The sequence below is a fragment of the Dipteris shenzhenensis genome, chromosome 25 (assembly GCF_047967505.1).
Source record: "Dipteris shenzhenensis isolate YYH24624 ecotype China chromosome 25, Dip_SZ_1.0, whole genome shotgun sequence".
Lineage (NCBI taxonomy): Eukaryota > Viridiplantae > Streptophyta > Polypodiopsida > Gleicheniales > Dipteridaceae > Dipteris > Dipteris shenzhenensis.
In genome coordinates this window covers 31,048,688-31,109,635 of record NC_141620.1, presented here as the reverse complement: position 1 = coordinate 31,109,635, position 60,948 = coordinate 31,048,688, and the positions used below count along the sequence as shown (strand labels likewise).

At 42.5% G+C, this 60,948-nt stretch overlaps 2 protein-coding genes across 3 annotated transcripts; both read right to left on the bottom strand.

The window, feature by feature from the left end:
- Positions 1-15,328: 15,328 nt before the first annotated feature.
- On the bottom strand, positions 15,329-25,863 carry LOC147885747 (uncharacterized). The gene is made up of 4 exons (XM_087396208.1): positions 25,808-25,863; positions 16,602-16,864; positions 15,793-16,345; positions 15,329-15,470 (listed from the first exon to the last, which is right to left on the bottom strand). Exons 1-4 carry the CDS (start codon positions 25,861-25,863, stop codon positions 15,329-15,331), a joined length of 1,014 nt encoding a protein of 337 aa, XP_087252334.1.
- A 1,605-nt stretch (positions 25,864-27,468) lies between these two features.
- LOC147885746 (cell wall integrity/stress response component) lies at positions 27,469-47,349 on the bottom strand. Of its 2 annotated transcripts, XM_087396557.1 has the most exons (6): positions 47,054-47,349; positions 29,092-29,213; positions 28,777-28,834; positions 28,596-28,673; positions 28,165-28,406; positions 27,471-27,994 (listed from the first exon to the last, which is right to left on the bottom strand). In XM_087396557.1, exons 1-5 carry the CDS (start codon positions 47,241-47,243, stop codon positions 28,213-28,215), a joined length of 642 nt encoding a protein of 213 aa, XP_087252683.1. In that variant the 5' UTR covers positions 47,244-47,349; the 3' UTR covers positions 27,471-27,994; positions 28,165-28,212. The 2 variants fall into 2 exon arrangements, with proteins under 2 accessions (XP_087252682.1, XP_087252683.1); XM_087396556.1 differs by having other exon boundaries at positions 27,469-28,406.
- Positions 47,350-60,948: the final 13,599 nt, after the last annotated feature.

Below are 60,948 nucleotides of genomic sequence, written 5' to 3'. Positions count from 1 at the left end.
ATCAAGACTCCCTGTGATGCTCAAATCATCACTATATGACCACAATTACCATTTTTGCACCCTCTTGCTTCGCAGATAGTGAGTGATCAGCTTTAGATTGCTTGAAGTACATATTCAGCAAGGTTTGACTTATTCTCTAGTACCAAGCTCTTGGAGCTTGCTTCAGCCCATACAAGGCTTTCTGACACATGCATAGGATATTTGGGATGTATGTACCCTTTGGGCTAATGCATTTAATCTTCCTCATGAAGTGTACCATTCAAAAAGCATCCATTTGATATAGCTTCCATCTATGCATTCTTGCCAAAGCAATCACGGACGATATGGTGGTCCAAACCATATGTTTTGGCATACCCTTTTGCCACTAATGTTGCCTTGTATCTCTCCACACTTCCATCCAATTGGCACTTCACTTTATAAACCCATTGCAGCCTATAGCTTTCTTTCCTTTTGGGAGTTTGGCAAGTGTCCAAGTGTTGTTCTTATCCAAGGCATCCATTTCTTGATCCATGGCATCCCTCCAATCTGAATTTTTTATAGCCTCTTTAAAACTTGAAGGCTCAACATGTTGCACTTTGCTAACCATGTATGCATAAGGCATCCTCATATATCCACTGATCTATCCACGGGGTGTCTCACCCTTTCCAATCTTCTTAAGGGATGTGTACTTGCCATTTGCTTTCTTGCATGTGGTGGCACATACTTTGAGGCTTGCTTTATCTCTTGAGCTTTAACACTCCATCACTATTTGCATCCTCAACACCCTCTTCAACCTCAACTTCTTTCTTGCCTTTATCCACTTGCTTGCTCCCCCTTAATCTACCATTCCCATGGGCTCACACTATCAATACTTTCCTCATGTTGTGATGGCCTTGACATCACTTTACTTGAGGGTCCAGCTTATTGTAATTTTAAATTTTCACCCTTTGGCATATGCTCATCCTCATCAACAATTGGTTGGGCATGATACCATGTTTCATGCTCACTAAACTTGCTGTAATTTTATCTTTTCAGCCTTTGACATATGCTCATTCTCAACAACAATTGGTTTGGGCTGATACCATGCTTCATGCTTACTATACTTCACATCCTGACTTTCATATACTTGTCTAGTGATGGGTATGGCTAGGAGATCATTTGGGCTATCATGGCACTTTACGAGCGAGTTGCAGGTAGAGTCCTCGGGCAGGGGTTGGGTAGACAGATGAGATCATGAGTACTATTGGGGTCAAACATGGGTGTCCTTTGTCACCCACTCTGTTTGGTTTTTACATAGACGATTTAGTGATGCAAGCATAAGGGGGGTTGGTTGCTCTCTTGCTGGCACGTTGATCCAGATATTGCTTTATGTAGATGTGGCTCTTCTGTCTTCCTCTGTAGAGGGACTTTAGAGACACCTTGACGCACTTCAGTATTTTTGTGACTCCCATGATTTGAAGGTCAACTTGGATAAAACCAAGGTTATGATGTTCAATACATCTCGAGCCGTCATGTGCCACGAGCAGTTCACATTTGATGGGTCACCTGTTGAGATAGTTTCTTCACTATAAGACCTGTGATGCAGGCACACTTGGACAAAGGATACACATCATTGGCCAGACTAGAGAGGCAGTCCTTCCGCTCACACTTCCAGGATCCACAGACTAAGAGGCTATTGTTTGACTCCTTAGTCTACCTAGCGGGCATGTATGGCAGCCCTTGTTGGGGGCCAGATCTATCCGATATGGAGTGGCATGTGTGGAGCAACTATAGGTGCTCATGCAATCACGGATGATTCCCAGTAAGCGATCAATTACTCACCATATCATACATGCTAAGTTTGGGTCATCTCCACTAGATGCTGCATTTTAGGTTATCACATATCTGTACCGAGTCAAAGAGTATGGGGATTACCCTTGCAGACGCAGGAGGCTGCCATGGTTGGCATTGTCTTCCTCTATGACACTCTCAATGGGAGGTAACCAAAGATGATGGTATGCATGCACAAAGAGATGAATTGAGAGGTTGGGACTCCACATGGACAGAATCCCTCCCTTCCAATACAGTTTGGATGCTCCTTTCTCCCCCCTCATGTCACACGATGTCTACCAGGTGATCTGTGAGGATCTCTTATAGCTACACACATTCCTGACCTGGTTGGCACCGAGCGAACTCCCAGTGAAGCTTAGCTTCTATAGAGTCACTGCTTACATATCACAGATGAGGGATTCATTGATCCACTAGGGTACACGCGGATCCACTTACCCCACTCATTGAGGATCTCTACTGGGCAATTCCGGGTCTCTTCACATAAACTTCGTGTAGAGAGCAGCAAGGCAGAGCGTCTACCTAGGGAGAGGCGCTTATGCACATTATGCGATATGTAGGAGGTTGAGATAGTTATGGGGCCCTATCTCGATTCCTCTCCTATCTCTTTAGAGATAGTTATGGGGTCCTATCCTGATCCTCTCCTATCCAAATTAGAGATGCTTGGTAGGATTCATTCATGAGGTAGTTAGGCACCGCGAGAGGATACTTCGGTCACGGAGACATGAGTAGACTTCCTCCTTGGTAGACCCCTCCCAGAGCTCTATCACGGAGTTCTTTTAGCCAGATCTCGTGGAACCCCCCGAGACGAGGCCTCGACGTGATCAGGACTGAGAGCCAGTGGCTCGACAACTTAGACAGAGGATAGACACACAGATTACACTCTGGGATATCGCCTCCATGTTCACCATATGAGCCCGTCTGACAAGGGTTACTGTTGCCCTTGTTAGGCATAGAGCTATGACCAGGAGACATCATAGGACTACACCCTCGAGTGGCCGGCAGCACTCTATTGCTGACTTCTTGCCTCCAGTGCCTCATTCACCTATGAAGTCCTGATGAGGATGATGATGATGATGTGATTGATTTGTAGTTCGATCACCGACATGACTATGTTGTACTTAATACTTAGAACTATCATTCTGCATTATTTTTATAGTATGCATTGGTGTGGATGCTCATTTAGTAGCTTCACTCTCACAACTTGATTGTACCAGGGTTTGACAGTCTCATAGACCCATCAGTCTTCCGAAGACTTTAATAAACTTTCTTTCTTTCTTTCTTTTTCAGATGGGTATCTAAAAAACACACATTTTATAGCCCTTGGCTCCAACTTCTTCCCTATCTCATTTGGCACATGCACATAACAAACATAGCCAAACACATTCAAATAAGCCAAGGTTGGCTTGTACCCATAAAGCTTTTCAAAAGGTGTGAACCCATGTATGGCATCCGTGGGTATTCTATTCATGATATACGTAGCCGTTTGCATCACTTCAGCCTTAAAAATCAATGGCATATTTATTTTATCCATCATGGCTCTAGCCATGTCACCAATCATCCTATTCTTCCTTTTCACAACAATGGAATTTTGTTGAGAGTATATCTACAAGTGACCCATCTCTTAATGCCTTGGCCATATAGAAACTCATCAAATTCATAGGACATGCATTCTCCATCATTGTACGTATGAAAGCACTTTATATAACACCCAAGCTCCTTCTCAATCATTCTCTCAAATTGGCAAAACACTTGAAAGGCATCACTTCTAGTTTTCAAGAAAAAAACCCATAAAGTGATACAATATCTTGCCCCCTTGGGTGTTGCATTGTCTGTAGGTCCCCAAATATTTGAATAAACTATTTCCAAAGGGTACTTGCATATTCTCCCCCTCTTTGGAAATGGCAATCTTGTTTGTTTTGCAAATTGACATGCTGGGCATGTGTGGCTGAAATCTAAATGGCCAAATATAGGCAGCCCTCTCACTAATCCTTTGGTTTGCATCTCCTTTAAGCGTCTATAATTAATGTGCCCAAGCCTTTTGTGCCAAAGTTCAACCTCTTGGTCTTATTCAGTGGCACTATTGGCATTCATACCTTGCCGTAAATAGGGTTTTCTTGCATCAAACATGAATAACCTTCCTCTGTTTTGACCTTTGGCAACAATCTTGCCCACTTTGCCATTATGAAACTTCTCCACAAAGCATCCAAAGGGCATCCAAACTTATTGAAATGCACTTGATAGTCTTGGTCAGCCATTTGACCAATGGAAGGAAGATTTTTTGTGATTGTGGATGCATATAAAACATCTCCCAATGTATTCTGCACACCATACTTATCCCTCAAAGGAATATCACCAATATGAGTAATTTTGTGCATGGTATCATCCCCCATAGGCAACAAACTCCTCACTGGGCATCTCATCCTTGTGAATGAACCACTCACCATGATGCATCATATGACTCATGGCTCCTGAATCTATGAACCAATCATCACTAAATGAAGGCTCTTGCATGGTGCTCATAACATGCTCCATACTAAAGAGGTGCGTACCATATCCATGCTCATGTGCATACTCTCTTCCACCAAAATAATGATTGTATTGTGGTCTTCCACCATGCCCTCTATGTGTGACATTATGCTTTGCATAACAATCTCGCTCATAGTGCCCACACTTACCACAAAAGTGGCAATTTCTAGCTTGTGAAGTAGGAGCATTCCTTCCTCTACTATGGGGTGTGGCTCTCACCCTTCCTCATAAAGAACATACATCTTCTGGAGGCAATTATGAACCTATGGGAAGGTTGCACATGCTGAGGAAAGCAAGCAAGAGATCCGATTAATAAAAAAAAGTAGATTTTGACAAGGCATATGATAGACTTAACTGGGAATTTTTGCTACAGTCCCTTAACATCTTGGGACTAGGAACCAAGTTCACCTTTTATGTAGCCCTACTGCTCTCTAATGCCTCTACAAAGGGGTGTGTTAATGGACAACTGTCTCAGAGCTTCATGCTAAAAAGATCCATAAGACAAGGATGCCCATTGGCTCCTCTCTTGTTTGCTATAGCTGCAGATGCATTGAGATGGCTGATAAAAGACCAGGTGTTAATAGGGGAATCAATGGTATAGAGCTCCCTTCAAGAAAGCATCTAGTTAAGAAGCAATTTGCAGATGATACTACTCTGACCGTCAGAAACATAGATGTAGATATACAAAGAGCTATGGATTGCATGGATATCTTTTGTACTGCATCTGGATCCAAAATAAACCACTCAAAAACTGGTTATGCCATGATATCTTGAGACCCCCAAAATCTTCTGGAACAGATGGGTTGCAAGAGAATTCCCCATGGACATATTTTCAGACTGTTGGGTATCCCTATGGGTTTCAAAGTTAAGATGAAAGGCAGATGGGATTGGTCTCTAGAAAGGTTCCAAAAAAAAAAAAGACAGACTCAGGGGTTTGCAAGCAAACTTAGCAGGAAGAAGGGTAGTACTAAACCATTGTATATACACAATAGCTATCTTCTATCTCTCATGTTGGTGTCCTTCCAGAACAGGCTTAGAAAAGTTTATAATAATTTGCAGATCCTTCTTGTGGGGGGGGAGTGACACTAGAAGAAGAATAGCCAAGGTCAAATGGGACTTTTGCTCCAGAACCAGAAAGGAAGGAGGCTTCGGAGTTATAAATATTTAGTTAGCAACCTATAAATTAGCAGCCACTTGGATAATAAAAGCCATCACTGCTCCTGAGAGTGTTTGGGCTAACCTCCTTCTTAGAAACTTCAAGTATGTTAAACCCTATAGGGCCCCTAGATGGAAGGACTATCCCCTTCTCTCAGCCATAGGGAATCTAGAACCCTGCACAACCAAAGGGAGCTATGGTGGACCTATGAGCAGATAAAAAGTCACATTATCCTCTTTGGAAAAGGGAGCTTTATGGCTTTAGATTCAATTTGGTTTCTGCCTTCTTCACCAAACAACAATCAGGTGATGATGACTTCTTGAAGGCATGGCATTTGGCAAAGAAAGGGTTATCTTGTTGGGGAGATGTGTGGGACAAGAGCAACTTCAAGTGGAAGACATGGCTGGAGATAAGAAGAGAATTCAGACTCAGCAATGCAGATCAAGAATTGATTATGAGTAGCTGTGGGAGCGAGACATCACTTGGAAAGGGGGCAGGTTCCTTAACTTCCCTAGAAAGTTTGGCTGGGTAGGCAGCTTATCCCTCTTACCTATCCCCACTCCCTCTGAAGGCATTGAAAAGATTGTGACTAAACTTAATGCTAGATGGAATAGTTTTGATAATGAAAGGAAATGGGGTAACAGATTTGAGCTGATCTGGGATAGAATAATCCCAGAGAAAATTTCCACTTTGTTATGGCTAATTCTACACAAGGTTGTTTGGACTAACTCTAAGAGCCTCAGAATTGGTAAGGGAGATGGTACATGCAAGCATTGTTTTGGTATCAAGGAGGACATCTTCCATTTGTTTATAGCTTGCCCTAGAGCAAGAAAGGTTTGGAAATTTGTGCAGTTAAGGATAGGGGAACCAATAAAATGGACGTCTGTTCTTTTGGGAGATGCACTCAAACTTCCTTATGCTACATGGGTACACATCAAAGCACATGCATTATGGTTTATTTGGATTTCCATAAATGCTTTTCAATTTAATGAAGAGGTCATGCATGCTGATTAGATCCTTTTTAATTGGTATGAAAGCTATTATCCTACTAACTGAACACTATTTGCTGTGCTCCAGGCCAAGTTCTTGTTGGACCAAGAGTTTCATAATTATAATGATCAAGTTTCACAAGTACAGGCAGAGCTTGAAGACCACATTAAGGATGCAGGGAGGTGTAGCGATTCAGGGGTTGACCTGCAAGCATAGCTCCTTCCATCTATCTTCCCTATTAAAGCAGAACCTTCTGTCTAAAGAGCCCTCTCTGGAACAAGCGTTTTCTATCACATTGTTCCTCTATTTCCAGGTCCACTATAGCAAGTTTTGCTACCAGGTCAGCTACAGCCTTTGTGGTTACTAGGTCAACAACATCAAATTTTATTTCCAAATCAGCTACAAGTTTTTTGGGTATCAAGTCAACTACAGCAGGTCTTTCTTTTTTTGGGTAGACAAGGAGGCATCCTGACCTCAAGATATGAGATACAATCATCCTTCAACAAATAGAGCAGCACATGATAAATCACTTCTGATCAGAACAGTGAAGTTAAGCTTATGCTCCTCTCCTCTTTGGCTACTAGATCTTTTTTTTCTCACTTCTATACAGTGGTTTTCTTGTATGCAAGATAGATATTCGTCTTTACAGGAGGATATTTTTTCCACTCTGGAGCTCATTGTACAAATCATAATATAATCAACTATTTCTTTGCCCTCCAAAAAAAAAACAACATATATAGCATAGAAGAGCTACCAAAGGCAATTGTAGACATAACTTGTAGGCACAAGGTCTTTAATAATAGAGCACAAAAGTTTAGTGCCACAAAAAGTATTTGTTATCAACCCAACTCCTTACAAGTCCGAGGATGTTTCCTACAAGAAAAAAAGAAAACGAAAAATGATGCCAAATGTGATAAACAAAAACTACTTGCAGGAAATACTACTCCTTTGAGATGCAATAAACACTAAAAACTCGGGTAGAACTCTTGAAATATCTTTATGAGTAGCACAACAAAGTGGTAAGAAAGATGAGTATCTGTGTATGCCTCTTTATTAACTAATGAAGTTTCTCTTTCATATGTAGCTTGGAAGGTAATGGACCAGACAAAGAAAACTACTTTGGCTATAAGCACCAACCAAGTACAAAAAACCTTATGGCTGATCCTGGCAGGTGTCCCAACCCAAGCGTAACTCTAAAATACCTGGACCATTAGCTCCCAACCTTTACTGACCAGTCTATTTCGATTGCACACTTAGGTCTTGCCAAAATGCTGTTGCTTGACATTTGCTACAACAAAACCTAAAATTCAAATTTGGAGCGAGCACCTTGCCCCTCCAAATTTGCTCCAGTTAGCCTCGCCATCAGCAACACCTTTTTTGACCACTAGTTGCTGCAAACGTTTCTCTACAAGGCACCCTTTAGGCAAAAATCTTTAGGTAAAGATTCACGCCTCTACAATTTTAGCAAATTCAGATCTACCATATGCCAGGGGGCTTCTTCCACTCTTTCTGAGGACTTTCTTTCACATTATATATGCTACTTTTTATCAAATTACAACAAATGAAAGTTCCCTTATTTAGACATGGATCCCCCCTAGTAATGCCCTTGCCCCTTTCAAGGTCCCACTGGCATCACCCATCACCCATCCGGCATCACCCATCACCCAAGTATCGTGTTAAGATTGCACAACCAGCCCATTTTGGAGCCTTTGCATCATGGGTCTTTTGTGTCACGTGCCCTTATACCGACTACCTTTTGCATGAGGCACCTCAACTTCACTACTTCCTCAACACAGTCCAAGTTGTGTTTCACGAGACACGCTGATACCTAGAACTCAATATTCCCCACAAGTTTTTTGTCCATGTTTAGAGAGACTGTTACTCCTTAGCTTCAGCATCTCCAAGGTACTCTCCACCTCCTTTAGCTCCCAGATATCATCCCAAGTAGGGTCTCCTATCCCCAAGATAGTATTTCCATTTGGAAGCCACTCCCTCTCCTAGATATCCCCCTCTTCCAACAACAGCTCCATACCCTCTTTCGGATCCGTGGAATTTGCAACGAACTCCTATCCTCTCGTAAGCAATAACACCCATGTTGGTATCACTAATGTTACCTCCTTTAGAACCTCCTCTTCCAGATATCCAAGGGTGGTTCCATTCTACCTCCCCTACCCCATCCAATATGAGAAATTTCAAGGGAACATCCTATATCCTCCTCTACATATGGTATAGCAAACTTGACCACAATCTAGTTGTGCTCTTTTCTTAGGGCCCTTTAGTATGTTAAACCACTCATGTCCAACCTTTCTAGTGATCACCAAACTGAACCCTACCAAATCCCTGCCTCCCCTACCCCATCCAACATGAGAAATTTCAAGGGACATCTCGGATCCTCCTCTACATATGGTACAACTTGTAGAGAACAATCCAGTTGTGCTCACCTCTTAGGCCCCTCCAACATGTCAAATCGCTCACGTCCAACCTCTTCAGTGATCACCGAACTGAACCCTACCAAATCCCCTAAAGCGACTCTACATGGTGAAGAAGTACTTCAACTCTAGATTTCTCAACTTCATGACAACATTTTACACTTGGTCCAGAAAGTCTAGCAACTCCATGATTCTCACAGTACCACATGGGCTGCCATGTGGGTAGTAGATCCAAGGAAGTACCTAGCAGTTCAAAGCTACCATGGTGAACAGCAAGGGTAGTGAAGTGCCACATGGTTGTCTACAATTGGAAAGAGTAGGATTACACAAGGAATGTAGCCTGGAACAAAGCAATGAGCTGGCAGTGATGTCAACAACTATACAAAGGCATACTCAGCATGTACAAAGCTGTTGGAGAGTACCTAGAGGCTAGAAAAGGCTCTGAAAGGAGGTGGAGCTGGTGCAACAATGAGGCACCTATTTGGAGATGGATTTGGGCTAAATATGGGCCCTCGATTAGGTCGTGTTTGGGTAGCACTTCCTAGGGCCAGTGGCAGCCTGCCACATGGCAAGGTAAGGCCAGCCATCCCTCAACCAATGTACCCCCACTTGGGATAGTTTTACAAACCATAAATTCGGGGAATAAGGGGCAGTTAGGTTGGCGTATACACCTCCTATTGGGTTGGTTGGTTGAGGGCCTTCTAGCCAATATAAAATGAGATCGTTTGGGCCTCATCCTATATCCACTAGAGAAGCCTCAAAGCAGTAGAATAGAGCATTAGATCAGCACTCTTTTCAGCTACATTCAAGCAGACAAGGAGGGGCACAAGAGTTGGAGATAGAGCTAGGAAGGGCTGCATAGATTGACATTTAGGGAAGTAAGGGGAGGGGATTAGTCATGGAGACTAAGTCTATGGAAGCTCAATGAGGAGAATGAAAGCTCAGGGATTTAGAACTTCCATGGAGGTAATAGGATAAGAGGATTGCCAAAAGGCGAGCGACAAAAAGTGAGCGAGCCAAAAAAAGTGAGCAATAAAAAACAATAAAAGATTTATAAATCCCCCATTTTAGTAGCAAAAAATAATAACTTATTCAAAAGTCCATATGTTTCCTCAATGCTAGAAGGTTAAATATGCATATAACTTTTTGAGCCACTAACACTAATTTCACATCATCCATGAGATAGTTTGTATGTTCAATTTCCAATTCATTGTTTGTATTGAAGACAAACCCTATAGTAACTACAATCAAGTTCTCTCTTTCCACTAGAGTAATTGAGATCATCAATGCAACCTTCCACACAGGTGGGGTGTTTCCAAGGACTCCTTGCATGGATTAGTCTAGATTCCATGCATATGTAATCAACCCTCTTTTTTCCGATCGATTCTTCGTCATGCTACTATTCTTCCACATCTACCGATAGGGTAAGACAATTTATTATTCTTTAAAAGTTTTTGAAAAACGTACATCTCTCTTAAATATCTTGTATCGACTAGGCTCTCGACTACCCTTCCACCTATAAAATCCCCTTCTAATCTAATCATATGCTACTATCCCACTTTTGCGCTATCATTCCCCTGTCTTATATCCACCACCTTCCATTCCTTCCCCTCTCTATCTTCTGCATATGTAGTACTATGTTCTTCTTCCTTCTCTCCCTAGCCTCGTTGACGCTATCCCCCACATTTATGCCTACACCCTTCGTGACTTCGTCCCCATTGGTGCCTCTACGGCTCTGCCACTGTTCATCGATGGTTACTATCTCCTCGCTGTACCGCCTGATATAGCATTGATATAACCCGGTCCCTCCAGACTGTTATCTCTGATCCTGCGCCCTCGATGGACTTATAGCATGACCATGGTCAGTGCTATGAGTCTGTCACATGTGCATCCCTCTTCGACGTTCGAAGTTTGAACCTTTAATAATACTTTTTGGCCTTTTTTACTACTTAGACCTTTAACTATGTAATAGGGTCGCTGTTCTAAACCCCCCACCCCACCCCCCACCCCCTTCTTCTTGATTTCCCCCCCTCTCTTGGTATATAATTTCCCTTTAATTGTTCCTCTCACCCCCTGCCCCCCTCTCACTCTTCATTAACCCTCTCACCTATTAAAAAATTCTTATTAAATATCAATTGGTTTCTTCGTTCTATATCCCCCTTTTTTCCCTTGCTATATATTCTATTTATTATATGCACCATTTTCCCTTTTTATGCTCTATTATCCCTCCCTATATACTCTTTGTTCCCTCTCAAAAAACTTTTTTCCTTTAAAATGCACCATTATTTTGAATCTACCTTACTATTCTTAATTCTAACCTTTTCTTTACCTTAAATTTTTCATTGCCCCCGCATCCTTATCTCAACTATTTAATATTCTAGTTTACTCACAAACCCCCCTCTTATCCATCTATATGCGCCTCTCTCTCTCTCTCTCTCTCAGCTCTCTCTCTCTCTCTCTCTCTCTCTCTCTCTTATTTCTAGTGATTATACCATTACTCCATACTAACTTTGCACTCATAATTTCTCTAACTCGCTTTGTAAGTCAGTTGTCAAGTGTTTATTTATATTCTGTTTCTGACTCCGATAACAAGGAAGGGGTGTTTATGACACCTGTCTTCCCAACTAAGGTTTAACTGGTTCTCACTGCGCTTGTCTTGTTGGATGGTGGCAGGTATGTAGACTCCCCTCTTCAATAAAAGTGATGCTTGCCATGTCTCATCACAATGCAACCTTTTGAAAAATTGTGCATTCTACAAAAAAAAAATTATGTCCACCTCTCATTGACTCTTTTATAAAACTTTAGCATTCAATACTTTTCATGAATGACAATTGCTCTCTCTTTTGAACTACATTGTTTTCATTTCACTATGGAAAGGGGTCTTGTCAAGTCTAAAACACACACACACACCACAAATGCTTTTTTTTGTGTGGAATAACTCACACACACAATGCATGGGAATCCATCTCTCTCTCTCTCTCTCTCTCTCTCTCCACAACATAGTTCTCTTACCCTCACTTCCATACAAGCCCCTTTTGAGCAATCCCAAAATGAAGTACTCCTTTAAAATGTGTCTTACATCTGGTCTAGGGAAAGAGGAGCACTTCATAAATATGGAAAGAATGGGAGAAGGAAAAGAGGCCCCTCACACAAACAAATATCAAAATTTTTTGAAATACTTAGTTATGATATGCTCTCTTCCTGCTCTGTTTCTCTAGGCTAAGAGCAAGAAGAGGTTGTGAGGATGTTGAGAGGAGGCTAAGGATATTGAGAGGGGGAGGATGAGTGGAGGTTGAGAGGAGGAAGCTAAGAGGAGGAGGTTGAGGGGAGGTTGAGAGGAGGAGGAGGAGGCTAAGAGGAGGTTGAGAGGAGGAGGAGGAGGTTAAGAGGAGGCTGAGAGGAGAAAGAGGCTAGGAGGAAGGTCGGGAGTCAATGGGGATAGTTTAGGGGGTCTCTTGGGAGGTATTTGGGGGGTTGGAGACACTTTTGGAAATTTTTAAATTTTTGGAGGGAAAAAAATCACGATTTTGGGTACCCACGGAGTGAGGGAGGAGGCTAGGGGGACCATGAAAAAGTCAAGGGGGGGAGTAAATGCCCCAAGAGGTGGTGGGGGAAAGAGGAGGCAAGTGGGAGCCTAGTGGGGACCAAGGGACTTCTCTCCACCAATGAGAGGCCAATATGGAATCCTCCATTCTTTTAATGCCCACGCCTTCCCATTGGCTGGTTTACCAATCACAAATCTTAAGGGACTAATCCAAGAGGCCCTTTTTTAGTCCGAAATTCCCCTAATGTCTTGAGATTAGATAAGACTAGAGATGGGTTCTCTATGAGGAAAACATTAAAGGCAAGTGTGGATGAAAGTTGGAGCTATATTACAAGGTGTACTTTTTCTGAACCGGTAACAAGAAGTACTTCTTGTAAGAAGTGCCAGATTAGGCACCTTATCCATGTATAGGTGGTTCCTTACATCCTTTGAAGTCTATATGTGGTGCTTTGCTAGATATTAAGGATAATCATGCACTTGGAGCATCTACTCAAGGTTCTATAGAACCTTTAACTTTTGCTACAACTCTCCAAGCATAGATGCTAATTGCAATGGGCAAGGGAAAGAGAAAGATGTCATCCAAGTCAAACACTTGTTTGGAAGCTATGGCTATACCTAAAAGAGGAGAAAAAAGGCCTTCACCTCAATAAGTGGACCAAAGTGTAACCCAATTACAAGAAGGAGGTTGACAATGAAGATGAAGAAATTATAGAAGCTTGATGGAAGCTATAGTTACAGAATTACTTATTATAGATGTCTGTATAACCATAGAACTAGACTCTACTCTGATAATATTCTATGTTGGTAATGCATATTGATCCAACTTCTTTGTTTACTACTCAAAATAATGATTGATGAGAGCACTTTGCATGGAAGTTATATGAAGATGCAAGTTGGACAAATCCACCAGCTCACAGTAGCATCACTTTACACCTGATGCCATTCAAGTGGCTTCAAATTGATGACTCAATGTCACTTGATGCGACATATTGAAAGCTGTAGACTTCTTTGGGGCATTTAACAAGTTCAGATGGACTGACATAGTTCGTAAGTAGCACTTTATGAGTGCTGATACAAGGTTGGTGATGAAAAAAAGTATGTTCCTTGAAAGATTCAGGTACAAGCCCATTGATGGGCAACATTTCTATGAAGCATGCAGAAGTGCATTCAATGAAGCTAGAAAAGGGAACTTGCCATTTGAGGAGTACACAAAGAAGTTTGTAAGAGTTATAGGTTACATTTGTTTATTTGAAGATGACTCAAAACACATATTGGAAACTGTGAGGCTCAATAATTAACCATTTGAAAAGAAGAAGAATTTAACTCTTTTAGAGGTTCTCATGAAAGCAAGGGAGTTATGGGTTCGGTGCATGAAGCTAGCTTTCAAAGGGCAAGAGGCCCCAAACTCAATTTTATAGATTCTTAATAGGTATGGTGAATGATGTTCTGCCAAACCCCCAAGATCTAAAGAGAGCCATTATCATATATAGAGATTGCATGTGTTTCATGATGAACAAATTGAGAACAAATCTTCCAATGTATTATGGATGTATGCATTGTATATGAGTCTAGTAAGATATCGTTTGAGTCACCTAAACATGTTGTAGGTAAGAGGCAAAACCACAATGGCAATGCCTATTATCTGGTGGAATTGTATTGATAGGATACTAGATGTGATATACTAGAAGTTATCTCGAGTTATTAAGTAGTGAATGCTTCTTTAGAAAGAAGAACAAGGAGAGAAACCTTGAAGAAATGGTAGACCAAGAAGTAAAGGCTGATATAGCATATAGAGCGGAGCATCAATGTTTTAAGTGAGTTCAGATGAAGAGTTGTTGGACCTAGAGGCTAGAATATAAGGTGGACAAGAAAAAAGCATGCGGGCTAGGCGAAATGATTGAGAAGAGTTGAGCCGAGAAAGTGAATGCAACCTTGGGGCCCTAACAAGGGGTCTACGAGTGAAGGTGTCTCCTTGTGTGGAGTTAATAAGTACAAAGGTAAAGATAAATGCCCTGAAAAACATGATGCAACCCAAAGAGGCAAATGGATGAAAGGTCACAAAGGACCATTGAGGTTTCACTTGTCATACGGGAAGCTGGCATGCTGGTAAGCAAAGTCAGTGGATGTCCAAATCTAGAGCAACAAATCCCTAAGGGAGTGGGTGTTAATATTGTGAGGGGGCTTCACATGGTTGTTCAACATCTAGATTGCCTATTTATCAAGGAGACATCAAGGGAGATGGAACAATCATTAGTGAAATGGAAAGGAATTTCTATAAAAGAAAGGACTTTCACGGTGACACGATCATCTACCAACTATATCAACCCTCCTTTTTCTGATCAATTCTTCGTCATGCTACTGTTCTTCCACATCTACCGATAGGGTAAGACAATTTATTATTCTTTAAAAGTTTCCGAAAAGCCTACATCTCTCTTCCCTCTTTGAAAAGGAAATTAGAAATACTGCTCAGGTCTCCCTCAAATGTGTCTTTTGAAAGGAGGCCGATGGCATGGATTGATGTGGCAAGGCTACAAATCAAATTGGAGCTAAGTCGAGAGTTTAGACCAAAAGAACAAATGTCACGTTTCCTTTCCCACAGCCCTACATTATCACAGCCCAATATATCAAGGACATTAGCTATGGAAAGAATCAATGGATCAAGGATTGAATTAATGAATCATATATTGCTGCTGCAAATAGCAGGCATGCTGTGTACATCAGATTTCAAAAGGATGAACGAAATCTCGATAAATTATTCTGTTTAGATTTCTAAAATTATGAATGAAATGTCGACCAGGGTGCTGTTGCATCACTGCCCACAATCTGTCAGCAGGAAGATGCTCATGCATAAGCCTGCTTTTCTCTTTTATAAGTTTACTGAGAGTAGAACCAGTATATTGCAGAGAAATTTGACGATTGTTTATCCCCAGCTTTGAATCCGGCGGTCATGGAAGGTGGCAGACCGCCTCTCGTTGACAGCATCTGGACGAACTTTACAGACCCAAATCCGACAACGCTGCAGCAACATCAAGAGATTTCTGTTAGATTTCTGTCATTAGGAGTCGTTCGGTGTTAGAAGAAGCGGCACTACCTCGAGTGTGGTCTTCAGTTAGAGACATGCGGCTGTTGCTGGCAACCTCTTATGCAAACTACTCAACTCATCTAGATTTCAGGATCAATGATCAGCCACGTAGCACACACAGCTTTGGAGCTTCGATGCGGAATGATATAGCAAGCAATGATAAGGGTGCATAGGAAAACTAGGATTAACAAACTCGATCCTGGTTCGCTGAGCTCAAATTACATTCTCTTGGTAATTGGCTCTAAGATCTACTCACTTATTTCCTGCATTTCTCGTAACGTTGAACAAAATCCAGTCGGGGCTGTTTGGATCAACTGTAGCCATCGCGATAACTTCTCCAGTCGCACGACTATGAGGCACAGCTAGCTCCCAGGTGGTCTGCCCTCCTTTCGCATCCTTCGCTTTGAAATCAAACACAGATCCCTCCGCTCCATATCCAGGTATCGATGAAAGAATAGCGCGGGTACCCGTGGGATCGATAACCCAGGAAGCTCCATCAAAACGGTATGGTTGAGCTCCTTCTCCATAGAGACTGTAGATGGGTTTGTACGGCGCGGGAACCAAAAGTTGAGGAGGAGTTTTCGAAGGGATGGCCGTATCTTGAGTCCAAAAGGCGTAATGAGCTCTGTATGGGACGTTGAGAACGTAACCATTTCGTGTGCAAGACGTTGGAGAGACTCCTCCATGAACCTGAAGTCGTTGGATGTAAGAAACGCGGCTGAGAAGGCCGGTGCCTCTCTGAGAGGTGGCCTTGAGGAGGAGAGAGGGAACATCTGGTGCAACGTTCAAGAGGCTGGCGATAATAGTGCCTGCAGGCAACGCAGGGAATGAGTCCGAGGCTACAAAAGTGGGTACTGCAAATAGAACAGCTAGCAATCAATCAGCAGCTACGAAATTCAAACAGGAATTTATGCAGCAAGGTGGAAAGGCTAAGCAAAGACACATTGACCGTTCACTTAACCAGGGATTTATGGAGACTGACAAGCTAGAAATGCAATCGAAGAGCGCGTTTTCCACCCAAAGCTTGAATTGATCTTATTACGAAATGCAAACTATATATTGTACCCGTTACTGTACTCGGTCCCGACAGGGCAATGTTGGAGTCGCCCAGATTCGCGAGGGTTGCCCAGGTAGCCCTTCCTCCTCCCACATCCGGATGCTGGAGAAAGAAATGCGAACCCACTAAAGTGCGCCTGGATTGAAGCTTCTCCGAAGTCTTCTCGGAGAAGAGATGCGCTTGGGCTCCGAGGAACGTGTAGTAGGTCCCGTTGGGTGATTCTGTGCATTGGTAAATCTGAAAGCCACGGGCCTTGACTTGCACGAGGAGTCTACAAAACGGAATAAGCAAGAGCGTCAAGCTGGTGCAAAAGCAAGATGAATGAGATGACAAAAAAAGGTCGGTGCAGGCAAGATGAAAGAAAATCTCTGCAGCTAGGATGAATGTTCTAGCTGCAGATGATAACTCACGAATTTCCGGGAGGGGGGAGTAAGAGTGGGGAGGTGGGCTGAAGAGCGAGGGATGGAGGGAGAGCCAAGAAGAGCAAGAGAGGAAGGTGAAGGAGGAGATGGATGATCGCCATGGGAGGGAGGATGAAGAAGACGATGAATCAAGGGCAAGGATATTGAATACGATGAAGACGATGATCGAAAAGCTTGATGGTTTTAAGGGATGTAGAAGAGAAGCTCCATGCAACGCAATTTGACAGCCTTGCTTCATTACCATGTTTACTCACTCGTCTTTGCCGGCTGCCCGTCAACACCGTCCTCTCCTCTTGTCCTATTATCATTCCATCCCTCCTTCACGCTCGAGTCTTGTCCTCTACCCTTGCTCGCATTCAGAGTTATAGGAGTAGATTCAAGAGGCTCTAGACACACACACACACATTAGATAGACCACCCAAGCTATGATACTAGTTGAGATTGGTCTCAATGGAAGAAAATGGAAGAGGGTGAGCGCGAGGGAGAGCCAGAAAAGAACCACAAAAGTTTTGGTGGGTTTAGAACACCCTAATCTTCAATGTCATCCATATATATGTGTGTAAAAGAGATTTCCAAAAAAGAAGTAGATCAATGTAGATCGAGCACAGAGGAATCGTGATGTTTATGCAGTAATATCTGGTAGCCTTGTTAAAATCCAAGGCCAGACAATAATGTATTCTTCAGTGATGAGAATAGACGGACGACGATCAAAGAAGCTTGAAAGTTTCAAAAATTCTTACAAAAGAAACGAAATTATGAAAGAAGTCAACCAAAAAATGATTCAGATCTTGCTTCTAATGAGAGGGACAAAAATTCAGTCTACATCACCTCTTTTGACTTTACTTCTGGCCTCATCACCTATTTTGACCTCCTTACCTCTCCTTACCTTATCCTAGGACTACATCCACTTCACAACTCTATCGTAAGCAGCACAACACTTTTTATTTGCTTTCCAATCGACTAAGTTGCATATTTTAGTAAGCAAGGTTGCTTTTATAGCTTGTTCCTGACCATTTCGGTCTGGTGATGCATCTTGTTCTCGCTAACAAATCTCAAAATTTTAGCAAGCCTCATCGTTAAATGTTTCTAGTTGTTTTATGTTCTCCTCTATTATAGCCTACACAACCACTCAACTTGGTAAGGGCTCAGACTCCATGACATTGAGAAGACATGCCAAGTATTATAGTTGAACCGCGAGGAAAGGCTTGTAAGATTCAAGCAACAAGCTCTTGACAGAGTTTGGGAGAGGGGAGCTTAGGATTTGGTTTGATAGCTTCTCGTTGTGGAGGGACAAATACTTGAGCTTCAACAGTCTGATCGTTGTACTCACGCTTAACACCTGGTCATGGGAGGGCATGGTAGGGCAACTGAGGATCCACCATGCAACCATTCTTCTCACAAAATCATTCCTGGAAAACATTCGGACAAAGACAATAATATCAGAGAGGGGGAGGTGCATGGTGGGAAAGACAGCAAGAAATTGGCGAGAGCAACAATAGAAGAAGAAGAAGAAGACGATGAAAGTGAGCTTGCGAGGGTGTTCAGGATTGGAGCCAAGAAACGGTCTAAGGAGAAGGAGAAAGAAGGATTCCACATCGATTGGGAAAGGGTGGTGGCACATCATGTGAGTATACATACCCTATTCCTTTTCATTGTCATTTGACTGTCACCATTGTCAATGCTCTTAGTTTTATAACTTGTTTCATTCTTACGGAGGCACGTTTGACCCATCCGGAGATCCAAATAGAGAGATTGGATCTAAAGAAGAAGCGGTTAGGATCGCATTTGAAAGTGGAGGGCAAAGGATCAGGCACATGCAGAGAGATCAAGGGTAATGAGGGCTAGGAGGATTACGAGGGCACATGCAAAGAGACCAAGGGTGAGGAGGGCGAGGAGGATGAGAAGGAGAAATAGTAGGATACGGCATTAAGTTGTTTAGTATTTTGGCACTTCTACCCTTTTGTAGCGAATTACTTTGACGGATTTGCCATTTTGGAGTTCGGCACTTTTGCCATTTTGTAGCGCATTAGCGCACTACTTAGGTGGATTTGCCATTTTGGAGTTTGGCACTTTTGCCATTTTGTAGCTCATTGCTTCGACATATTTGCCATTACTTTGTAGACCCTCTTTGCAAAATTATAGTGTACACCTCGAGGATTTGTAACATTTAATCGTGATTTTAATGGGAAATTTTTTTCTGTGGGGCAGGATGGGACTAAACTAAGGCCCATCCTACCCCAACCAAAAAAAAAAAAGCTTTTATAAAAACATCGATATATACTAACACTTGTACCGATGTTGTAGTGTCGATCATTGCAATGTCGGTATATACCAACTACACCGATGCTCGCACCAACACTGTTGGCCATTTTACTGATGGTGACACCGACTCCCGCACCGATGCTTTCTTTGCGATGTTCACACCGATGGACATTTTGACACTTTCGACTTGTTAAATAGAAAAGTCTTCATATTTATCATTGGTATCAAGTTTTCCCACAATCAAGGTCATGATGGACTTGAATACCAAGGTAGTAGTGAAGGGGCCCGGAATCGTTCATGGGGAAGGCGAATTGAATGTCCTTTTTTAGCAATTGAAGACGTGGCAGATTGGCATAGATGATAATTAAGTCATTGCCATAAAGGGCAACAAAGAGAAAAAGATTATGAGAGGTGCATACATATAAGCTCGTGAGTAGTCACTATAGCATCGTTTGAAACCATTTTGCAAAAAGTATTAGCTCCGTGATGCTTGTTTGAGGCCGTAGAGTGGCTTATGTAGATGATAAACTTTGTCGAGGAAATCCAAGCGATGGTTGAAGATAGATTTCTTCTTCTAGTTCTCTATGTAGAAAGGCTGTTTGGATGTCAAGTTGATGAATGTGGAGGTGGTGTAGTGTTGCCCAATTGAGCAGTAGGCAAATTAATGCTATGCATACAACTGGTGCAAAGGTATCACCAAAGTCGACACCTTCCTATTGGGTGAAACCTTGCACAACTAGTTGTGTCTTGAAGCGGGAAATTTCTCCAGTGGGAGTATACTTGAGGCAAAAAACCCACTTGCTTCTGATAGCATGTCGATTCAACGGTAGATCAACCATATCCCATGTATGGTTGTGTTGGATGGAGAGTAAGTTTGCTCTCATTGCTGCTTCCCATTGAGGACACAATAAGGAGAGGATCTTGCTTCATTGAGGGAGCGGCGCTCAGTAGGACTAGAATCATGAACCAAGAAGGTGCTCTCATCAAAGCAGGATGGTGCATGGCAGAGAAGAGAGGACCATCGCAGAGGTGGGGAGGAGGCGCGTGGTGAGGGGATTGAAGTAGGAAGGTCCTTATGACCTGGATGCATTGAAGTCCAAGTTGCATGAGGCATTTGACATGAAGGATTGGGAACTTATAGGTCATATTCCTGGTATGCGCAGCATCATGCGTGACTGGAGTAGGAAACTCTTTGGCTTTCACAAAAGGAGTATGTTACAAAAGTATTGTGGCATTTCAATAGGGAGGGGGGAAGGATGTAAGTAATCCATTGCCTCCGACATATGTGAAACTAATTCAAGAAGATAGTCCCAAATTAGATAAGGAGAGGGCCAAGTATGTTGTAGCCACAAAGGGTTGCAAGGAGGCTATATGTTAACCTTTGCAGGTGGTGCAATGTCGTGGATATCTTGCACACGTAAATGTGTTGCTTTGTCTACCACAGAGGCCAAGTATGTTGTAGCCACAAAGGGTTGCAAGGAGGCTATATGGCTTGATCAGCTAGTTGGAGACTTGGGAGTTCATATAGGTGTACCGATATTGCATAGTGATTCCATCAGTGCTATTCAGCTAGCACAAACTCCGATCATTCATGCAAAGACCAAACACATTGAGGTCAGATACCATTTCATCGGGGAGGTACTTGGACAAGCGCATAGAGCTTGTCAAGGTTCATACAAATGATAACCTTGCAGATATTGTGACAAAGAGTCTACCTAGTTAGCGGTTTGAGTATTGTCATGTATAACAATTGGCCATTGGATAATATGCTCACTGGTTGTTCTCCCTTAAAGGCACATTGGCCTTTAAGTGGGAGGTTGTGGGGGTTAAAGGTCACTGTGCCTTAACCCTAGTTATGTACAATACTCAAACACAAATATATATATATATATATATATATATATATATGCATGACATAGAATATTAGTGTGTTATATGCACCCACCAAAAGTTGTGTAGCTCTCTTCTAGCTCTCCCTCTCTCTCACCCTCTTATGTTTTGCTTCCATTGAGAGCACTCTCACTCTAAGCATACAAGAATGAATACAAGGTGACCATCAACCTCACTCCCTTCAGAATGGCCTTTTGGCATTTAAGCAATGCTCCCTTTGGAATTTTGGTCTTATGTCTCTAAGTAACAACCAAGCATGAGCTTAGGTTAGGGCACCAGAGGCAATTAAGGGGCAATTGCACAAACTAGCCCATTTTCATGAGCTATGCATCGAATGAGCAACATAGTCACAGTTATGGTAGGTAATCTAGAGAAGAAGGGCTTGGCATGAACGGCACATTGTGTAAAAGCATGCAAATAGAGGTATGTTGATTCTACAATACAATACACTTGGCAGATTCACAAGGACTTCTTCTTCTTGCCCAGCCTGGTAGCCACGTTTTCCAAGAGGCTATCATCACCCATGTCCATCTGGACGGTAGCTGATGACTTGTAAATCAAAAGATACAAGGATGTGAAAATGCCCTCTTTTGGGCCAAAACAGGGAGCGCGTTAACATGATTTTTTTGGCCCAGAAGATAAGTTTTTAACATCCCTACATCTTTTTATTGTCAAATATAAATGGCATAATGTTACATATCAAATCAAATGACAAGGCATGATTTAGATCAATATCATGCCTTTTTGCACCATCTAAAAAAATTGTGCGCATCAGAATATGAATTTTGTGAGATTCTGTCCAATTTTTTGTACCAAGTTTAAAGCAAGGTTTCCCATAATGGGGAGCGAGAAGACACTGTCTATTTTGGCAAAAAAAAAAGCCAAATTTTAACATCCTCTACCTTTTAATTGCACTCTGGGGATCACTCTTCATAAACTCATAAAGCATGTGCAAGCAAGCATGTATTAAAAATTACCCCTATTCTTGCAATTTACATTTTGTCATGTAAATGGTTGAACCCATGTATGTGTTTACATTTTAAAATATCTACTTATATAAATTACATTAAGTTGCTATTTTATAAATCCCCTCATGCACACAAACAACATGTAAGTCTGCCCACTAAAAAATACCCCTCAATGCACAAAAATGGTATGTTACATGCTTATGAGTGACCCCCCAAGATAATTACCAAACCCAAATGGGGTCATGTTACAATAGTCCTTAACTTTAGACTACTCAATTTCAAGAAATGTGACACATAACCACTCTTTTGAATAGTTTATACTTCAAGAAATTATTTTCTAAAAAACTTAGATTCTTTCTTTGCTTGCTTGATTTTCCAATCACTTCAACTAATTGTCGCTCGTTTTTTTGGGCTTGCTCGCTTTTTCTCGCTCGCTCTATTGACTGCCTCATAGGACAATACCTTTTGGGGTAAGGATAGAGAGCACTTCTCCACACGTTAGCCAATCTTTTCACCACTTAAGGTAAAGTTGAAGGACTCTGACATGCCATCCTCCATGACCAATAGATTTTCTCGCACATCCCTTAGAGTCCATTACGATGTGACATTCACATTCTTGACATCTCCCTCATCAACATCAATAGACAAACTTACCTGCATATTGTCTTCATCGTTAGAGTCAAGGGGAAGCCATCGGCCATTTGTTTCTTCCAACACCTATGCTGAAAAGCTGAATACAACATTTGGCATGATGTATGGTATCTAATAACCACATTGTCCTTACATGCGGGACATTGAAACACATCACCCCTTTGTTCACCTAACCTGGTTTCCCAGTTCATCCCAAGTAGATCTTCAAGAGCATTTTCATCTACATGCTTGGAGGACCACATAGTTTTTTTTCTATGCATATGTATATTTTGAAAACAAGAAGAAAAAATGTGTAGAGGAAAAAACCAAGGTAACCTTTCCCATTTGGATCCAAATGTGAACTTCATGGCCATGCCCACATCCTTTGCAATCTTGTCCTTGTACAATTGCAATGTCCTCGTGTCCACAATGCTGCAATCCATGTCTTGAAGTTGTGGTGGTGCAATGCTTTGCAGATAGCCATAGCTTGATGATGTCCTTGGAGTGATGTATGTTGGATTATATCAATACACATTCTTCTTTCGCAAGGAGGCCAACTTCTCCCCAACATGCATTTGCTTACCTAAATCCTCATGAATCGCAATAAACTTGCCTATGAATGAATCAACTAGTTCCCACTCCTTGAAGTCCGAAGGGAAAACATCTGCCATGAATAAGAGTTTTAACAACAAGAATGGGACTCCCACATAGGGCAATGCAACTCCAATAAAGACATAGAAGAGGGAGATGGAGAGGGACAGAGGCACAGGAGAGGGGAGAGAGAGAGAGAGAGAGAGAGAGAGAGACAAAGACAGAGATAGAGAGAGAGACAGAGAGAGAGGGGGGGGCGGAGGTACATAGCATCAGCAAAAATGGGAGAGAGAGAGAGAGAGAGAGAGAGAGAGAGAGAGAGAGAGAGTGGGGGGGTTGGAGGTACATAGCAGCAGCAAAAATGGAAGAGAGAGAGAGAGAGAGAGAGAGAGAGAGAGAGAGAGAGAGAGGAGATGCACTAAGCAAGCCAGAGCAAGAGGGAGCAGAGAAAGAGGGGGAAGAGGGAAAACGCAAAGGAAGGGCATCCTCAAAATTCAAAAATGGAGGGAATGGCAGGCTAGACCAAAACAATGGGGACAAAGGAGCTCAAAAGAGAGGGGGGGAAGAAAAACTTGCCACAAAGGGCCCACAGGCTCATTCAAAGAAAATTTGGGTTCATGTAAAGGAGGTGCATATGGGAGGAGGGTCAAACATGGGTTAAGGGGGGGAGGGGGATGGTTTGGGTGGTCCCTAGTGTAAGGGGAACAACCAATAGGGATTCTCTATAGGCCTACCCACCCCCCACCCCAACATACCATTGCCCCACACGTAGCACTCTCATTGGTACACGTCAAATCCCTCTCTAATCCCTTGAAATTAGGAAACACTAATTGGAGGCCCTTTTGATACCCCATTTCTCCCCTAATGTGATCATAAGCCTACCACGTTTGCTCTTCTCATCTGTTTATTGTTGGAAAAAATTTTGCTCTCTATTTTCTATTTCTTTAGGATGCGCTCTCCTCATTGATTTTTTGTATAGCTTTTTGTTTGAATTGTTGGAAGAGCTAGAAATGAAAATGAATGTATGAGTACAATTTTAGAATGATGTAAAATAGTTTGAATCTTTGAGAAAAAATATTAATGCGTGTATACATACCCCTTTTGTGCTAGCCATTTTTGTAAAGAAAGGCACACTTTTTGTATGGTCTGGAAAAGGAAATAGTGACCGAGTTATGCAATGAATAAATCCAGTTTTTTTTGTTTACTTAAGAGTCTAGGTTTGAGAATAGTTTCCTAAACTATATTATTATCCATACATTTATTAAAATTATCATATTAAGTAATGGATGGCATATGGATATGACCTTTTTTTATTACATATTGTGGGCATAGTATATGAGGCATGGGCATGAAGTCAGCTAGTTTTATGCTACGCACAATACGAAGATGTCGTTGATTCATAATTCAAGAGAGCACGACATACATCAATCCTAGAGCAAACGATTTGTATATGGCAATCCCCATGTAGTGGCATGCCTTGTGACTTGTGTCTGGTTATCGCATATGCAAACATGATTAGAAATATTGTCTTGTGGTACCACATTTCGTTCATAACCTTGCGTGTATGCTTCGAGCATCGAACTGTAATAGGCTCACCTGTGGAAGAGATGATGACATGAATCTTTGTCAATATGCATGTTGTTTTTGTTAGAGGTATATATAGTTGTTGGAGCAATATATAGCTTGTCCACACCCAACCCTTGTTCTCAACTATATATATGTATTTAGCACATGAATACAATCAATTCCTTGGGAGCATTTGTTGTCTTGTCTCTCATAGTTCAATATGGTATCAGAGCCCAGATACTTGTCTCTCGGACGATCCTTATTTTGTTCTGTACTTTCGAATGCTCGGATTCTTGTGTTTCTCGGATGCCCAGATGATCATCAAATACCTAGATGATCATCAGATACCTAGATGCTTGCATTCCTCAGATGATCCTTATTCCCGGTTGTTTTGTACTGCTGGATGCTCGGATGCTTGTGTTTCCTGGATGCTCGGATGTTATATGTTACGAATGATCACTTGCCTAAGAGTAATTGATGCAATTTCTCTGTGTGATCCCTAAGGATTTTCGTCATCCTTTTCCTAACAGCAAGGATGTTTACTGATGTTATATTTCTCATGACGAGGATCTCCACTGTATCTTGTAGGAGATGATTCATATTCCTTGTTACAATTTTTGCCAAGCAAGAAAAAAAGGAGATAACTTTGTCCTATCTCTATTTAGCGAATATTCCTTCCATGTTTTCATATCTGTTATCATCGATCCCTTGTTATCTCTTTCAGAATCCGATGTCTTATTATCCGCTGCAGGAAAGATTTTGATCACCATCAGTGCACGAGTAGTAGAAAATTGCACCACCAATGTTGGTGAGAGAGTGATTCCAAATGGGCCGAGACCACAACCCCATCTGTAAGCTCATGATGTGTGCATCGGCAGTTTATACCTTTCGCAGCAGCTTGACTGGTTCGGCTGCGTTCCACAAGGCTCTGTATTACGCATGCTGAGGTTGAGCATAAGAATCTCTAGGATGAGTACTCATGCTGGGATCGAGGAAATATGCCACACACATTGATAAAATAGTCGACCAAGCAGCACATTTCTAGCACGAAGATTGCTCCAGCTTCCATGAAATTTATGTGGAAGCTTTTTGGAATCTTGAGGCTGCTCTGCGCCGTTTGCTTTTTGGGCTGATCCACACTCCATAATGTTCTTCGTCTACTTTTTGGGCGATCCGCAGCAAGTTCTTGCAAGCCAGCCCACAAGTCTCTAATATTGAGGCTGCTCTACACTATAACATTGAGGCTTTTCTATGCTATAACGTTGAAGCTTTTCGGAATCCTTCAAACCTACACTCCGTTTGCTTTTGGGGCGATCCGCATCAAGTTATTGCAGTCTCTTGTCTCTGCACTCTATTTCATATTCGCCTTTCTATGCAAATTGTTGTCTACCCACACCTTCAAATGCAAGTGCGGGAGGTTGTGATAGCTGCGAGATCACTCTTTGGAGATCCCCTCCCCCCTCCTATTGCGCCATCTCTTCATCTTCTATTGTGAAATCATTCCCCCGCCCCCCTCCCCCCTTTCCTATTGTGCCATCAATCCCCTCTTCTATTGCGAGATCACCTCCCCTTCTATTGCGCCATCTCTTCATCTTCTATCAAGTGCAGACTGCTCGGATCAATGTTTCTTCCTTCCAATGCGTCACAAAACTCACAAGCAAATCCCATATCACTGTGTGAATGAGTGCCAAATTAATGGCAGGTGGAAATTCTATGCTCATATTGTATCGGCCCGTCAACTCAATCAAGAAGTCTTCTCACACCATTTCATTGGCAAGAGAGCTTTCCTTTCCGGTGGTTTTCGGTACTCTCTCATAGACAACTCCTGATCTTGAAGGGCACTCGATCTTTGTATTTTCTTCATCCTAAACAGCACTTCATCTTCGTATTTTCTTCCACTATCTCAAAAGAAAAAAAGCCGATGTTATTCTTGTAAACGGCTACGGTCAATCCCCAAGGATTCGATTGTCCTGGATGGAAGGCCAAGCTCATTATGATTCTAGAAGGAGATGATCTCTTGGAAATTGTTGAAGGCACGACTCCTTGTCCTGCCCAACCAGTAGATGGCTCTGGTAATCTATTGCGCTTCAAAATTGGCAAATAATGTTTTCCAAGTGGAACAAAAGGGACAAGGCTGCAAGACGGTACATTCTCTCTACTTGAAGTGATTCCCTTATGATGGATTTCTTTCATTTGACAACTTCACGAGCACTTCACCATACCTTGCACAATCAAGTTCCAAATATACAATTAGAAGCACAAGAATGCATGAGACCATCTACAATTAAAACTACCATGGTCTCTCAAATCCAAGCAAAACAACAAAACCACCTTGCATAAAAAATGGCACAACTCAAATAAACATTGACCGGTAACCTATTCATTAATATCAATCGTCGCCTCTTTCATTTTACACTTAAGTTTTTCTCAAATCAATAAAAAATATATTGCAAGGTTACAATTCATGTCTGTAGTTGCCTACATACTTAAAGGTGGATACAAAGATACAATTGTAGAGCATGCTGCCCTCAAATCACCTCCATACAAGTATCGAGAATTCGCAATAGTTACTTGCCAACAGTGCTTAAGCTACCAGGCTTGATGAATGTACCTCTAAACCACCAACTTTGTCACCCCACATTCTCACCAAATTAAACAATTCTAATCAGAACTCAAGATTGATAGCTCTAAAACTAATGATAGACTAAGTAGTTTCTTCCCTCCTACTTGACTCCTCCAGATAATCTCCAGGTGGAGCAGCCGTTTTGGTGAAGCTTTGTTCTTAGTTGCATGATGCATTTCATTGAAAATAATAATAATAAGTCTAGAAGAATTGAAAGTAAGATTGGCCAGTTGATAGCACGACGAAGAGAGAAATCTATGTTTTCAAAATATGTGATTCGACTTTTGTCATTTCAACTGTAAAGAAAGCTATATTGGTCAATCTTGTCAACTCAAATGTGAAGTAGTGTTCTACTTCATCATGACAAACTGGCCGAATAGTATTTATAAGTATTTTAAAGACCTCATATATAATAGGATATTAAAAATTTTTCAAGTTGAGCACCATTCCTGGAGGTATCCACACATGCACAAGCACACACTTTAGTTTCTAGCAAAAATGATAAATACAATTATGAAACACTCCACCATAGGGATTTTCTGCAGGTATTAAGATCTGTATCACTATAAATTATGAAATCTTTGGTAGGACTCTTTTCAGAAAAGCATGCCAAGTTTACCTCTGCTTAATCTCTTATTCCTTAATTGTGGCTTGCAAACCCATGCTTTCACAAGGGCAATAACAGCACAGGGCATGGCACAAATTCTGCAAGCAGATTTCCATCGATATGCTTTGAATGAATTGTTTCCATGCTGAGAACCACCAAATCAAGACTCAGGTCATCAGCCACTTCACCAATAACGGCAGCTGGTCGCTTTCCTTCACCCATCCTTTCCATCAAACCAAACTCTTCAAAGCCTCCTGTATTAATTTGCATCAGACAATTTCTACAAGTATTAAAAATCCCTGCTACAGACCTGGACATGCTTACTCATGTATTTACAATCCCAAGAGGGAAGGCTGCTGCATTTCATACAAAAACAGTTTTCAGGGAAGACTGTGTTTGTATGATTCAGGGAATTGAATGGATCCAACGAGTTGCAGTACAACCTTGTGCAAGATGCCACCGTATATTGTCCATTCGCAATTCATGGTCAGTTATCGTCTCCTTGGAGTCCTCATCGATGACTGCAAAAGTATTAGCAGATTATAAAATCCGTCATGATTAGACTATAACAATTTACTTTTTACCACATTCCTTGTACTAAAACCCAAAGACATGTATTCTTACCAACAACTGTAATCTCTGCCCCATACTTCTTTGCCAAGGCTGTTGTAGTGGCAGCAGCCTATCAGAAAGCCAAACGTAAAGTTTTGTTACACATATGATCCTTATGGTTGTCGAAAATCATCCTTTGGACAGCTTCCTAAAGGAAAATATATTCAATAACATAAGCATTTGGTATAGACTAAGGAGTGTAAGCAATGAGTGAAAGCTACAAACTTAGGTTTTCCAGTCATATGAAATTGATCTTAATCTGACAGCCATTTACATTCAAAAGCATCTCTTTTGATTTATACTCATCAAGGCCTTCAGCCCACTGACCTGTCTTGTTGCCTCAGACAGATATGGATTGCGGTCAATAATGGGTAAAAGCACCCTCTTGTACAGACCTGTGAGATCAGTTGTAACAGGACTGTCACTTGCCCCCTTTGATTCTGCACGAGCTGGTAAAAACAACTCATTCTTTCAGCTTGTGATAAGATGCAGTACTACACAAAATATTAGAGCTTACACAAAAGTTCCCTGATGTTACTATGCATTCTCGAGATGCATAAAAGATTAGGGTTACGCTAAAGAATCCCAGATGTTACTATGCATGCTCAAGATGAAAGAGTAGTCGCAACTGAAACAACTTGAATAGCCTTCAATAAACCAAGAGTAAATTAAGATAGTCTCTCCACTACTGTAGATTTATTGAGAGCCGCATTCAGTAGTTAGTCACCTTCATGTGTCATGTTCATCCCTACAGTTCATGTATATAATACATATAATACATATATGCTAATCTGCAGCATGGGTCAAGTAGGATGTGTGCGTCCTGACTTTTGATCGGAAAAGAATGTATTTGGATGTATATATGAGTCAAGGTTAGCAGTGTTATTCCTCTCTACCCCTTGTACTTGAGTTCTTATTTCTTCCTTTATAGCAATAGAATGTGCATACTATAGATTAGATCCTGAGCATTATTCGTGCAGCACTAGTGTCTCTTTTATTGCATATGAGCTTTCTTTTGAATGATAGATGTATGTTTGTAGGTCACTCTTCTGTGCATTGTGTTTTCTCAGTGTCTCTCTTCTCTCATGTTTCCTAACATGGCATTAGAGCTTTGCTTGTGCTCTGACCTCTTCTTGCCAGGTGTGTGTAGAGATGAGGTTTTTTGAGGTGGAAATTCCATAGCTCGCAAAGAGCTTGAGAGGGAGAGCAAGAATAGAAAGCTTGAAAGGCAACAAATTTGAAATTCAAAGGCAGCGGCTGTTTATTCAGATGTCATTATTCGAGTCAACACAGCGACTTGTAGAGGTCGCAGTTGTAAGGGAAGCTGTAGAGGAGCTGAAGAACGCATGAGGAGAGGGCTCAGAAATCGCGCAGCACACAAATTGAGTTACAAAAGTGTGGCACACGAGGAGCAGCCAAATCCATGGTTATGCAATCTTGATGGCTGAACAGAGAGTGGAGCCCAAAAGAAAGGCATGGCATAAAAGGCTATGCATACCAGCCAAGAGGGTTTAAATTTGAGCTCACACAGGCTTTAGGCAATTTGCACAAGCAATCCGAGCAGATTTGTGCTCGCTATTTCACATTGCCGACATGTTAGATACTCATTGAGTTTTATTTTGTTCATTGTGTTTACAATGAATAAAATAGTCTGACTTGGACATTTGGAATATTGATTCACGGGCATCTAATATCTTCATTTCCATGCTTATTGATTTTTTCATTATGGATCATTTATTTCTTACTTGTTACTTGTACACATGTTTACTGATCATACGTAAGTTTTTGTGTGAGCTCTTTTCTCACAAGACCTCACATATCCACCGATCATCTCTTTTCATGGTTTTGACCATGAAACTTACTTGCGGGCATAGTCTCACCTGATACTTTTACTGTGCTCAGTCAATCACTGTAGGTAACAAGGTGTCACAAGCTATCCAGCTATTCAGTTAATTGCAATATTCAACATGTCGTACAAGAATGAGATGCTTCACAAATCCATAAGGTTTCTCCGTATTCACTAGGGTTTTCACACCCTTTACTTAATATCTAAACAACCTTATATTGGGCCTTGGGACAGCCTTGGCGTGTTAGGCACTTATGCTTGATGTAACGAGATCGGATGAGATTACTAAGTGTTAACCTATGACGCAGGCAAAAATCTGTTGAACAATCTTACTTTTAAGTGTTTCCTTAGAATCTATGGAATGCCATGGTCCCATGCACATTATGTAACTTCCTTGTGCTTTCTCTGTGATGCCTCATTTATTCGTCATTCAAAATTCAAGAAACGCAAAACAAAAAACTCGAATGCATAAGCAAAGTTCTCGTGCATAGTGGAAATTAATACAACAGAACTTGAAATTTCATATGATCCTAGACAATATTGAAAGCACTTAAAAGCTATATAGTATACATGACCGCTTTATGTAGCAGCAGCCAATATGGGGCTCCTATCTATAAAAAAAAACAGGTCTGCTTTCTGTTGCAAACTCACGCAGCAGATAGACCTCTCTCAGATCACACTATAACAGTAAGCAAATCACAGATCAATAGATATGCAGAAGACAGCACAGCACCTTGTAGGCCAAAACACCTCCGTGTACACTGTATACCTCCACAAGCGTGGGCAAAAGAGTTCAGGAAAGAGCACACGGCATCCAGCAGATCCTGGGCAAAAGTGCAAGCCAGAGATGGCCAACAGTACACTAAGCATGAAGGACAGACTGCTGCTTAAACATGGGCTCTTGTGTGCCTCAGAGAGGGCTTCAGTATGACCAGCAAATGGTCCTTTTATAGGGCTGGGGCTCACAGACCAGATGGCTGATGGTACACCGAGGATGAAGGCAGACACCTCCTGAAATACAGGTCCTGCATGCCTCAGAGAGGACTTCAGTGGGATGCCCAAAAGACCACCAGTGGGCCCTTTTATAAGACTGGGAGTACACATTGTGATGCTTCACATTTTTGTGTATAAATTTTTTTAGTTTTGTCAGTAATCATTTGTGGAATTTATTTTCACATCCGTTTTGAGGTTTGAAAATACTAACAAAAGATTTGAGCTTTAAACAATTATATATATATATATATATATATATGCATGGGAGTTGTGTCAAGACATTGCAGGTTTAAAAAAAGGGTCCAACTTTGCAGGTTCTAAAGGAGGGCCCAAATGAAGGAATTAGCCTTGGTGGGAAGGAGTGATTTGTTTGAGCTAAAGCGTATTACTATAATTAGAATGATCATCTAAGAATGTAGCAGGATAGGCGTGAAGAGCAAGAAAAGCAAGTTAAAGTTGGAAAAAGCAGCTAAAAGTGAGAAAAGTAGGTCGCATTTTTCTAGGACAAAAACATCAGTCACTATTTTTATCATAACTTTTGATCCAAAACTCGGATTGAGGAGCTCTTTTTTTTGTTGGAAAGCTGAGATTGAGATTTACAACATTACAGAAGAGGTCAAAATCAAATTCGACGATCTATTTAGTCAAAAACTCAGAATACGCAGAGGAAGCAAGACAGGAGATCCGAGAAGCTCTGAGATTGAGAGTGAGAGTGCGAGTGAGAGTGAGTATCATCTACCATCTCATATTGAATGAGAGTGAGATTCATTGTGACACCAGCGAGAGTGAGAGTGAGAATAGCTCGGGGATGGTCCGGCGGTTTGAGCTACGCACATAGAAAACTGTGTTTCAGGATTGATTGTGAACGATTTTGATTCAATACAAAGTCTCTTCCTACTGTATTTCAGTTTTCTACTTTTCTCTATAAATTCAATCTTGATTTCAAAGTACGTAGCATCACACACATACTTCGTTTATAAAAAATAGTTGACCAGATCTGGGCCAACCCAGGGTATGAATTGCCTGACCAAGGGGTCTATACCAGCCAAACAGATGGCCAACTGGCCTAATCAATAATTGAGCTCTACCGAACTCAGTTGAAGTGTCTCTCTCCGCTTGTCAAGGACCAGACCCTTCTTCCCATACAAAAATGCTGGCATCTTGCAGCTCCAACTTCCAATTGCTAGGCTTCTCCTGGCACATTCCACTACCTACCCCGACCTCCTTCCCCACGTCGTCCTCTTATGGGGGGCTCACGGATGGGGCAGTGACCTCCAACACTATCTCCTCACTTGCACTTAGAACTTTATCAACCACAAAATCAAGAAACAACATTCTTTGACAAATACCTAGAAACATCTTTCAGATCTCTCTAGGAATCTGATGAATTCCATTTCCTTTTCAGGTTCTTGAACTATACATGAGTTCCTCATCTTCCAAACATAGTCTTCCCTGTCTGTGCACACTTGCTTATGAAAGACCACATAGTTAGAGAAAAGATGTACATCATGGAATATATCAAGAGAAAACTGTAGAGGGACACATATGCATAGCTAGTCACAAGTTCTTCTTACTCATGCAACAGTAAGCTAGTCTTTCAAGACTCTAGCCTTCATGGGTTCTCCAAACCCAATTAAAATAACCTACATGCTTGCATGGGTTAGAAACTGAAAACTTCAACATGCTTCTAGCAAAACCTTTGCTACTGTAAACCAGGTAACAACTAAACTATGGAAAACTGTAAGCTCTTCACTTCATGTTCTCCAAGGTCTCTCCAATCCTGAAGGATCTGGGATGTGCTTCATTCATTGTGGCCATGCCTTAGTAGTGCCAAATGCTACCATTGTGCTGGTTCAAAATGAGAGAACTCAACTCAAGAAAAACTCTATGCAAGAATAGCTAACTCTCCTATAATTTTATTGAACGAACAGCTCAACAGCAAACTTGAATTCACTGCAAACTGCTGCTAATATGCAAACTGAGCATGATAACTTATGCTTAACTGACGATATAAGCTCATGCTAACCAAATATGCTTTCTGATGCTAACTGATCTTAACAGCAGTGCTAACTGATGCCAATTGTGCACGAAGTTGATGCTAACTGTAAATACAAACCAATGCAAATTATGTACATAAGCTGATGTTAACTTGTGCATACTACTTGGTGCCAACTGTGCACATGAACTGATGCTAGCCAAGCATCTAACTAGTACTATCCATGATCGCATCCTAACTGATGCTGATTGTGCACATAACAGAGGCTAACTGAGCATCCTAACTAATGGCAACTGTGCACATGGTTCATGTTAACTAAGCAAACTAACTGGCTGTGCACATAGCTGAGGCTAAAAGCTGATGCTACATTGGATGCTAACTTGAGCACTCTAGCCGAGCTGGAGCTAAGATCTGATGGGCACATCTACTGCTCCAAATAGGGTTAGAATGCAGGCTCAACTGAGCACATCTGCTGGTGCAAGTAGAGCTAGATATGCTGGCAGAACTGGGCACATCTGCTGCTGCAAGTAGAGTTGGAAATAGAGGCTCAACTGGGCACTTCTGCTGCTACAACTGGAGTTGGAATGGAGTGACATGCGAAAATCTGCTTGCTCCTAAACTGTTACGTCGATTCACGGGTGCAGGCACATTCAATAACCTCCCAGCCAACCTCGGTGGTAGCAAGCTGTCAGAAAAATCAGATCACGTAAAAGCTTTTTGCTTGCTTATTCCCAACGAGCCCCAAAACTCCCTAGATGGATCTAGTATGCCACATGTCTTCATATTAGGGTCCTTCCTTAATGCATCATTTACCCCTCTCTTGGGATATCTTTGAAACCATTTGCCCCTAGGCACATTTCATGCATTTAGGTCCCTTAGCCTTAGATCCACCTAGTCTAGTGCCATATCACCCTCACCAAGGACCTTGACCTTTATTCCTTTTTGATAATTTACATGAAGCCCAAACAAATATAATACAAACATTGATCCTTTAAAGGAAAATGTCGACTGACCCTTCCGAGGTCATGTTACCTCAACTTGAGCGTAACATTCCTTCCCTCTTCAAGCATCAGCGTCCTCGATGATGAAGTCTGGGAACACTCTCCGTAACTAGTATACGGATTCCCAGGTAGCTTCAGATAGATAGAGGTAGACCATGCCATGCAACCAACACCATGGGTATCTTCCGATTGCGTACTTGCATTGTTCCTCAGTCCAGGATTCCTGTTTGGTTTGCGTCTTGCATTATCCTCTATCTCCTGAAACAAAACAACACCCTCGATTAGTTAGTCACCTGTATGCAAAAATTTCTTTAAACGAGAAACATGAAACACTGGATGCACCTTACAACCCTGTGGCAATTCTAATTTATAGGCTACCTTGCCTATTCTTTTTAGAATTAACCATGGCCCACAATATCGAGGTGATAACTTAGCACACTCTCCTGCAGTCAAAGACTTAGAGTGCGAAGGAACTCTGAGAAAAACTTTTTCTCCTTCCTTAAATTCTCTAGCGGATCGGTTTTCATCTGCATGCGCCTTAGCTCTATCCATAGCTTGGCGGATGTTAGCTCTCGCAAGTGCTAGCATCTCCCGCATCTGAACCACAAAGTTCACGGCACTAGGCGCTTTCTGAGGTATTCCAACTATAGTTGGATTTGCTGGCCTATAACCATAGTTCAACTCAAACGGACTGAACCCTGTAGAGGAATGTTTTCTATCATTGTAGGCAAACTCTAACAATGGCAACCACTTGTCCCATGTATGTTGCAAACGAAATATATGTTTAATAAACAAATCCGCCACTTGCGGGGCACTAACAGACTCTCTGGTTGGAATGAAGTGAGCCATCTTGGTAAGATGATCAACCACCACAAGGATAGAATCATATCCACCTTGTGTTGTAGGCAGATCTACAATAAAGTCCATGGAAATGCTCTCCCACTTACCTAGTGGTATCTCCAGGGGCTATAAAAGTCCGGGTGGCTTCACCCGCTCTGCCTTACTTACTTGACACGAAAAACAACGTGTCGCATATTCATGAATATGCTTTTTCATCTTTGACCAAAAGAAATCTCGCTTCACGAATACTTAGCCCGAACTTCCATCTTTATTCAATCATTCAATCCAAAGATAAAATATTTTACTTGGATTGATTGAGATAGGGATTCATCAACCTTCATTACACTTTCTCTGAACTTATCAGTGTATTCCGCCACTGATAAGTTTCTCTGGCGAAGGTTTTGATACTGATCCCAAGCTCGGGATGCTTTGTCAGGAGGTAGGAAGTGTTTTCTAAATTCCTTTTTAAACCCCTCCCAAGTAGTGGATGCTACTCCATCTTTCTGTTGTTTTATCCACCACCTATCCGCTGCCTCATTAAACATATGGGTGGCCTCGTGGATTTTCTTCATATCATTCCTGATTTCACAAATGGCGAATGCCTCGTCCCATTTGTGTAACCAGGTCTCAATGATATCGTAACTACGGTCAAACATCCGACCGGAATACTTTTCTGGCCTATAATTGGCAATAGTAGGCACCTTAGCCCTCCTAGGCTCGACTGTACGAACACTGGGTTCCATCGGAGATTTACCTTTCTCCTCACGAGATGGTCTGGCAGACATACTATGCACCATTTTCCTAAGCTCAGACTGCCACTCTCACCTAATCCATCCTCTTCAAGAGGGGGTGAAGGTGTTCTTTCTCTCTCTCCTTGGGGTAATGGAGGAAAAGGAATAAGTTCATTGTTATATGTCCCTTCCCCTTCCATTCTTTCATTTTTAATAATACAAGAGAGAAAATGTCTTGCTATAATTTCAAAAAAACGAGGTTTATTTTACAGCAAAAATCAAGTGTTGTAGAGTTGGTGGTACTTATCCGACTCCCGCTTCGTTTGTGTTGAGAAGACACTTAAAATGACCTCCTTTCCCTTCTCTTTCAAGCTTTTCTTCTTGTATTTCTGCTGTAAACTGGTACGTTTCAAGCTTTTCTTCTTGTATTTCTGCTGTAAACTGGTACGCTCCGTTTGGGCTACTTGTTTTAAGCAGATTGGAGCTCTAGATACCGTTATAGGAGGTACTTGATGGGTGGATCACCCCCTTAAAATCTTATTCCAATCCGACTTTCCGTTGGGGAGAATGGGGGATCCCTTTTCCTCACGGTTTAAGGATTTTAAGGATACATTCACATTTGGGGGGGGGGGGGGGGGGGGGAGGGCAATTCACCTCGTGAGGACACCCCGTTCACCGTTCAAGACCTGAAGTTTTCAGAAAAATCCCTTGTCTCAGAACCTCGGAGATCGGTCGGTCATGATCCTCTTCCGCAACTTCTCTTGCGACTTCCGTCGTCTGCAACTATCGCCCTCTTCTCGTCCCGCTCGTGGATCGTCACCGCTCTGATACTAAATGTGAGAAATCCACACTTTTCGAAAATGCAAATGTGTGCAATGTATGTAAAACTTGAATGCCGATTGGCCCTCCAATGGGGAAGAGCACCCTCGTGAGAGTACTTGTTTCTTTTTCGACCTACATGCAAGGTGGGAGAGAGATGACGGATGAATGCAATGTGGTAGAGAGAATGCTACGTGAGATTCCCAATGAAAGGGTGATACCCTTTCATTAATGTCCCTTGAGATCACTCAAGTTCCATCTTCCCATTTACACCTACCCTTATCCTATGACCCATGCACCTACCATTCAATGCACTCTAATGCACCCTTTCCCTTTCCTATTGCCCCTAGGACCTAGACACGTGTGTGCACATCTTTATTACTAATCATTGGCCAATGTTACATAGTTTTGGCGGTACTATTTACACCGCTTGATCGATCATAAATACAAACATATAACAGCACCATCAAATTGGCGCCTAACAATAATAAGGTTCTAATGACTATTAATTAACTAAATAATCATTTCTCTTGTCATGACAAGAGTGTCACATACTAGCAAATGTTTTTTGCTTGGCAATTCATGTATCTCTTGGCTCAGCAAGAAGCAACCAACAATTGCTACATCTAGCTGTGAGGCTAAGTACAGGGCAGCTTTCACTGCTATAGTAGAGTGTGTTTGGCTTCGACAATTACTTACAAATCTTGGTATTCGCCAAACATCCTCCACTATTGTCTACACTGACAGCTAGAGTGCTTTGGCCATTGCGCGTAACCCAGTGTTTCATGCGCGTATTAAGCATATTGAAGTTCACTATCATTATGTTTGGGAGTGGTTGTCAGCAGGAGACATAGAGTTGTTCTATCTTCCCACAGAGGACAACATAGCAAATATGTTTACAAAGGCACTTTCTCGTCCCAAGTTTGAAGTCTTCCGACGCTTTACACTTGGTTCCCTTTGTTACATGATCTGACATCCCTTATACATTCATAGGTGGCTATATCCTTTTGGATGAACATGTGCCACCATGACCAGAAAATACCAGGTATTCTGAGACGTTTCCAGAGTATTTCAGCCCATCCCATGGAGGGGGGTTTGTAGGCCATCTCTTGGTGGTTCTAGTGATGTGCTATAGGCCATGATATGTGCCTTGTAGGCATAAATAGAGGCACTTGTAGTGTTAGTGCTTTTTAGGCCACATAGGACACTTAGTCCTATGTGACACCTAGGACACTCAATCCTAGGTCTAGGTACAAGTACCTTGTACTCTCTATTTTTTATCCAAGTTTGATGTGACGGCTAAGACTAGTGCGACTCTAACGTAATTGTACTCTCTCTCTTTTGCCATCGACCCTTCAAGTCTTGCCTTTTCCCCTGGCCAAAATCTTGTGTTGCTTATTCCGATGCACAAAACTGAGAGAACTACCTCCTTTCTATGGAACCACGGCATACCCAAAATAGCATCATAATGCTTGAGAGGTGAAACATAAAACTCCACGTGGTCTACATAGTCTTGTACATGAATTCTGAGCTTTTCAATCAAAGGTGTGACTTTGACTGAATCCCCTTCAAAAACATGCTCTACATCCAAAGATAATCCCAATTCTTCTGTCTTAATTCCTAGCCTCAAAGCTAGATCTTCTGAAATGAAATTATCGGTAGCTCCTAGATAAAAAAGAATTAAGGCTCTTCAGATCAAGCAACCAACTCGTACTAGCTTACGACAGAGAGCAAGAGCAGGACCTACCGGTCCACAGACACGGCCTCAGACACGGGCTTCCCCCCCTCCTAGGGCTACTCGAGTCCCTTCGGCACCCCGCACCACCTCTGGCCCACGGTGGGTTCCGGTCGCGGTTAGGCCCTCTACTTTAGTTCACACCTCCACCTCTTCGGAGGCTATCCCCTTGGAGCCTCGGGAGAAGACTAGTGTTCAGGAGCCTTGTTCAACTCCGCCCTTGGATCAGGCTGTACCTTCCTCAGCAGCCCAGGTTGTTGGCACCTCGTCCGCACCACTTTTTGATCAGGATCTAGTACAAGTGCCTCCCTCTTTGGACAGAGGGAAGGGGGTCTTACATGCTCTTCCTGCTTCGGTAGGAATCCTTTGTACCCCCTCCCCAGGACTGGCTCAGCGGAACTCATTTTCCACTTTGGAGGACCTCTCTAGCCTCCCAGATGATGATTTTGTACCCTCTACTTTTGGAGAGCCAGTTATCGGCATCCCTCTTGAGAGATCCTTCTCTCTTACCTGTGGACTTTCCTCCCCTTGGACCTCGTATGGCAGGAGGTCTGCTCCAATAGAGGTTTCTTTTTCCGCCACGAAGTCGGGTAAGGTATTCCAACCCACTTCCTCCCGCCGATGAGGATAGCCAGTTGGAATATACAGGGATTAGGCGGCATCCCTCATCGTCATCGCAGACAGCTGATCAGGAATCAGCTCCATCCAGGTGTTTCAGGTGGTTCCCTAGACATTCTTTTTCTTCAGGAACACAAACTGGATGTCAGAGATTGCTCCAAGTCAAGTAAACTGCTCTCAGGCCAGACTTTTTGGCTTCCTGCCTTGGGAACCAGAGGAGGTACATGCATTTCAGTTTCAGATTCTATTCTCCCTCAGGTCATTGGACACAATACCATAACCCCCTCCAGAACCCAGTGGGTTTTACTTCTGATTGACGGACGTAAGGTTGGTTTCCTCAACCTCTATGCTTCGAATAACAGAGGGGACCGTGTTTTGTTTTGGAAAGGGTTGCTCTCGTGGGCTGACATGGTGGATTCGTGGATTATTGGAGGTGACTTCAACATGGTTGAGACACCTTCTGATAAGGAAGGCGGCAGAGAAGGTGGTATCCACTCCCTTGAGAGAGCAGCCTGGGATGCCTTCTTGTTCAGGTTCAATGGCAGAGATGTTTGGTCAGATGATGCATTTCTTATTCAGTCTCAGTCACTTTTGTTTTCCTGGTCGAACCATAGGGTGCAGATGCCTATCCCTGCTCGGATTGACAGATTCTATGTGGGTGGCTGGGCTCTTGATAGAGGGGGGACACTTTGCATTGCACCCGGTGTTTCCACTTCAGACCATTTTTCGGTGATTTTGTCCATCTCAGAGCCTCATCTGAGAGGACGGTCTCACAGCATCAGGATCCCCGACGCCTTATACACGGATGAGAATCTCACAGAGGCAATGTTGGAGATCTGGGTTTCTCATATGCAGGGGGGGTGGCCGGTCCTTCACATGTGGCCACAGCACTTGCCAGTATCAGCGACTTTTATCACTCCGTTGCTAGTGCTCGGCGAGGTGAGGTACTCAGGCGAGAGATCGATATCCGCCAGCAGTTGGCAGCCTTACAGAGGGAGGAGCAGAAACGACCATCAGATGCTTGGATACAGGAGCGCCTTGCTGCGGCAAGGACTCACTTGCAGACCTTGCTTGATCAAAGAGCAGAGTATGCCTTCCATGCATGGGAGTCCTTTTGGATACAGATGGGAGGGAGAGTCAATAAAGACTTTTTCTCTACACTTGGTCCCAGACATAGTAGAGAGAGTGTCAGGCAGCTTATTGACTCTGACGACGTTTTGCAGTCCCATCCGGAGATCGTCATGCACTTAGCGACAGCTTTCTATGCCTCCCTACTTTCCGCAGATCCGAACTCATAGGCCAGACAAGTGGCTAGAGATGAAGTTTGGCAGAGTTTACTTGTGTTGGTCACCCCAGAGATATTATGCTCACTTGATGCACGCTTTACCAACACACAATTCAAGACTGCTCTCTCTACCCTTCATAAGGGCAAATGCCCTGGTTCCGATGGTCTTACTCCTTTTTTTATAGCCTTTTGGGATATGATAGGTGATCATATTACTTCAGCCCTGCAGGGCATTTGGGACTCCGGTGAGATGCCTGACTCACTGACCGAGGGACTCATTCACCTTATCCCGAAAGGTGGCAACACGAATTTTGTATCCCATTGGAGACCCATCACTCTTTTGGGCACTCTTTACAAAATCCTTGCCAAGGCGATCAGCATCCGATTACAGCCCCTTCTTCCAGACCTCATCCATGATACTCAAACAGGCTTTGTGCATGGCAGGAGCATTTTTTATAATATCTTTTCCTTTTGGGAAGCCACAGAGTGGGCTATGCAGAGTGGGCAGAGGTTAGCAGTTCTACTCCTGGACTTCGAGAAAGCCTATGACAGAGTAGATAGGGGTTTTCTTGAGGGCACTCTTCTACGGTTTGGATTTTCAGATGCTTGGATTAGAGGGGTGGCCTCCCTTTATAGATCAGCCCACAGCCAGGTTTTGATTGGAGGGGTAAGGGGTGACAAGTTTCAGATTTCCAGATCAGTTCGCCAAGGATGCCCTTTAGCCCCCTTCCTCTTTCTTTGTGGCAGAAGCTATGAGTATCTTCCTTAGATCTTAGGCTGAGCTTTTTGGGCTGAGATTGCCCTTGAGACAAGAGCAGGAGCTTCTTGACTGTGAGTTGGCTGATGACACTGCTATTTTTATTAAGGCCTCTTCGCAGTCACTTGATTCTTTCCGGACAGCCTTGGATATTTTTTGCTCAGCTGCAAGGGCACACATTAACTGGCATAAATCCTTTGGCTTTTGGATCAGTGATGAGGACACTCCAGCCTGGGGAGTTGACATTGGCTTTTCCTGGATTCAGAGGGGTGTTTCTTTCAGGTATTTGGGATGCCCAGTAGGATTGGACATCTCTCCAGCACAGCAGTTTGCCCCAGTACTAGAAAGTATAAGGAAAAAGCTCCTTTTCTGGAGCTCTGCCAAACTCGACCTTGCTGCCACAAGCTTGGTGGTTCTCTTGGCGTTTTCTACTCCCTTGGACCCACAGCCCTTTCAGGGCACTGGGCAATCACATGCCCTTCTTTTCCACAATGGAAAAACTTACCTCCTTTCGATAGGTTTCAATCTGTTCTAGAGTAAACTTTGACTTTCCTTTGAAGGGCTTGAATGGGCCCCTCAGCTTCTGAGGCTGAAATCTCTTTGCACCTTGGGTTGGTGCCACAACCCTCTTGCTAGTGTGAAGGAGGTCTTCCCTTTTTCTGCCATAGTGTGAAGAAGGTTTTCCCTTAACAGTTCAACCACGGAAGCTGAATGCATCAAATCTCGCAGAAATCTCTTTGAACCTTGGGTTGGTGCCACAACCCTCTTGCTAGTATCCATACCCTTCCCTTTTTTTGCCATAGTGTGAAGGAGGTCTTCCCTTAACAGTTCAACCACGGAAGCTGAATGCATCAAATCTCGGAGCTTTGTCTTCTTTGAATCAATGCTTACTTGAGTTCGCATGTTGGGAAGCAATCCCGCTCAATACTTCTGAAGCTTCGTCTTTTCTGAAATTTCTTTGAAGGGTGTGATCTGAAGATAAGCTGTCCAAAACTTTTGATTATATGTCTCGATGGTGTCAGAGGCTTCCATGCACATACTTTCCCAGGCTGTATGAACATCATCAAAGAAATTCTTGGGCAAAAACTGCTTCTTAAAGTCTTTCCATGTTTTTGGAGCCTCTTCTACAACTAGAAGAGCTCCCCTCCAAGCACTAGCACTGTTTGTCAGGTGAAGAATTACAATCTTTAACTTGAACTTCTCGCGATAGTGCCCAGTTTTGAAGGCTATATCAAACTAACGAATGAGCTGCAAAGCATTTTGAGTGGCTCCATACTTGCCATTAAAAGTATGGTGGACTTAACCCACTTGCCACCTTCCTTGAAGTCTCTACTTCGAGATCTAGATCTCCTTCTTTTGCGCTTATGACGGGAGCGTCCCCGGGATACAAAAGAAGATGAGGAAGAGGAGGAAGAAGAAGAAGAACTAAAAGAGGATGGGCTTGAACTGGGAGATCTCCTTTCATACTTTCGGTTTCGTCTCACGTGAGACTTCGAGCTCCTCCCTCTTTTTCTTGAAGTATGATGCTTCTGGTGCAATGCAAGACCTCGGAAACACTTCCTTGAAGTAGGTGAATGCTTAGAGAAGTCTTTTGATGGAGAAGTGAGAGAAAGCTCTTGATCTCCCTTTTCTTTTGGCGATATTGAAACTTGCTTGGTCATCATCTCCTCGAATAGATGCTGAAATCGAGGCTTTCGCTTCTGAGACTGAAAGTCCCTCATCTTTGCTTTCACAAATCCTTCACTAAGGTCATCTCCAGATCTCTTAGAATGCTTCTTACTGGATCGTCTAGAACTAGGCCTTTTGGTAGCGGAACTCCTGTGCTCCGAAACCATGATGTGGAAGATGGAGAATTGATCCCACCAAATCAACTTAACTGGGCCTAAAGCAATCAACTGCAAAGCCCCTCCTCCTTTCGAGGAGGTAAACGCTTACGAGTGAAGACGAGAGCAGCCCGATGCGCGATGAAGTATGGGTGGGTATGGCTCTTGGTTGTATGGTTCAACCAGTAGTCCGAGGTATGAGCAGAATTAAAAATATTATATGCAATTTTCTACAAACCGCGTGTCTGCAAGCTTGCTATGTTTCGTCCGTCTACGGAGAGTTCCGTGCGCCCACCTGGTCCGCCTGCGGATGTTCCGTCCTACGGAGAGTTCCCTCCGCCTATGGATGTTATGTCCGCCTCTGCTAAGTGCCGGGGTCTCCGATATGAGACTACAAACTGGTGTGATTTCCGAGATCTCCCAATATGCACCTATCGGACGTCTTTACCAAGGTCTACAGACCATTGCTACCTAGGGAAGTAGCAAAACCACACTCTAATACCACTGTAACCCAAACCGGATGAAATCGCAATTCACTTAGGCATCGTGGAATAGTTTGCAAACGACGCAGGACCCTTCTAAAGCAAATCGCGGTACCCGGGACAAGATGCCTAGCGTTGGAAATTCCATACACTCCTCGAGAAATGTGCCGAAACCATAGAAATCCAACCGCCAACAAGATAAGAGTGCTGGGAGAGAAGGGTAAGGAGCAAAACACAACACTAGGGCCTAGAAATAAGGGCTGGACCCCCCCGAAGGTCTTTATTGCAATAGAATAATCTTTGTAGAACTGGCTCTTGAAAGAGCATAGAACTGAGTACAATTCTGAACACATCTGGGAGGCTTGGGGCCAGGGCCTGCTTTCTAATAGCTTCTTTTACATAAAAGCTAAGCTTTCATGCTTTTCTTCCTAAATTCTTTAGGCGTCTTTTAGTCTTGTGGGCCCTCTTTTAAAGAGGCGCCTCCTTATCCTTGCTTGAGAGCCTTATGCTTGCTTTTTGTGCTTCTCTCCCCATTCCCAAAGTCACAAGCCACGACAGAGCGTTGCAAGGTATACACCTAGCAACAAGTTCAGAAGAGGAGAATGTCGCAACAACAAGTTCAGAAGAGGAGAATGTCACATGCACTAGGGTTAAGCCCAGGTGGTAGTGACAATTGGCTGCCTCGTCAGCAATCGCAGCATAACTGGCGAGTTTTGGGAATTCCCAAGGGCAACACACAGTCTGAAAGGAGAGCCAGAGGGGCACCCTGCATAGGCAGTCCCAAGGCCTTCCTGAAATGGCCCAAAAGGCAGCTTGGTCAGCCAAAACCGACCAACCAGTCGGTTGTGCTGGCCCAAGGTTGGCAGGTTCCCAGCCCTATATAAGGGGCCTTCAGCCAACCCTCAGCCTTCCTCAATTCAAGATCTCAGCTCCCAACCTCCAGCAATGTTTCCAGCCGCATATGAGCGAGGTTTGGGTGTCCTAGCCATCTCCCACATGTCATAGCTAGGGGAATGGTCTCAGCACATTGGCAACCATGTATAAATAAAGCAGGGTATATAGTTAGGTAGTTCTCTTGTATCTCTCATGCTTGAATTATCGTTGTATGTTCATCTATGTTTCCGCTCAGCTAGTCCCCGCATGCTCACATGTCAAGGCACTGGAGGCAAGGGCGGTGTTAAGAAGCTGGTTGTGAGATGGAGTCTCTCAATACTAAGTCTAGCTCACCAATAGCATGTCTAAACACGACGCCTTTACTTGGTCTGCATGAATGGCTAAGGCCACTCTGAGAAAGCTCAAAGCAAGAAGGCTAAAGGTGCAATGGAGATGGACATCCTATCATCCCTAAGCCTATGTTGACACTACACCCTTGTACAATTATGAAGGATACACGTGCGAATGTTAGAAGTTCTAATGTTCTCATGGAGCCACATACCTCTACTTTCATATCCCTTCCCATATTGTCTTTCGAGAGATTGCGAGCTACACCTTACAATCTCATCTCTTCCTTGCTCTCATAATCGTGTGTGTGTGTGTGTGTGTGTGTGTGTGTGTGTAGGGAGAGAGAGGGAGAGAGAGGGAGAGAGAGAGGAATCCAAGAACATGCCCAAACTCATCCTCTAAAAACACAACACGTAGTGCAGTTTCTATCTCATGATAGTCACTCATAAGGTTAAAAACCATAAACACCATCACCCATAGCAAGGACTAGCTACTATGACATCCCCACTGACATCATCAACGCCCAATAGTGGGTGTAGTCCATAGCGTAAAGATATGCTCTCACACATACAAATCCACACACCCACACATACTTGAGTTCCATTTATACAAAGGTCTTCGTACTGAGTTTCTCTCGCCACTGTAGAGGTGAAGGGCAGACTCAGCCGTGACAAAGGCTAGCACTGAAGGGGAAGGCTAATCAAAACATAGTCCGCATTCTCTTCATTCAAGCTACAACTGCTTGTGAAGACATACGATTTCATTTAGTCTCTCCTAAACAAGCATCCAAGCAAAAGGATGCTTAGACCATCTAGCTGATAGGGCAACGCATAATCTTCATGTTCTTGTTCACCCTATTACAGTCCGCACAAATTTCACAGAAGTAGCCTACTATTATAAAACCTAGACCTTTCAAGGCAAGAGATTAACAGTCGAAAAGACACCATCTTTAAGCGCAAGTGTGCCTCCCTTTGGGGAGAGCATTTGTTCATATTATTTTGAATTGCAAAGCACAATGTTGCAAGTAGAAACGCTCAAAGGGGAACCCTTGCTAGACATCGATGGCCTCCTCCTGACTCTGATGCTCGAGAAGCTCTTGGGATCATCTCAAGTCAAGCCTGCCTTTGAGCTCTACGTGCTTAGACTGAATACTCCCCGCCTTCATATTCTAGTACATCTGTGGGACCTTCTTAGGGCCGGAGGAAGGTGCGCGCACTTGGGTGCCGGTGCGAGTGTCTATTCCAATTCATGCGAGGTTCCAGCCTTTGGATGCGATGGCAGTTCGAGCATTTGGGTGCAAGCTTGAGTGCAACGAAATTTGTTGGGCTCGTTTGGCCACCAAGTGCTCTGCACACTGCCCATCCAATCGAAGGCTTCCTGTCTACATCCGATCTGCCTCTAGCCAATCAAGCCCCATCCTTCTAAGTTCTCCTGATCGAGCTGCTGCACAGCTGCACCCTGATCTGGCCCGTGACCTGAACAGCAAGTCCACCCTCCCACCACCTCTGGCCAGACAAGCACCGCACCCTCTTCCTGTGGAAACAATTCATATGGCCGCCTCCTTTATTCTACAGTACGTCTTGGTATATGTTGGCACACTATTGACAAGCAATTTGATCGATTGTACACGTACGAGTCTGTTGGGCTGCTTTGGTAAAAGTCGTGTCATTGCCTCTCCTTCGTAAAAAGTACTTCCAAAATAAGAATGGCTCTCATTAGTGACAAGTTTTGTCCACAACATGGCTAGTCTGTTTTAGAAGTCCCAGACTATATCCCGTCAAACCCATGTGAAAAAATACAATTAGAAGACTCTCTCAAAAGGTTCTATGAAAGAAATGGCCTGCTTCAACGAAAGTGCTGCTTGCTCGTTGTCCTGGGAGAGCTCCGATCACTCGGTAGAAGACTTGAAGGAAAGCTTAAAGCCGTACAGTAAGCCAGTCTGAAGAACCTCGGAAGCCCCGAAATAGTGGCAAAACTTTCCGTGACATGATTCTTTGCGTCAAGAGAGAGCCACGGGGACTTGTGAGAGCTAAGAAGCCAAGAGAGATGATGCAAAGCACTGAACTGTTAAAAACTAATACGCAGGAGAATCTCAAAAAAAAATCACGGCATGAGGCAGTGGGGAATGGGGAGGCAGTCTACCGAAAAGAGGAGCTGGAGGGCGCGAAGTTCCAGATATGGTGGTAGGGGAAGGATGCAGAGAGAAAGAATCCAAATGAAAGGTGTGAGGGGAGCGAACTCTAGAGAAGATGGATTGGAAGCGAGAAGGCAAGGGAGGGGAAGGGAGGAGGAGCGAGGAGGAGGAGAGGGGAGTGGCCAAGGCGTGCTCCATACTCTTTGAGTGAGCGAGCTGAATTCAAGACAAACTTTTGGCTTTTAAACCCAACACAAATTTTTTGAGAGTTGAATCAACGGGAACTCTCCCGAACATCTCTCACATCCTCTTCTTATATATCCATTGGAGAACTCACCTCTTTGCCTTTTTAGGAACGCCCTCGCACAACAGCGGCGCTCGTGCGGTTTGGGCGTTTGCCCACCTCGGCTTTGTGTATTTTGTGTGTGTGTCTTCGTGTGTCTACGTGCGTGTGTGTGTGTATGTGAGAGAGAGAGGGAGAGAGAGAGTTTACCCAAAAAGTGTGTGTGTGTGCATGTGAGAGAGAGAGAGAGAGAGAGTGGGGACAAAAAGAAACAATAACGTACAAGTACTCGGTGGGCACTGCCTTAGGTTTTGCCAGGCGCAAACGATTGTCAAGATGAATGGTTGCAACACTTGTGATGGAAGCCTGTGCATAGAACCATTGGAAAGTTTGAATGCTATAATGCAACCGCTTGCAAATGTAAAGAGATTTGCAAAATCTATGTGTGTGTGTGTGTGTGAGAGAGAGAGAGAGAGAGAGAGAGAGAGAGAGAGAGAGAACCAAAATAGAAGGGAGCCACTTGGCAAGAAATGGTGTGGGACACTTTCTTTACAAAAGTGTTGGTATAGCGCTGCCTAGAAGGCAATGCTAAAAAAGAGAAAAAGGGAAACTACCCACTCCCTCTATCCACTCAACAACCTTACACAACTTTCCGACCAAGAACTAACACCCATAGCCCCTTCCACTAATGTGGGGTTCGCAAGAAGGCAAGAAATGATGCATGCCTTGTGTGAGCCAATCACGACAGTAATTCTAGCTCCCTAGAATTAGAAGGGATGTATTCGTTGAGCCTTTGTGTATGGAAGGTGCTATTAGAGGATATTCGCACTAATAATCGAGTCCTTTACCACCAACAATGGTTTGTTAACAACACACTCCATGAAAGCAATGAAATGCCAAACAAGTGCAAAGCCTAGACTTTCCAAGCACTAGACTCTAAATTCAATAAGAAAAGTAAAAAAGGCCAAATTCCTCATCTTGACGAGGGACACCCTTTTCCCAACATGTAGAGATTTGGCATTCAATGTGAATGATGTCTTATATGCATTGCAACTTAGGAGAATATGATGTGCATTTGTGCATGGGTGGGTGGGTCGATCTGTGTGCGCATGTGTGTGTGTGTGTGTGTGTGGGGGGGGGGGGGGTGGTAGTTCCTTACTGTATGCCATTGCCACCCATCCGTTACTATTGCATATGGACTATCTTGCAAACACAGGACAGCTTCATGGCTTGCAAATTCCAGGGGCACAGTCATTTCTTGCACAGGCATATGCTGATGATTCATACTTTATGCCCAGGAATTCTCAAAGTGACCTTTCTCACTTGATGCATACACTGAATGACTTTGGCATAGCTCCTGGATTGCATATCAATTTTCAGAAATCAAAACTTCTAGCTTTGAAAGAAGCTGATTGGCATGCACTTCTCTGGCCAGGCCACATTATCTCTTCCCAAACTATTGTCAGGCATCTAGGCTACCCCATTGGCTAGAATATTACCCCGCATCAACAGCTCAAATGGGTGCTTCAAAAGATCAACAAGAAGCTGGAATACTGGCATTTGTCCACTTGGCCTCTACATGTTTCAACTTCGGATAGTACAGTCCATCATTATGGCATATGTGCAATTTTATTTGCCTCTTCTTCCCTGGTCTTTCAAGCATTTGGCTTCCTATATGTCCCAGGCTATGGAGATATTTTGGAAAAGCAAATCTCATAAAAAGGCCTTGCGACTACTACCTATGCAGTCTATTTGTTCACCTAAGACTCATGGGGGGCTGAATATTCTCAATCTCCAGGTTCATATGTTGGCAAGAAAGAGCACTATGATTGCTGATTTTCTTCAGCAAAAACAGCCATGGGCTATTATGTTAGCAGCTATGTGTGGAAACATGGCGTCTCATGCACATGGGCATTGGATTACAGATCATTGGGAAGCAGTCATGTCCACATTTCAGGGGAAAATTCATGGTTGCCTTGTTTCTACTGCTTTTATTCATGATTGGAAGAGAATTCTCTCATATGCAAAATGGACAAGTGCTTCTTCTCATCATGGTAATTCTTTTCGCTTGGAAAGCATCCATTGGAGCAAGGTGTTTGAATTGCCTCTCGCTCTACAGGCACCTATTAAAGCATACAATCTCATAAAATTGGGCATCAGATTTGTTGGTGATGTTGTGGATCAACAAGGTTGTATGCTTTCATTTCCACAAGCTTGCACGACATTCTCCTTGGGTCTGCATCATAGGTCCATTTGGAGAACACTTTCAGCTATGTTGTAGCCATTTGTTCCGGTTCCTCCACTGTTTGTACATGACAGATTAATGGACTGGAATTTGACTTCCTTACCTCCTGCTACCCATACGCTCTCAATGCACAATCTGACCTCCTAGAAGGTCTATAGATTTCTTCTTCTTCTCCAAGCATGCCAACACTCTTTGGAATTTGAATAGGCCTTTATCTTGGTGGCAATCACGACTCATGAAAATCTGGAAAGCCAAATTGCCATTGAAACAGAGGCTTTTCTTTTGGAGATGTATAGTGGGAGCTTTTTCCATTGGGGTGAAATTGGCAGCATGCCGCATTGCTTCCCCTTCCTGTCCCTGTTGCTCTCATCATTGCGAGACAGTTCCTCAACTATTATGGTCTTGCCCACACTCTCGCATACTGATCACTCATGTTTCTCATTTGTTGCGGCTTCGGTTTCCCTCTATCAGATTTGGGAAACTCTTCTAGATGTTTGGATGCCTCTCATCTCACATGTCTCCATTCCTCCTCTTCTTTCACTGGACTCGCTTTTGGGTACTATGGACCATTTGGACACAGAGACTGCATTCTAGGATGGGTCAACAGTTTCCTCAGGCATATATTTTCTTCAGAATGTCCCTCAAACAATCCTTATATGACAGTTTTGCTGCAAGGGACTTGGATGCCACTAGCCTTGAAGTGTTCTCTACCTGTTTTTGAGTTCTTCCATTGGGCTTTCTTTTGAGTCTCATGTCAGTGAGTGGGAGACTTCCCATCTTGTAAATTTATGATAATATAAATACACTGGATTTTACCAAAAAAAAAGTGTGTGTGGGGGTGTGTGTGTGTGTGTGCGCGCAAGCGCATGTGCACCTGCACGTGTACATACATGTGCGCACCCGCACATGTACATACGTGTGTGCGTGTGTGCATGCGTGCACACGAGTGCATGTGTGTATGCTCCTAGTGTTGTTGGAGTATGCAAGTGTACCGTGAGTGCCACAAGCATACACATGCACATGCATGTGCACCCACATGTATGCATATGCATGTGCATGTGCGTGTGCCTGTGCATGTGCATGTGCATGTGTGTATGCTTGTGGCACTCATGGCACACTTGCATGCTCCCAACAAGACTAGGATCTTCTAACTATGTTTGCATGCACAACTAATATGCATGCATGAGTTTTCATGTGCTTACTTGTGAGTACATGTACTTGTGTGTGTTCATAAACTTTTTATTTTTGTGTGTACATCTATGTGGACATTGTCAAGGTGTTTGTGTAGATGTGCACATGTTTGTCAAAAATGTGCACACATCTATGTATATGTATACATATTGACACATGCATGCATGTGCACACTTGTGCAAGTACACATGTACTTGTGTGTCTTCATGCATTTTTTTGCCTTGTGTGTTTGTTTATGGGCATAAGTGTCTATGTATATGTATATGGGCACATGTTGACACATACGTCAAATAGAGGATTACAAAATTAATATCAATACTTACGTAAGGATATAATAAAATTATTACTTACTCTTCTCATAATAAAAGTATTACTCTTCTCTAATATTTATTTATTAATATTATGGGGACATACTCATGTCATTACGTCTCTTTTAAACTTGTATTTCTTCATCGGTATCTTTTTGTTCATTATCAATCTTATCATAATAAAAGTATTACTTACTCTTCTTAATAATTCATGTCATTATGTCTCTTTTAAAATTTTATTTCTTTTATCTTTATCTTTGTGTATGTCTTGAACATGTATCATTGCAAGTTCAAAGACCAACCATGCATTTAAAGGTTTTGAAATTGAAATGAAAATATATGTATTCGTTATCAATCTACACAATAATTAGGTTAGTTTTGTGTGCAACATAATATGGAAAAGAGAATGGAAGGGATAGAGCTGAGAAGATATAAGAGGAGGGATATGAATTTTGGAGAGAGAGAGAGAGAGAGAGAGTATAAAAACTCAAAAATTTTAGTTGACACATACCACGTATCTATCAATCCATTGAACTTACCAATGCTTCCACTTCAAGCAATGAAACATATCTATTAACCCATAGAACTTACCACTATTCCACTTCTAAGCAATGATACATCATCCTTGAATGTGATAGCACACTTAATAGCCAGCCCAGATGTTGCAAAATTAAAATTGATATCATTGGTTTTACAGAATGTTGGAGAAGGACTTGATATTGAAGGGCTTAAACTTATTCCTTATTTCATAAGTTGAATGATGTTAATACTCTATTATCGTTTATTAAGATTATAATATATGCAAGGCCCCATTATGTTAAGATTATATTTTAATTTCTAAAAATAAATATATGCAAGTAGAGACTATTTAGAACCATACAAATTATCCTTTGGTTCCATGTGACATTCATCAATTTATTTGAACAAGTTCTTAATAGTATAAGCATATATAACATGGATAAGGCTTCTGCCTCATTAGCTACTTTTCAACATAAATAAATGCCACACACAAATAGAGATATGTGAAATGCCCCATCACCGAGCCATCACCATTGGAATTTGTTAAGTCATTTAAAACCCTTTAGTAATGATGTCATATTAAAAATTAGATGAAAAAAAATGTATAGAGTACGTTTCTAGGATGGATTAAAGAGGTTTAGTTGAGATGAAACTTTGCATGGGGGAGGATCACTAGATCTTTCATGCATTGACACCTTTGGAATGAATTTCCACTTTTATTAGCATGTACTTTTAGTAGGATTTTTAAATGCCCTAAGCATTGATATAGCTATCTACATAACCATTGACAGTCTCCCCAGATAAAGCATTGATAATAAAACCCTCAACATATCTTCGAGAAAAAAGTTTCAACAATTTTATTGATGTTATCGAGACTATTTTGGCACTTATATTAATGGTTTTTTTTTTTGCTGATTCTGTAAGTATGTAACTAAACCTATTCACGATGCCTTTGTTTATTCTTTCTCCTCCTCCCATTTGAGCAAACAATGTGTCTCCTACCCACACTCCATCCTCACCACATTTGTGGGCCTCTAGCTCATGAAATACTATTGCATGCAGATGCCAACAAGTATTATCTATTCCACAAGAGTGAAAAGGAGGTGAATAGCAACATAGACATGACTCTTGTCCTCAACTCAACCAAGCTTGTTGGAGGTACATTGCATCAGACTCTACTACCTAGACACCAAGCCATTGAAGATATAAAGAAAATCTAGATATGTCACCATGCTTGTCACGGTTGACCATCACAGCAGAGCGAAACCATAGCACAATCCATGGAGAGAACCATGCCATCATGAGTCCATAATCATAGCAAGAATTCGAACTTAAGATTGGTCCTCCACGATAGTCATGCAGCTAGCCATGCACTGTTCCATGTGGCAAATCATTCTTCCAAGCCTCCTTGTCTCAACCGTGCACTAAACCAGCCCTACCTTGATTTTGTCCTATCAACAACACCCCCCTAATAATGAAGAGAGAGCTATGCATAAACTATCAGAATATGATACTCTTTGATAGAACAAATCGAGGATACTGATGGAATCTCCAAAGAATTTCCTCCACAAACAAGAAAAGGAGACCAATCTTCTTCCCAACGCAAGAGAAGATTTCTAAAGAAGATTATTATTGATGAATTGATGGTTCATATGTCATTGACAAGAACTTACTCAAGTAATTGATTCAAACAAGAAGAAAAACTAAGCTAACTACCAATTGTGAATACCAATTTCAAAAGGCCCACTCATCTTCATCTTCAAAAGGCCCACTCATGTCCAAAACTAAGCTAACTGCCAATTGTGAATACTGATTTCAAAAGGCCCACTCATCTTCATCACTTGGACCAGCCATCCATAGTCCAACAACCTCCTCTATTACATGTGTGCTTTCTTTGTTCTTCTCCTTGCTTTATTGAGCAATGCCATCTCTTTATGTGCCTTCGCTTCCCATATATGCACATTGCACTGTCTTCTAACCATCTTAGTTAGGTTTATTATTTAATACCTTGCTCATATATGCATGCTCCTTGTCAACAGTTAGGATTTCACGTCGTTCATCATCTAAGAGCATTGAAAGCATCTCAGACAAACTCACATAGTTGTTGATACACAAAATTCTAACAATATTATTGTATGCAAGAGTAAGACCAAAAACCAAAACAACCTTTGTTTCATCATCTTCCACACATACACACAGATTTGTGAGTTGTCAAACGATTAAACCCATCTGATTTAAGTGTTCTCCAAAAGTCATGTTCTTCATCATCTTCAACCTAAAAAATTGTTGCCTTAAGAGTACCTTAGCATCTTTGAGCTGTGAGCCAAATAGAGTTTTTGCCATGGTCTAGTTCTCACATGCAATATTAGAAAAATCAAGGTGGTGATTGTACCTTTTACAAAGGGCTCGACCAAGTGTACCAAGCGCCTTCTCATTTCATCCTTCCACTATTTTGGGTGAGCCTTATTTTTTGTGGGCTTCTTTCTGACCTAGACATGATTGACCATAGTACTTTTTCCATCAAGTAGAGTTGAACCGTGAGTTCTAGGTTGGTAAATTCGTCTTGTTATAGGCAATCAACTTCATGGTTGATTCTACCTTGGTTTTCGTCTCCTCCTTTGTGGCTGTAATACCATTGTAGGCCTCTAGCTTATGAAATACTATTGCATGCAACATAAAACACTAAGTGAAAAATAACCAAGACAAGAATACATAGAATTACGGCTTGCTAATATTGAACATTTGGAGCTAATTAAGAGAATGAAGTGATGAGAGAAGATGCCAACAAGTAGTATCTATTCTATAAGAGTGACAAGTGACATAGATATGACTCCTCTCCTTAGCTTGAATGAGCTTGTTGGAGTTACATTGCATCAAAGTCTAATACCTAGACATCGAGCCATAAAGACTAAAGAAGATTAGAAGATCTTGCCACACTTGTCATGGTCGACCATGACTATGAAACCATAACACAATTCATGTAGAGAACCATGCCATCAATGAGTCCATAATCACAACAAGAATATGAGCTCCAAATCAGTCCTCCATGATATTTATGTAGCCAACCATGCACTCCTCCACGTGATGGGTCATTGTTCCAACCCCCGTTATCTCAACCATGCTCTAAACCATCCCTACCTTGAGTTTGCCCTGTCACCAATAAGGCTCTTTGTATACTCGGTCGAGCCTGGCAAAGGTACAATCACCATTTTTCTAAGACCTATTTCCTCCTTTCTCGACCTCTTCTTGTTTCTCCCCTCCTTCTCATCCCTTTTCCCCTATTTCCTTATTTCTCCCCTCCTTCTCATCCCTTGTCCCCTACTTCCTTCTTTCTCCTTTCAGTTTGTTGATAATCTGAACATCCTCATCTTGGCTTTTCGAATTGGCATAAGCCACCAATTGGATAATTGGTATCTGCAATACCTTTGAGGGTCTATCATCAACAGGCAAAGAAACATGTGAGTGTTGAGCTATTTGATCTATCACTTCATCTAGATTCTTTAAAGTATCAGGTTTAATTTATGTGTCTTTCACACGAACAGCTTTGGATTCACCAAATTTAGTGGCATTGGATGCCATAACTAAAGTTTTTGCAACCAATTGGTCTGTAGTAGTAGGCGAAGATTTCTAGGTCTCTAACACATCTTGTCAACATCTAGCAAAACAACATATTTATTTTGAAATTTAGATGATAATAAGATTCTGAAAGGCAAACCAAACCTGGTTGATGACGTCTCTGGTTCCTCAGGTTCTAGTTTGGAGTCTTCCTCCATCAGAGAGTATGTCATCCCCAAGCTTTCTACCACATGTAGCTTAGTTTTTACTTGATACACCTCCTTTTGTAGTTCTTGAACCTGTTTTTGTAGGAGGAAATTAGAAGGAGCCTGCTCGTGATGCTCCCAATCTTGGAGGGGTTGTTTTTCCAAATTCAATAATCTATTCTGGATTTGAGTCAGAGTCCTGCCATATAATTTGTGACATGAGATTTCAGCTCTGCTAGTTCTATATATGGCATGAATGCCCCCAAAATTTCAGATGCCTCATCCACTATGGACTTCAATTGTTCCTCTATTGGCCTCAAAGCTACCAATTGCTACTTGAGCATTATGTTCTCTGCTTGTAATCTCTTATTTTTTATTGTCACGAGTGGTCTCTTTAGACCATGCTTGCAGCTAATTTTCCATCTCCCCTTTCTTTTGCAATTGTTACCGATACTCCCGAACTGACTTCTCCATGGTAGTCCTCTGCTCGATAAAATCCTCTTCCATAATTTTCATTTCTTGAGTTTTAAAACTTAGGTCTTCCCTTAAACTCTCCACCTGGTGTACCAAGATGTCATTATCCTATTTAACCTACCGCCATCCCTCATGAATTTTGTGCATTTGCATACTCCTCTCCTCCTCTTGTTAATGGAACTTATTAAGAAAGTCCAATTCCTTTCTGGCGCTTGCATAGGTACTGTATGTATTTTTTGGGGGTCATCATCTAACATTGATTTTGATTCTTCATTTTTTTCATTACCCTCCATTGGGGATGGAGATTTTTGCACCTGATTATCTAGAAAGGTTTTACCCCCTCATTTTGTTTATTCGGGATGTTCAAAACTTGATCATCTTCTAGAATGCGTGGTTCCTCCCGTAGCTTTATCCTCTGCATTCCCCTTGTACTGCTCTATTCCTTTTCCTTGTTTTGATGTAACAAGTTGGTTTTGCTTATTCTCTCTCATAGTGTTTGGTCTCATAGTGTGCACTTGATTCTAACTACTGTCTTCTTCTTTGGGGTACTCTTTTCCAATCACTTTGCTGTTGCATTCATAACTTCGAGGGGCTCTTGTAAACCTTTCTTTTCCCCCAAAAAATACTATGCAATTTCCTCCTTTCCATAGCCAGTTGTTTGCAAGACCTCTATCCGTTCCTTATCTTATGGTAATTTCACTACAGCTTCAATTTCCTCCTCAATCGACTTTGGAAAGCATTACCTAGGTGCCGGTGCATTCAAGATATGCACAAACAAAGTGAATAAGATAGACCTGAGCTTTCTTCCATCAACCTTATTTGTTTATCTTTGAGATTTATTTCCCTCGTGATCCTATAAGAAAAAATATGAGCCCAGTTGATAGGGTACCCCATCTTGGCATAATGCATCAGAGAAAAATTATTGGGAGAAAAATAATCATACTTGTTCAACAATAGGATGCTTTTAAGGAACCAAAGGCATAGTTTTTTTAACTGTTTGCCTTCTACCTATCTCACCACAAAGTATCCCTTTGCATGAGCTCAACGTTTGAACTCCCTCACCATGACCTCATTAAGGTATTTGCATGGTGCTTTTGTTGGAGCCTTAGGATCCAAAGGTAGCTGAAAATTCCTCGAAGTGAGTACAAGGGTTATAGGCATCTCGAGTGTCAACTTCCTCCCCTTATCTCCTGTAGGTACTAGATCTACTTGTTTGCCTCTATGTTCATTGCCCAACTCAGCCACAAAAGTTTATAAAACCCATGCAATCTCATCACATGCAACTAGATGGAAATTTCCATAATTTTGTCCCCAAATTGTATTTGAAATCTAAAAATCAAGGTGCTATATTCAAAGCTGGTTTAACCTCTTAATCCTCTTCAAAGACGATTCCACTATTTCTTCGTCATATTGGTTGATTGCTTGACTGTGTAGTGACAAACTTGTCACCCAAGAAACTTTGCATTTCTTCATCTCCGGGTCAAATCCTGTTGCCACAATTTGCCGACTTGTGGAGCTACTTCTGGTCTATTTTAGGTGCCTCTTCTTCCCCTTCTGAAAGTGTTTGTAAAACTCCTCGCATGTTGATAAGAAGGTTGACATGATTGATAGGACTTCACAATGAGCAAAATATTGCAAGGATAGAAACTCTAAAATATCTGAATGATCATGCATTGGGGATTTGAGTTTTGAAGAGAAAATTTCCACACGTTTAAGCAGTCTCACGGTTAACATTCTTAGTACTCATGAGTTTGTTTATAACTCCAAGATATTGGACTGTAACTTCTGGCTTATTGATTGTGATTTCCAACCAGTTCTGACCCATTGATTAGTTCCAAAGCCCGACCACTTTTGACCTATTGAATTGATTTCTAAGTCCAACAAAAGGCTTAGGTCAAAATCCATTAATTGGTTTGGGCAAAGTGTTTCCATGCATATCTAGCAGTTCAAATGTCCCCTGACCCAGATCTTAAATGATTTTAAGCGGACCATCATATTTTAACTGCAATTTTCACAAAAATTTCCCTAATTTGAATTAAACATCAATACCCAATCTCCTTCTTTGATATTTATGTACACCCACACTCGTCTGTGCTCTTGGATGACCTGTGTTGTTTATCAACTTTGTAGTCTATTCTCCTCTAACCGTGCAAGTTGATCCTGTTGGAATTCCACTGACTCCTTGGGACTTAATTTTTCTACTGTGATCTGAAGACTACCAGCTATAAACTCCATTGGAACCACTACTTCCAACCCATAGACTTACCGGAAGGGTGTCATTCCTATGTTAACTTTGTATGATGTTCAGAATGCCCACAAAGTAGAATCAATCAATCTATCTTATTTTTCAATACTATTTCAAAATTTGTTTGACATTTTTATTTACTCTTTGCCCATTGCACTGCGGGTGGTAAGTGGATGCCATTTTGATGACAATCATATGCACTATTGTTAATTTCTTCAGTGCTCTTCCTAGAAAGTGACACCCTGATCTCGGACACCAATCTCAATTGCACATCCAAAATGATTGATGATCTTCTGATATAAAATTTTTGCCATACTACCTGCAGAATTATCCTTGAGTGCTTGCACCTCCACCATTTTGTGTAGTAGTCTACCGCTGCCATAATGTACTTATTCCTCGTATGCCATTCCGTAGGCTTAAATGGCTCTAAAATCCAACCCCCATTTTTGAAATGGTTAAAGTGGGAGAACGGGATCCAAAGGAATTCAATTAGTATCATTGGGTTGCCCATCTCTTTGACAATACCATCACTTTGTTGCAAAATTATGAGAGTCTTTGATCACTATTGGCCACCAAAGCCCGCCTTGAAAAATTTTATGTGCTATGATGTCATGAGCAAAATGACCTCCTGAATGCCCTTGATGGGAATCCTATAACACGGCGTGTTGCTCATGTTCTTTGGAACACAACATTGAATGACTTGGTCAATTCCACGCTTGTATAGTGCTCCTACAATTATCATAAATTATCTACTTCTTAGTGCCAATCAGTGTCTTTAGTCTTTTGTTAATGTTTCTAGGCATGCTCCATCTGTGAGGAACTGCAACATCTGGTCATACTAGTCCATGGTGCTCATAGCCTGTACCAAAAAGTGAAGCGTCTGGCAAATCATTTGGAACTCCCCCTATTGGGACTCTCTCTTATCTCCATTAGACTTAGGCAATCCACCACTAGGTGCTACCTTCCATGAGTATGCACAACCTTGTAGTGGAATTCTTGCAACAACAATATCCAGCGAACCAACCTTCTTGATGATTGAGCTTATTCAGAGGTACGCATAGCTTGATGGTCTACATGGAACACTACCTAGTTGCCTAGATGATAATGCCAAAATGTCTGCAAGGCATAAATCATTCCCAGTCCTTCTCTTTCCATGACTGAGTAGTTTCTTTTAGCCGGCAACAATGTTTGACTTGCATAGTAAATAGGCTGGTACCACCCAAACTTATGCATGCACATAAAGCTCTAATTGGGATATTGGATGCATCCACAAAAAAATGAAACTCCATAATCCAATTTGGCAAAACCAAAATTGATGCTATGACCAACTTTTTCTTTAGCAATTGGAAAGCCTTTTCCTAGTCCTTCTTCCATAGGACTGTTCATTTTTCTTTGTCAATTTTTCAAAGGTTGATAAACATGAGAAAAGTACCACAGGAAGTAGTTATGCCACTTGATTTGTCTGATTAATCACATGACCTACTTTGTATTGCACGGTGCCTTTGATTCTTAGATGGCTGCCATTTTCCTCAAGTTGATTACCATCCTGTATTTATAAATAATGGGCCCCAACAAAACTCCTCTTCGAACTACAAAAGCACACTTTGTCAGATTCAGACTAGGTTGGATTTCCCTGCATTTAGTGAAACATAGTCGCAAGTGTTCAAGATGATCTTCTCTCTTTCTAAACACACCAAATTCATCTAGGAATACCCGCATACAAGTTATAGGACATGGAGCAAATAAACTTTTTATCCACCCCTAAAATGTAGGTGGTGCATTTTTTGGCCCAAATTTTATCACATTGCTAGCAAAAGCTGTTTTGTCCATATTTTTTTCCCAGCTGCTACTCCTCCCTGCTCCCTTGCTGCACCCTCTCCCTCAGCCCATCCCTCCCTCTCTCAGTTGCCCTCAGCCCCTCCCTCTCCCTCAGCCGCTCCCTCCCTTCTCCTCCTCCCCTTCAACCTACCCCCTTCCAGCCTGCTTCCTCTTCTACCCCTCTCAACCTGCTCCACTGCCCCCCTCCCTGCTGCTCCCCCGCCCCCTCCCTGCATCTCCAACCCCTCCCTGCCTCTCCGCCCCCTCCCTGCCTGCTCCCCTGCCCCCTCTCTGCTTCTCCACCCCCTCTCTATCTCTCAGCCCGCCCCCTGCTCCCCTGCCCCCTCCCTGCCTCTCCGCCCCCTCCCTGCCTGCTCCCCCGCTCCCTCCCTGCCTCTCAGCCCGCCCCTTGCTACCCCACCCCCTCCCTGCCTCTCTGCCCCCTCCCTGCCTGCTCCCCCGCCCCCTCCCTGCCTCTCCGCCCCCTCTTTGCCTCTCAGCTCGCCCCCTCCTCTCCCTTTCCTGCCCCTTCCCTTCACTCCCTGCTCCCTCTCCTCCCCCTCTCAGCCTGCTCCTCGCCCCCTCTCTGCCCCTCCTTGCCCCCCCCTCTCCTTCCTCTCCCTCTCCTCTCCCTCTCAGCCCTCCCCCTCCCTGCCCCTCAGGTCCCCCCCCTTCCTGCTTCTCCTTCCTCTCCCTTTCCTCTTCCTAGCCTGCCCCCTCCCTCCCTCTCAGCCTACCCCCCTCCCCTTCACCTCTCAGCCTCTCCCCTATACCCCTCCCCTTCTTGCCCCTTCCCCCCGCTCCCTCCTCACCTCCTTTTTCTTTTTTCTAAACCCCTTTCTCCCGCAGCTTTTTTGGAGCGGAAGGAGCCTCCAATTTGTTAGAGTCGGCCTCCTCACCTCGATTGGCAATGGATACTCCGTCAGCCAATCCTACTCCACCTCCACCGGCCGCGAAAACTATTACCTTTTCTAAAGACGAGTTGCAGTAGCTCAAGAAGGATGTAGAGATTGAATGCTCTACCATGTTACTAGCACGCATCTTCGGGTCTCACCCCTC

Coding starts and splice junctions, on each gene's coding strand:
- LOC147885747 (XM_087396208.1), bottom strand. CDS start 25,863: ATGCGTAATACAGAGCCTTGTGGAACGCAGCCGAACCAGTCAAGCTGC. Junction 16,865..25,807: donor CAGTCAAGCTGCTGCGAAAG/GTATAAACTGCC, acceptor TCCGTTTTGTAG/ACTCCTCGTGCAAGTCAAGG. Junction 16,346..16,601: donor GGGACCGAGTACAGTAACGG/GTACAATATATA, acceptor CGTTGCCTGCAG/GCACTATTATCGCCAGCCTC.
- LOC147885746 (XM_087396556.1), bottom strand. CDS start 47,243: ATGGAGCACGCCTTGGCCACTCCCCTCTCCTCCTCCTCGCTCCTCCTC. Junction 28,835..29,091: donor TGTCTGAGGCAACAAGACAG/GTCAGTGGGCTG, acceptor GCTTTCTGATAG/GCTGCTGCCACTACAACAGC. Junction 28,407..28,595: donor ACGGTGGCATCTTGCACAAG/GTTGTACTGCAA, acceptor AAATTAATACAG/GAGGCTTTGAAGAGTTTGGT.